Raw genomic sequence first — 59,491 nt, forward strand, 5'->3', positions numbered from 1 at the left:
GCTCGAGGTCGGCCTAAAGCTCACCTCTCCATTTAGTTTCGTCAAGACTGCGACCGCTAAAACCTCATCAGAGATCATCACGAGCCCTTGTTGTCGAGAATCAAAAGACCTCTGTCGTCTCTTCTACGTTGCCAACTCCGCCGTAGATGCTTTTCGTGGAGTACTTTATCATCGTGCTTTTTTTACGTTATTGTGGTTGGGACCTCGTTTTATCGGGCCCCACGGTGGGCGCCAATGTTCCGGTCTAGGAATGATGACCAAACCAGAACAATAATTTTCTCTCTCACTCCTGAGTTCACCCCCATTTTTCCTTAATCCCTTATATATATATATAGAGTCCTTCAGTCTTTAAACTGCTATTTTAATGCCAAATCTTTAGCTAACCAACCTACCCACTTCTCCACTATTCTTTCCTGAAATCTCGCATGTGGGTGGTTATTCCTAAAATCCAGTGATATTTGCTCGTCACCTCGGCCACCTCGGCCCAAGTGCTCGTTACCTCGGCCACCTCGGCCCAAGTGCTCGTTACCTCGGCCACCTCGGCCCAAGTGCTCGTTACCTCGGCCACCTCAGCCCAAGTGCTCGTTACCTCGGCCACCTCGGCCCAAATGCTCGTCACGTCGGCCACCTCGGCCTAAATGCTCGTCACCTCGGCCTATGACTAACACTCGTTGTTTTATGAAAAATATTTATCAAGTCAGAATTCTGATGAGCACGTTGAGGTCGGCCATTCCCTGGACGGTACAGTTTTTATTTTAATTTAGATTTTAATAAACGATACAAATGGGATGTTAACTAGAGAAGCAACCTCAAATGTCAACTTCTACGTACTGTCTTGATAGCATATAGACTCGTACTTTTGATTAAGGAAATGTTAAAAACAAAATATATATATATATATATATATATATATATATATGTTCCGGTCTAGGAATGATGACCAAACCAGAACAATAATTTTCTCTCTCACTCCTGAGTTCACCCCCATTTTTCCTTAATCCCTTATATATATATATATATATATATAGAGTCCTTCAGTCTTTAAACTGCTATTTTAATGCCAAATCTTTAGCTAACCAACCTACCCACTTCTCCACTATTCTTTCCTGAAATCTCGCATGTGGGTGGTTATTCCTAAAATCCAGTGATATTTGCTCGTCACCTCGGCCACCTCGGCCCAAGTGCTCGTTACCTCGGCCACCTCGGCCCAAGTGCTCGTTACCTCGGCCACCTCGGCCCAAGTGCTCGTTACCTCGGCCACCTCAGCCCAAGTGCTCGTTACCTTAGCCACCTCGGCCCAAATGCTCGTCACCTCGGCCACCTCGGCCTAAATGCTCGTCACCTCGGCCTATGACTAACACTCGTTGTTTTATGAAAAATATTTATCAAGTCAGAATTCTGATGAGCACGTTGAGGTCGGCCATTCCCTGGACGGTACACAGTCCTCCAACCTTGAGTCCTCAACTTGCTGGGATGAAAGGTTGTCATAAACCGTCCACATATTCTAGTATAGGACAAGTAAATATATAACATGATAAAGCTGAGATCGGTCCGAAGGAGACCTCGACATAAAATAAGTAAAATGATCAAGCTGAGGTCGGCCTAAGGGAGACCTCACCATATGAGGTCGACCTGAGGGAGACCTCAACATAAGATAAGTAAAATGATTAAGTTGAGGTCAGCTTGAAGGAACCTCAAAAGAACACAAGATGATCAACCTGAGGTCGGCCCAAGGGAGACCTCGAGATAAAAATGATTAAACTGAGGTCGGCCTGAGGGAAACCTCAGCATAAGACAAGTAATATATAAAATGATCGAGCTGAGGTCGGCCTTAGGGAGACCTCAACATAAGACAAGTAAAATAAAATGATTAAGTTGAGTTCTCAGCGTACTGACACAAGTAAGATAAAATGATTAAGTTGAGTTCTCAGCATACTGAGGTATTCTCTCGCTCGTAGCGAGGTCGAATCAAGTTGAATCCTCAGCGTACTGAGGTATTCTCTCGCTCGTAGCGAGGTCGGATCCGAGTTGAGTCCTCAGCGTACTGAGATATTCTCTCGCTCGTAGCGAGGTCGGATCAAGTTGAGTCCTCAGCGTACTGAGGTATTCTCTCGCTCGTAGCGAGGTCAGAGCCGAGTTGAGTCCTCAGCGTACTGAGATATTCTCTCGCTTGTAGCGAGGTCGGATCAAGTTGAGTCCTCAGCGTACTGAGGTATTCTCTCGCTCATAGCGAGGTCAGATCCGAGTTGAGTCCTCAACTTACTGAGGTATTCTCTCGCTCGTAGCGAGGTCGGATCAAGTTGAGTCCTCAGCGTACTGAGGTATTCTCTCGCTCGTAGCGAGGTCGGATCCGAGTTGAGTCCTCAGCGTACTGGGGTATTCTCTCGCTCATAGCGAGGTCGGATCGAGGAGAGCCCTCAGCGTACTGAGGCATCAACTCGCTCGTGGCGAGGTCGGTCAGGTCGGCCAGCCCTCAGCGTACTGAGGCTTCAACTCGCTCGTAGCGAGGTCGGTTAGGTCGGCCAGCTCTCAGGGTACTGAGGCTTCAACTCGCTCGTAGCGAGGTCGGACCGAGGAGAGCTCTCAGCGTAGTGAGGCTTCAACTCGCTCGTAGCGAGGTCGGACCGAGGAGAGCTCTCAGCGTACTGAGGCTTCAAGTCGCTCGTAGCGAGGTCGGTCGGGTCGGCCAACTCTCAGCGTACTGAGGCTTCAACTCGCTCGTAGCGAGTTCGGACCGAGGAGAGCTCTCAGCGTACTGAGGCTTCAACTCGCTCGTAGCGAGGTCGGACCAAGGAGAGCTCTCAGCGTACTGAGGCTTCAACTCGCTCGTAGCGAGGTCGGTCAGGTCGGCCAACTCTCAGCGTACTGAGGCTTCAACTCGCTCGTAGCGAGGTCGGTCCAGAGCCTACCTCTCTGTCTAGCATCGTGCTTGTGTGGGTGATTTTAGGCTGACTGATGTTGAACCCCTTCTTGCTCGAGGTCGGCCTAAAGCTCACCTCTCCATTTAGTTTCGTCAAGACTGCGACCGCTAAAACCTCATCAGAGATCATCACGAGCCCTTGTTGTCGAGAATCAAAAGACCTCTGTCGTCTCTTCTACGTTGCCAACTCCGCCGTAGATGCTTTTCGTGGAGTACTTTATCATCGTGCTTTTTTTACGTTATTGTGGTTGGGACCTCGTTTTATCGGGCCCCACGGTGGGCGCCAATGTTCCGGTCTAGGAATGATGACCAAACCAGAACAATAATTTTCTCTCTCACTCCTGAGTTCACCCCCATTTTTCCTTAATCCCTTATATATATATATAGAGTCCTTCAGTCTTTAAACTGCTATTTTAATGCCAAATCTTTAGCTAACCAACCTACCCACTTCTCCACTATTCTTTCCTGAAATCTCGCATGTGGGTGGTTATTCCTAAAATCCAGTGATATTTGCTCGTCACCTCGGCCACCTCGGCCCAAGTGCTCGTTACCTCGGCCACCTCGGCCCAAGTGCTCGTTACCTCGGCCACCTCGGCCCAAGTGCTCGTTACCTCGGCCACCTCAGCCCAAGTGCTCGTTACCTCGGCCACCTCGGCCCAAATGCTCGTCACCTCGGCCACCTCGGCCTAAATGCTCGTCACCTCGGCCTATGACTAACACTCGTTGTTTTATGAAAAATATTTATCAAGTCAGAATTCTGATGAGCACGTTGAGGTCGGCCATTCCCTGGACGGTACAATATATATATATATATATATATATATATATATATATATATATATATATATATATATATATATATATATATATATATATATGACACAGGAAAAAAAACAGCATTATTTTACAAATATCATTTTTCAGCCTAAGATGTTATTACAAATTATTAGAAACAAGATATAAAGCCGAATGATAAAAGTTCACTATAAATCAACAATTATGAGAGGTTGTTATTAATTGTTTAAATACTTTTTAATCGTTATTAATGCAATACAACATATGTCAACTTTATTTCTCCTCTAAAAATATTTATATTTTCTTACACAATTAATTTTAATAAATCTACTATTCCATTTTTTAACTAACATAGAAAATAAATAAATAATAAATCATATATATAGTTTATTATTGGTTTTCACAAATATATTAGTCTTTATCTATAATTTTTAGAATATTTTTTCAAATGTTGACATGGAAATTTTCAATCAACCTTCATTAGGACTATTTTGGCCAATATCAATTGAGAAATTTTCCTGCTAATATCGATCGAAAAGCCGATAAAAGAAAATCCTACTAACAATGTTAAAAAAATTAATGTCGATTGATGTCAACCTAAGTAATTTGGTCATCTACAATAGAAAACAAACATCATCATTATTATTTAAAAATATTTTAATAAACTTGAAAAAAAAGATACAAGATATCATTGATATTAATATTTTGAATTATTGAGAATTCTTTGATATTTAAATATTTTTTGCACTAAATAAAAATTGAAATGATTTATTAAAAAAATTCAAATTGAATCAATTTGAATTGGTTTATCTAAACAAAATATTTTAAGAAATCGAAACGAGATAAGCTCAAATTCAATATCTTTGATGTTTAGTAATAGTGAAATTTTCTATCGTCCTAAATTGAATTTGTGAGTAATACATTATAAAGCAATCACCACACTGAGAAACATTAGATATAATAAATTTCAAATTATAGTTTTCGTTCACCGAAGATTTAGAATAAATTGATTCAATATAAAATTTAGCAGAGCAACAAATTAATAATAATAAAATACTAAAGTGATTTTTTTTTTTAATTTTTTAATCAATAAATCTATAATGATATACAGAACATAATTACTAATGTTTCTGAAACGCAATAACAATAGCCAAACACAACTTCTAGAGAAATGTTTGATTTGGAAAAAAAAAATTATATCATTGTCACTTATCAAATAATCCATTAAACTCATATGATCATCTCCTTTAAAATTGAGTGTTTCTGTTGTGAAAAAATAGTTTTTCCTTCTATTTATTTACATTTATGATTCCTCCAACTTAAGTATAACATTTCTTTGTTCTGATAGCAAGTAAAATCCATACAGGGCAGAAACTTGATGAGGAGACAATGGTTTTGTTTTATGCTGTCATGTGTATGCTACATCAAAGGGGTAATCCAGATATTTATGTAGAGATCATTTATCTAAAATACATTGTAAAATATCTAATGTTGTTTCCAATAATAAACACGTACGCATTTTACAGTTCAACAATTACACAAGCTTTATATGTTTTATGACATACATAAAATCCTGCCTCTGCAAATTTCGTAAATAAATGGAAAGTTGGGGAAGAAAATTGTAACGTAACAAGTAAAAGCTATTACTGTAATGCTCACTGTTTTAATGCCACTCTCCAAAACTGAGTTCAATTTTTCTGTCCTTTGTTAAACATTAAAAACACACTATTTTTGAAATATTAGTGATTATCGGTGTATGTTGAAAGTACAACTGACAAAAAATACAAAAAAAAATTAGTAGAGAATTTAGATTTAACAAGATGAAACAGATACAAGTTCAAGTCCCAAGAAAAGGAAATTTAAAAGCACTTGCATTTTCAGAATTGTGTTTGTTTCAAGAAGAATATCCCTAAAATACTACTTACTCTGTTCAGTGTCCAGCTTAGAATCAAGTCAAGGGCCAACCGATGAGGGAGGGTGTCTTCTGCTCCCTTCATATTCAGATCGGAATGCTGTAAAAAGATAATACGATTAGCACCAGAAATCGGCTTCCAATTAAATCATTAGTTTAAAAATTAACAATCAACAACTAACAAAAGAAATCATTAGATAAAGTGATAAATGTATTAGCAAAAGAATGTAAATTACATTTACGTAGTCAAATATTCACGCCTAACAAGATTGTAATTGAAAAGGTAGAGAGATAGTGTAGAGTATCAACACCTGTTGAAGAGGCAGACAAACGGGAATTATTGCACATCTAATTTTAAACTTATGAGCGAACAATTAGGTCTTCAATGTGAGCAATCTTGTTCCAGTCTTGGCCTTCGGGATTCTGACAACGTTGTTCCAACAATGGACAGTTCCAGATTTTAAGAGAGGAGATGGATTTGGGGAGACCATCCTCCGGTAAGCATTGGAGGTTGGGACAGTCAGAAAGTTTGAGATAGGAGAGGTGGCAGAGACCCTTGTACTCCATCTTTTTAAGATTTGGGCAGCGACAGATTTTTAGAGAAGTGATAGAGTGTGGTAGCAAAACTTCATCGGGAAAAAACTCCACATCCATATTTTTAATAGACAAGCTTTGAAGACATGTGTTGGTACCCAAGGTCTCTTTTAGGGAGGCTATAAGTTTGAAACTTGAAAGAGACACTTGTTCTACATATGGTGGCAAACCTCCGTCTGGGAACATCTCCACTTTTGGACAATTAATTATGTTTAGTACATAAAGAGACGGAAGCAGGATTCTGATGCGTTTTGGCAACAACTTCAAATTCTCCGCTCCATCAATATCAATTGTCCATAGCTGCGGAGCAGATAAACCTTCACTAGGAAATGAGTCAAATCGTGAGCAACTGCGAATTGACAAAATCTCGAGACTAGTATGAGTGTGATCCTGTGAAATCATTTGTAGGTTACGACAGGAAAACAATGAAAGATCCTTAAGGTTTGGGAAGAAATCGAGTGGAAAGGTTGTTAAAGAATCACAACTGCCAAAGATGCGAATTTGTTCAAGCAGATCAAAGCTACGACTCATTGAAATATTCATAATTGGAAAAACAAAAAAGGTCAAGGCTTCAAGTGAATTATGAGATACAGTATGCTCACACCTTTCGAGGCACGATGCTTCCATGCTGTAAATTATAGAAAGATTCTTTACATTAACAAGTTGATCTGGCAGACCTTTTAGCTTGGGACATTGATACACCGAGAGAGTTTTAAGACGTGGAAAAGCAGCAGTCTTACGTTCACATTCTTCCAATTCCTTCATCTTTGAAAATTTCAAACTTTCCAAAGATGTAAACGAAGAAGAGCTATTCCCATAAAATTCATCACCAATGCTCACTATTCCATCAAATCCAATAATCTCAAGGGTCTTCAGAGATGACAATAGTCCAAGGGGAGGCAAACACAAACAATATTTACAGTCCTCTAGCTTTAAGAACACCAAATTTGATAATGAATTATCAAATACCCAACTTGGGAATTCTGTACCACCATAGTTCTCTATTGACAAATGTTCCACGTTTTTGGAAGGTTGTAGATTCTCCAATACTTTCTTTTCTTTCCTTGGATCATCAGGGATATGGTCTGACTCCCATTTTAACTCTAACTCCACAAGATCTTTATTCTTCATATTTGCTTCTAATGCATCAAAAGGATTTTCAATATTTTGCACCTCATTAATTGATAGTCTTCCATGAAGATTGAGCCCTCCTAGATGCTTACTTTTGAACTCGTTATTTCTATCGAAAATGACCGTGTTGAGTACTTGAAGATTCTTCAACTCTCCAAAATGCATTGGCATCTTTGTCACTTTTGTATTTTCAAATTCAAGACAACGCAATTTGGTGAGTTTATGCAAATTTAAGGGCAACTCCTCCAAATTTGAACAATAGTTCAACCTTCAAGATTAGCAAGTTATAGAGCAAACATGTTGAGTCAGGTAGTTTTTGTATCCCAGTTCCCGAAAGATCTAAGGAATGGAGATGTTTAAGATCACCGATGGAATCAGGGACTTCTCTAAGCTCAGAATATTGATCCAAAGATAATACACGTAAAAACTTAAAGTTGGAAAACAATTCATGTACCAAAATCTTGAATTGCAAAGGATAATAATCATTATATCTTCTCCCAAATTCTTTATATGGAAAAAAAGAACGCAGTCTTTGAGCATCAGTTAAACTCCCAAAACCATCAAAACATTCTACGTCATCGAATGCAAATGAAAAATGACGGGTTGTTTTGGGGACGCAGTTTCCTTTATCAAATTTCAACCTGAAACAAAAATCTGCACAAACATATTTTGCCAAATCATTCAGAAGGTCATGCATAGAGAAACGTGTTTTGATGCTTGATTGAAGAAAGAATGACCTCATTAGTAGATCTTCGAAATATTGTTCACCAATTTCTTCTACATTATTGATTTGTTGAGAGTGATGGAGAAAACCTTCAGCCATCCACAACAAAATTAATTCCTTCTTGTCAAATACATAATCTTTCGGAAACAATGCACAATAAGCAAAGCATCGCTTGAGATGAGAAGGAAGGTGTTGATAACTCAGTAATAGAGCAGGGATAATTTTCACTTCTTTCGGCAAGTCCCATATGTCGTTTTCCAATACACTCTTCCAATATGAAATGGATGACTTTGTGCGGAGAAGACTTCCAATTGTTTTCAAAGCAAGAGGTAATCCTTTGCACTTCTCAACTATCCTTCTACCAATCTTCTTTTTCTCATCGTTCAATTCAAGATCATCATCTTTTAGTGCTTGTTTTTTAAAAACATTCCAGGATTCGTCGTCTTCTAATTGCTTTAGGCGATGCACTTTAGATCTCATGTTAGAAGCAACTTTCTCGGCACGTGCTGTGACAAGAATTTTACTTCCTGGAGCCCCATAGCTAAGAGGAGTTCGAACAGCTTCCCATTCTTCTCCTCCTTCGTTCCAAACATCATCTAAAACAAGAAGAAATTTCCTTCCTGATATTTTGTCTTTCAATCTTCCATGAACCATTTCTAGGTTCCCGCTATCATCTTTAGAGTTAGTGATTGCCTCAAGAATTGTTTTTGTCACTGTCAAAACATCAAAATGATCGGAAACACAAACCCAAGCTTTGATATCAAATTTAGCCTCCTCCATCTTTGGGTCACAGTACACATGATGGGCGAGTGTGGTCTTACCCAATCCACCCATGCCCACAATGGAAAATATAGATGGATGGTTATGATTGTCGGTTTCAGATCTGAGCCAATTAAAGATAATTTCTTTGTCTGCATCTCTGCCATAGATAATACTTTCAACCACCAAAGAAGATGATGGCAATTTCTGTGACACCTTACTATCAGAATAAGAAGTACCGTTTTTCAAACCAAGAGCATCCTTTTGCTGTTCAAGATATTTTAGTTTTTCTAGGACTTCTTTCATCTCTGATTCAATTTTCTTGTTAAATGAACTGAAAGTAGAGTTGAAGAAGGTAGATACCTTGTCAGTAAAGGTTTGAGGTTCAGATCCAGCTTCCACTTGGCATCTGGTGAGTTCATAATCTATTTCACCCAAGAGATCCTCTGCATCAAGGACAGCATCCTTGACAGAAAGAAGCCATGCTTTGACGTGTGGATCTCTGAACTGTTTCTGTTCTGCATCATCAGCAAGAGCATTGATGGAGTGCAGCATGATGTTCAAATTGCCGAGCAGCTTCTCATCAAGTTTTCTTCCACGAAAGAAATCTACGAATTGAGGAGAAGCCAGCCTGTCGAATGCAACCTGAAGAAAAGCGGAAAGAAGAGCACCACCAACAACTTCTGCTGCCATGGTAGGAGTTGGAAATGGATTGAATGATGAATGGAAGTGTGAGATTTGAGAAGGAAGTTTACAACAGGGATGCTATACCGATGAAATGAGTAGTTGGCCTTTTTACTACGAAGACTTGACTTTAAGGATAGTGGAACATCATTTTCTTTGATCGCAAATTTTCTCAGCTTTGTTTCACAATTCTCGTTAGATTAGGAATGGGCGGCTCCAAATTTGATAAGTTTTATTCATCATCATAAAATGTGAGCTGTTCGATATTCATTCAAACGGCTGTGATGAATGAAAGCATGAAATTCTGAATGGAGAGAGGATTGTGGGCCCAGTCAAGCAATAATGTCTTTCTGATAATTTGTTTAATTATTAAGAATATTGGGGTAAAATTTTAAATATTATTTCATTGACTGACTCCACTTAACACTGATTTGGTATTATTTTATTATTTGGACACTAATTAAGAATTAAATTAGATTACGAGATGAGATTTTGATATACCTATTATTGTTATTTGGTGATGGTTACTTTTTATTTGTTCTTCTTACGATTGTGGTATAGTTTTAAACCGTTCAGTGATTAGGTATAAGGCAATATAGTTACTTTTATATAAACCTTATTAGTTTCCCATGAAAATGAAACAGTGATGTTTTCATTCCCTCTGCCTCTGCAGAAATTAAAAACAGAGAAAAGGTACTACAATAAAAAATGCAGAAATTAAAAACAGAGATTTTGCAATGCATGTTTTGCAATGCATGTTTTGCAAAAACACCTCAGCAATGATCTTACTGTAAGTGCATTAGGCGATGCACTTTACTTAACAACATTGTAGAAACAGATGTTTTTATTTTTTTTTATCTTATCAAACACGAATTTGAAAACAGACAATATTGATAATTATTGATTTGTCTTATTAAAATATTTAAATATGGAAGTATTCTATTCATAGCTTTTAAATGTTGCTCTCTTGATTATGCAGGAAATGATTGACCACACTCAAAACACACTATGTTTTATCTTGTGTGACCTAAATAACTGAGCTTCTCTACAAACATGTAATATGGACCTTTATTTTGATAGAGTTATCATTCTCAGTTCTATGACTTTGTTCTGTATGAGTTCTAGAGGCCCTGTAATCAATTTTTCATTCTTTGAGAAGATAAATAACATATTGAAGTATTTTAATTTTTCAAGTTTCTTCATCTTGAACTAAGAAACAAGCTTCTCTTTAAATAACAATTATACTTCAACACCCCTACAACAATCATTGTCATCTACATAGATTAATAGAAGAATAAGTTTCCTTTCTGAGAAATGTTTGATAAAAAGTTTCAAGAACTATTTGTGATAACGTTAACCCAATCTATATATATCAGGAAATTGCCAAAGAACTTGTATAGTATTGATGTCAAAAAATTTCAGAAGCAAAATTGCTTTATATCATTGTGCATATGTTTGCTGGAAGAGTTAACAATCAAACTCACTAACCCTCTCATATTTTGAACAGCTGTTTTGCAGTGAAATGAGTGAAGAGAAGGTTGGATCTAAATTGGATCTCACCTGAATCGTCCCATCTATCCTTCTAAGGATAAGTTTGGTTTCAAACCCCGGTTCAAACAGGAGAAGTACGCCATGCTAATGTGCCTTGGATGATCCACATCTCAGGGTTAGGAGCCGATGAGCACATTAAACTATCCATGTGGCTGAGAGCCCTCACAGTCCAGGCACAACGATGCAATTATCAGGGGCGCGCTCTACCACTGAGCTAAAATAATAGGAAAATACATTAAATTATGTCTTCACATATCAAATAGTTTCTTTTCATATCGATGTGTACGATATTTTTCCAGCAATTCATATATATGAGACAAAAACTTTCATTTACAGTTTTTTCTCGTGGATCTTTGATGGAGTGCAGTGTGATGTGCAAGTTTCCCAGTAGCTTCTTATCAAGTTTTCTTCCACAAAACAAGTCTATAAACTTTAGGGGAAGCCAGCTTGTCAACCACCAACAAATTCTGCTGCCATCCTATGAATTGGAAACAAAGTGACTAATGGAAGTCAGTAATTTGATCTGAAGTATATGGCAATAGCCCACTATTGTATTTCAAAAGGTTCAAACTTCAAACAACTACATGATGTGTGATTTCAAACTTCAAGTTCATGTCTCACAGCTTCAATCACTATGTTTTCAAGTGTGCAATCTTTTCCCAGCCTTAGCCTTTTGGTTTTTAAGATCTGAACAGTTACTGATTTGTAGAGACGTAAGAGAGAAAGGCAAGAAACCTTCATCAGGAAAAGACTCCACATCCAATTTTTGAACAGACAACACTTCTACAGAGTTGTTGGCTCCCAAAGCCATTTTCATTGAGGCCATAAATTTGGAGCAGTCTGAGAGATCCATGGTATTTAGATTTGATGGCAAACCTCCATCAGAGCACAACTCCACCTGTGGACAATCTAATATTCGTATGTCTGTAAGAGATGGAAGGAGGATATCCATGCGTTTAGGCAATCATTTCAAGTTCTTCAATTCTTTAATACTAAATTGCTGAGTTTGTACACATTCGAAGGCAACTCCTTCAAAAGGAGACAATGGTTAAGCTTTAGTATTTGCAAGTTATAGAGCAAACAACTTGAATCGGGTAGTTTTCTTATGTCAGTACAGGAAAGGTCTAAAGAACGTAGATGTTTAAGATCACCTGTCGAGTCAGGCACCTCTAGGAGGCCAGAGCAACATAGCAAAGATAAGGTGTGTATGAACTTAAACTTGGAGAACAACTCATGAAATGAAACCTTGCATTGCCATGGATCGTTTAGAGGGGACAATTTTATAAATGTTGGAAGTGGAATAAATGTGCGCAACCTTTTCGCATCATATAAAGTGTCAAAATACTTAACGTCATTGATTGCAAATGAAAAATGACGAGCCCTTTCTGGTACAGATAGTGCTCTATCAACTTCTAAGTTGAAGTATATATCTCCACAAACATATTTTGCGAAATCGTTGAGAAGGTCATGCATGACAAAACATGATTCCAATCGTTGATGTTGAGTTTTGTGAGGAGTGCTTGATCAAGCTTTCTTCCACGAAAGAAGTGTAGAAGTTTAGGAGAGGTTACCCTGTGAAATGCAACCTGCAGAAAAGCAGAAAGAAAAGCACCACCAACGCATGCTGCTGCCATGGTAGGAATAGGAAATGGAGTGGATGAATGGAAATGAGTAATTTCAATCGCAGGTTATGACAATGGCTTGGAACAGTGCCTGTTGGAACGTGGTGTAATTTATTTATTTGGCATACAGCTTTCTCCCTTATCTATGTGGTCAAGTTTTCGTTGAAATGAGTACTCAGGGAAAAGTCCATTTGTCTTGGTTGTTGTAATTACAGAATGCTGAATTATAAGAACATGACATAGTCTTTGATGCATTGGATTGGATAGAACTATGATTGTTTGTGATTAACATTTTACACAGAGGAAAAAAATTCTTTGATAAAGACATATTAATTCAGGCTCAGGAAGAATGACAGATCAATACATGAAGGATCAAGAAGTATGAGAAAAAGGAAAATTAAAATATTTAACAGTCTAAAGTTCTGAATATTAAAGCAAATAAAATTTGACAGCGACATGACTGCATTGTGTTTGTCACTAAAATGAAGGTTCAACACAGAATTAGTGGTGAAGAATATATATGTGTGTGTGTGTGTGTGTTATAAGTGCGTACATACATAGTAGAGAATAGTAAGACCATAAGAAGAACAGAACAGAACATTGAGATTATTCCTTTCACCTACCATTTTCCTGTCTCGTTTAAACTCTTCAAATGAGTAGAAAATAAAGTTTCCCGAAACTAGACGAAATGTAGTGGCTATGTGCAAGTGAAAATATACATGGAGGAGCTATTATCCACCATTTAATATGTACATTTTATGGATTAAAATCCTACTTTTAGAACTTTGAAAGATGCATATGTATAGAGAAAGATGCACAATAACAAGGAATGAGAGTTGGGTAAGATCAATTGATGTCTAGGTCCTCTTACAGATTTTATTATTTATTTTCAATTTTATATTGTAGACGTAAGATATGAAGTTTCCTTTTTTATTTGAGATTTAAATAAAGTGAGACAACTTTTTTATAGTAATTATTAGAGATAAGATTATTCATGTAGATATCCACAATAGGAAAGCACAAACATTGAGTGTTACAAATCATATGAAAACTCTTACAAGAAATCAAGACACCACCTTCGATGCATAACCTATAGACACTGGTTTCTTGGTTTATGAGTCTTTTCTCTTAACATGTTGTTTATTTATACCCAATGCGAAACACCAACTCATGGCTCCAACTCCACTTTAACCTTATGATCTTTTTATTTCCTAGATAAAAAAAAAATAGGATATCTTCCATAATCAAATTTACGTAATTAGCTAATAAATTATATAAAAACAAAATAAATAAATACATGTTATTTGAATTCACCTCTTAGTAGCTTAGGTTAGTTTTCTCCTATTTTTCTGTTTTCCTCATAAAGGTAGTTTGATTGAAAAAAGAAAAAATTATTCTTGTGATTCAAATAAAACTATTATAAATTTAGAGATAGTGATTGAGATTATGGTAGAATGAATTCTTTTAGTTTTATCGCCATTCTTAAACTTTGGTGTCATATGATAATGTTCTATCGTGTAAAACAAGAAAGACTATTCTAAAATAAGTAAACCATCAATAGACTAGTTATGCAATTAGTCTAACTTCTTCACTTCATCTTGTATCTCATCAAATGTTTTAGTTAATAAAGTAGCAAAATTTTCTCTCCTTATTTTATTTTAAATTTCTTGCAATAATCCCTTATAATAAAAACATGATAGGAGAAAAGATAATGAGCAAAATATAACTACAAAATATCATATAATAAAATCAAAACCTCTAAAGGACGTTGGCTGTCATGTTTCCAAAACTTAACAATACTAGTCAGCTATCATCTTTCTTGGTTGACAGTATTTTGAAACAAAAATTTTATATGGACATAGTAAACTTTAATTGGATATTCTATCACTTGAAAATATAATATATATATATATATATATATATATATATATATATATATATATATTTTGCATCAATTATATTATATTTATGCGGTGTACTAATTCTCATTCTTTTTATTGACTCAATTCATTACAAGAAAATATTTTACAAGTGATAAATTTTAGTGACAAAAAAATAATTAGTCACTGTAGTGACTAATTTAGATAATAATTTATAAATTAAAAATTATTGGTACTTAAAATAATTTCTAAATTGGTCACTATATAGTGAATGGTCTCTATCGTTAGTTACCAAAAAAATTAGTATCTAAATTGGTTTTTAAAATAACAAATTTAAATATCAATTTTTTGGTTATGGTGACTAATTTAGAAATTATTTTCGTTACCAATAATTTTTAGTTTATAAATTGGTTTATAAATTAATCATTATAGTGAATAATTATTTTTTATTTCTAAAATTAGTCAGTAATCAAATATTTTTTTTTGTAGTGATTTATTATCATAAGATAATTAAGTCAGTTTAGTATATAAAGAGTTTAGTGCATGCAGTGAGTAACTTTTAATTAGCCAAGATTAGGTTATAAGTAATTCTTTTATATAGAGACAACATTATGAAAATGTTATCTTTTTGTAACATTTACTTTAATAAATATTAGTAAATGTTTACTTCAGTGAAATAAAACGTATTTTATAAATTCGGCAAATAACCTTTTATACAAATATTGTGATTTAATGTAGACAACATTTTTATACAAATATCAGGAACTGGGACACAGTCATTCAAACTCAATTCATCATTACCTTCTCATACATAAATTGGCATGTACATTCAGAAATGTTAATGATGTGTTAGGATTGCTGACGTGAAGTAGTTGTTACTAAATCAAATGTTTTTATATACCTATGATTGTTATTTGGTGATGGTTACTTTTTATTTGTTCTTCTTACGATTGTGGTATAGTTTTAAACCGTTCAGTGATTAGTCATAAGGCAATACAGTTTCTTTTATATAAAGCTTATTAGTTTCCCAAGAAAATGAAACAGTGATGTTTTCATTCCCTTTGCCTCTGCAGAAATTAAAAACAGAGAAAAATGCAGTAGATAATCATGAGTGCTGATATGATAGGGAACACAAGAATTTAGAGATAATGATGGAGATTATGGTAGAATGATTCTTTTATTTTCCTCGTCATTCTTAAACTTAGGTGTCATATGATAATGTTTTCTAGATGTGATGACTCTCTTCTATATATGCTTCCTTTGTTTTGAATATTCACATAAGACAGCATTTCTTTCTTCTGATATCAAGTAAAATCCATGCAGGGCAGAAACTTGAAGAAACTTGAAGAGGAGACAATGGTTTTGTTTTATTCTGCCATGTGTATACTACATCAAAGGGGGAATCTAGATATTTATGTAGAAATCATTTATCTAAAATATATTGTAAAATATCTAATGTTGTTTCCAATAACAAACACGTACGCGTTTTACGGTTCAACAATTACACAAACTTTACATGTTTTCTGACAACTACATAAAATCCGGCTATGAAGTAAAAGCTATTATTGTAATGCTCACTTCTTTAATGTCACTCTCCAAAACTGAGTCCAGTTTTTCTTTTTTTTCTCTTCCTGTGTGGATCATTAAAGACACGGGTATTAGTCATCAGTGTATTTTGAAAGTACAGTAAAAAAAATAACACAGAACAGACCAGTTGAGGATATAAATTCAACAAGACGAAAACAAATACAAGTTCAAGTTCCAAGAAAAGGAAGTTTAAAAGTAATTGCATTTTCACAATTGCGTTTGTTTCAAGAACAATATCCCTAAACAACTACTTACTCTTTTCGGTGTGCAGCTTAGAATCAAGGGTCAGCCGATGAGGGAGGGTGTCTTCTGCTCCCTCCAGATTCAGATAGGAATGCTGTACAGAGATAATACGATTAGCACCAGATATCGGCTTCCAATTAAATCATTAGTTTAAAAATTAACAATAAACAATTAACAAAAGAAATCATTAGACAAAGTGATGAATGTAATAGCACAACAATGTAAATTAACAAGATTGTAATTGAAAAGGTAGAGAGATAGTATAGAGTATCAACACCTATTGAAGAGGCAGAGAAACGGGAATTATTGCTCATCTAACTTTAAAATTTTGAGCGAACACTTAGTTTTTCGATGTGAGCAATCTTTTTCCAGTCTTGGCCTTCAGGATTCTGACAACGTTGTTCCAACAATGGACAGTTCCAGATTTCAAGAGAGGAGATGGATTTGGGGAGACCATCCTCCGGTAAGCATTGGAGGTTGGGACAAGCATGAAGTGTGAGAGAAGAGAGGTGGCAGAGACCCTTGTAATGCATCTTTTTAAGATTTGGGAAGTTATTGATTCGTAGAGAAGTGATAGAGTGTGGTAGCAAAACTTCATCGGGAAAAAACTCCACATCTATATTTTCAATACACAAGCTTTCCAGACATGTGTTGGTACCCAAGGTCTCTCTCAGGGAGGCCATAAGTTTGAAACTTGAAAGAGACACATCTTTTACATTTGGTGGCAAACCTTCGTCTGGGAACATCTCCACTTTTGGACATTTATTTATCTGTAACAAACTAAGAGACGGAAGCAGGATTTGCATCCGTTTTGGCAACAACTTCAAATTATCCGCTCCATCAATTTGAATTATCCGTAGCCGCGGAGCAGATACCCCTTCACTAGGAAATGATTCAAATCGTGAGCAACTGACAATTGTCAAATGCATGAGACGATTATGAGTGTGCTTCTGTGAAATAATTTGTAGGTTACGACACTCAAGCAGGAAAAGAGACTCAAGGTTTGGAAAGAAATCTAGTGGAAAGGTTGTTAGAGAAACACAACTGCTAATGATCCCAATTTGTTCAAGCAGATCAAAGCTACAACTCATTGGAATATTCATAATTAGAAAATCACAAAAGTTCAAGTCTTCAAGTGAATTATGAGATACAGTATGCTCACACCTTTCAAGGCACGATGCTTTCATGCTGCCACATATATCAAGATACTTTACCTTAACAAGTTGATCTGGCAGACCTTTTAGCTTGGGACATTGATACACCTTGAGAAATTCAAGACGTGGAAAAGCAGCAGTCTTACGTTCACATTCCTCCAATTCCTTCATGTTTGAAAATGTCAATCTTTCCAAAGATGTAAATGAAGAAGAGCTATTCCCATAAAATTCATCACCAATGCTCACTATTCCATCAAATCCAATAATCTCAAGGGTCTCCAGAGATGACAATAGTCCAAGGGGAGGCAAACACAAACAATATTTACAGTCCTCTAGCTTTAAGAACACCAAATTTGATAATGAATTATCAAATACCCAACTTGGGAATTCTGTACCACCATAGTTCTCTATTGACAAATGTTCCACGTTTTTGGAAGGTTGTAGATTCTCCAATACTTTCTTTTCTTTCCTTGGATCATCAGGGATGTAGTCTGACTTCCATTTTAACTCTAACTTCACAAGATTTTTATTTTTCAGATTTGCTTCTAATGCATCTACAGGATTTACAATATTTTGCACCTCATTAATTGATAGTCCTCCATGAAGATTGAGCCATCCTAGATGCTTAGTACTGAACTCGTTATTTTTATCAACAAAAACCGCACTGAGTACTTGAAGATTCTTCAACTCTCCAAAACGTATTGGCATCTCTGTCACTTTTGTATTTTCAAATTCCAGGAAACACAATTTGGTGAGTTTATGTAAATTTGAGGGCAACTCTTCCAGCATTGAACAATAGTTCAACTTCAAGATTAGCAAGTTATAGAGCAAACATGTTGATTCGGGTAATTTTTGTATCCTAGTTCTCGAAAGGTCTAAAGAATGGAGATGTTTAAGATCACCAACAGAATCAGGGACTTCTCTAAGCTCATAATATTGATCCAAAGATAATACACGTAAAAATTTAAAGTTGGAAAACAATTCATGTACCAAAATCTTGAATTGCAAAGGATAAAGATCATTATATCTTCTCCCAAATTCTTTATATGGAAAAAAAGATCGCAGTCTTTTAGCATCAGTTAAACTCCCAAACCCATCAAAATATTTTACGTCACAGAGAGCAAATGAAAAATGATGGGTTGTTTTGGGGATGCATTTTCCTTTATCAAATTTCATCCTGAAACAAAAATCTGCACAAACATATTTTGCCAAATCATTCAGAAGGTCATGCATGGAGAAATGGGTTTTGAAATCTGATTGAAGAAAGAAAGACCTCGTCAGTAAATCATTGAAATATTGTTCACCAATTTCTTCTACATTATTGATTTGTTGAGAGTGATGGAGAAAACCTTCAGCCATCCACAACAAAATTAATTCCTTCTTGTCAAATTCATAATCTTTCGGAAACAATGCACAATAAGCAAAGCATCGCTTGAGATGAGAAGGAAGGTGTTGATAACTCAGTAATAGAGCAGGGATAATTTTCACTTCTTTCGGCAACTCCCATATGTCGTTTTCCAAAACCCTCTTCCAATATGAAATGGATGACTCTTTGCAGAGAAGACTTCCAATTGTTTTCAAAGCAAGAGGTAATCCTTTGCATTTCTCAACTATCCTTCTACCAATCTCCTCTTTCTCATCATTCAATTCATGATCATCATCTCTTAATGCATGTTTTTTAAAAACATTCCAGCATTCATCCCCTCGTAATTCCCTCAGGAGATGCACTTTTGACCTCATGTTAGAAGCAACTTTCTCAGCACGTGCTGTGACAAGAATTTTACTTCCTGCAGCCCCATAGCTAAGAGGAGTTCGAACAGCTTCCCATTCTTCTCCTCCTTCGTTCCAAACATCATCTAAAACAAGAAGAAATTTCCTTCCTGATATTTGGTCTTTCAATCTTCCATGAACCATTTCTAGGTCCCCGCTATCATCTTTAGATTTAGTGATTGCCTCAAGAATTGTTTTTGTCACTGTCAAAACATCAAAATGATCGGAAACACAAACCCAAGCTATGATATCAAATTTAGCCTCCTCCATCTTTGGGTCACAGTACACATGATGGGCGAGTGTGGTCTTACCCAATCCACCCATGCCCACAATGGAAAATATAGATGGATGGTTATGATTGTCGGTTTCAGATCTGAGCCAATTAAAGATAATTTCTTTGTCTGCATCTCTGCCATAGATAATACTTTCAACCACCAAAGAAGATGATGGCAACTTCTGTGACACCTTATTATCAGAATAAGAAGTACCGTTTTTCAAACCAAGAGCATCCTTTTGCTGTTCAAGATATTTTAGTTTTTCTAGGACTTCTTTCATCTCTGATTCAATTTTCTTGTTAAATGAACTGAAAGTAGAGTTGAAGAAATTTGATACCTTGTCAGTAAAGGTTTGAGGTTCAGATCCAACTTCCACTTGGCATCTGGTGAGTTCATAATCTATTTCACCCAAGAGATCCTCTGCATCAAAGACAGCCTCCTTGACAGAAAGAAGCCATGCTTTGACGTGTGGATCTGTGAACTGTTTCTGTTCTGCATCATCAGCAAGAGCATTGATGGAGTGCAGCATGATGTTCAAATTGCCGAGCAGCTTCTCATCAAGTTTTCTTCCACGAAAGAAATCTACGAATTGAGGAGAAGCCAGCCTGTCGAATGCAACCTGAAGAAAGGCCGAAAGAAGAGCACCACCAACAACTTCTGCTGCCATGGTAGGAGTTGGAAATGGATTGAATGATGAATGGAAGTGTGAGATTTGAGATGGAAGTTTACAACAGGGATTCAGTGCAGGGATGCTATACTGATGTTATGATTGAGCAATATAAGATGTGAGCAGTTGAATATCCATTCAACGTTGTGATGAATGAAATTATGAAATCCTAGCTGTGGGCTCCAGTGAAGCAGTAATTGTTGAATCTTTCTGATAAGAATAATGTTCACAGCTGTAATCCATGAATGGTTGTCTCACAATAACAAATCAGCAGTGATATCTTGTTGGTATATAGATTTTGAAACCAAAACTTTAAATGGGAGAAGGAAACTATAATTGTTTGGATATTCTCTAACTTGAAAATATAAAAAAGTAAATATCTTTTCTGCATCAATTATCATATATTCATGTACTAATTCTCATCCTTTCTTTATTCACTTAATTGCCTATCTTAAGCTAGTTTAGCGTATTCAGTGAGTAATTTTTAATTAGGCAAGATTTGGTTTATTAGTCTTTCTTTGTTCCATTATTTAACATTTTCTTAATTTGGTTTAACAGTAATTTTCATCTCTTTATTTACAATTGTTTCACTTTAATCTTATTATTTTATAAGGTCTTAAGTTAGTTCCACTTTTATTTACAAATAGTACGCTAATTTTTTTAAATATTGTTTCATCGACTAACTCGAGAGTGAGACCTATAACATCTATTTGATATTATTTTTACAATGAAGACAGGAAACCATTATCTCTTTATACATCATGAACTTTTAAGTCCTTTTGAAAAAGCTGCTGATAAGCCTCCATTTGTTCATGTTTTTCTAGATTAATATTCGGTTTTCCTTCAATAAACAGTAGTTTTTCTAAGTCTTTGTTAATTTGGTATTCTTAGTTAGATTTTTGTTAGAATTTTATATTTGTTTCATTTTAGGATTTTCAGAAAATAAAAAGAAAATACTTGGAGTTGAATAAAGATGTTGATAGCAACTGTGCTGCAGAGAATTGGAGTTGAGCAGTTTTGAGCAATCATTGAAGAATAACTTGTAAAAATGTTGAATCTTGTTGTTTAAGTTTACTTTCATCATTTGAATCTGGTTCATGGCTTTAGTTCCAGTTTTGATAGCAAATTTCAGTTTTTACCACATTTTAGAAAGTTAGGTTAATTAGTTTAGTTAGTTTTCACCATTTTAGAAATCTAATCTGCACTTGTTCTTAGTATCAATTTTTGGTTATAGTTTTCAATTAGTATGTTTCTAGACTACATTGCATGTTGCGTCCATGATTCAAATCATTTTATTGCATCTTAATAAAGTTTTGCTTATCAATCTTCATAATTTAGTTTTCAGTCGCATACACTACTCACTGTTTTCGTTTCAGTTTGCTGTCTCATTTTGTTTCTTGGTTTCAATTTGTTGTTTTAGTTTAGTTTTCTGATTCTAAAGTCGTTTATTACATTTTTGTATTGGTTAAAGTGTGTTCCAATTGCTCTCATAATCCATTTCATATTTCAGTTTCGTTCAGGCATTTCATCAAACAGTTTTGTCCAGTTTTCATTTTCACTCAGACATTCCATCAAACACTTTTGTTTTTCATAGTAACTCACTTTTTTTCGTGCTTTCCATTGTTGTTTCATGTTAAATTCCCCTTTTCATTGCTTTATATGTTTTCATTAGTCAATTCTTGCTACTCTAATTCATTCTCATTGAATTTTGCAACATTACTCACTTTGCTGTCATGCATTTTAACTCTGCATTCATGTGTTTTTCTGATATTGTTTTTAGCGTAGTTCTTTGTGCCTATGTCATGCTTTAGGATAGCCCTTTTAGTTTTAATTGTCATTTACACTTTCTTGTTTTAAAAACCCTACAATCTTTGCATTTCATTCTCTGACAGACTTATACAATCAACTACTTGAATCATGTTTTCTTGGATTGATACCTTGGTTGACCCTATACCACATTAGGGGGTAACATCGGATTTTGTTTGAATCTGAACGCGATAAAGGGTTCAACACTTGCTTTCTTGTAATTGCATCAATGTCCTTTCTTAACATGGGGATGTATTATAGAAATTCTTATTAATGTCTTTTTAAGAGTGTCAGTTATCTAGCATTGAGCTTAGTTCAATCTTTTAGATGGCCAAGTTGAGAAAATTAGTATCTGTAATCATTTTGGATTGATGCATGTTTATGTACCCCGGTGTTTTGTTAGGAAGGGAAGAGGTCTTGTGACGAATGTAGAATTATATAGTATATCACTCTTATTCAAGTGTTCGTTATATTGTTGAGTTTTTTTTTTGTACTTCTTTGATTTCCTTTATCTTAATTATCAACACCTATGCTTGTGTGGATGCCTTGATAATAATTTCTTAGAGAAGAACATTCTGCTACAATTATCTCATCCTACAAAATTTTGACACAGTTTCATCTCCATGAGATAATAAACTTTCTTCCTTGCAACATGTGTTTACCATACACCAATTTCAAAATCAAACCCTCTTTATCTTGGAACATGTAAAAGAAAGGTCATATACTGATATTGAACTATTATTATATAGTATTGTAGTTGACATTAATATCATGAACCTCACTTTACAGAGGTATCATGTTTCTAGTTGTTTTTGGAACTTGCATCAGATAATAATAAAGATCATTTATATGTAAATTATATTGTAAATTGCTTCTGTTGCTTCTTCCATTAACAAATACAAGGACTATTTTCGGTACAACAAATACTTAAGCTTTATCTACCTAATCTACATCACGTGACTCCTACACAAATTATCCTCTCCTAATCTTATAAACAAATGGAAACCCAAGAGAAAAAGAGAAATCAAATACAATTTCAAAGCTCTAAGCATATATGTTTAGAAGCATTTACATTTCATAACTCCCTTTGCTTCAATCTCTCTCAGGTGTATTAGTTTCCTTGGACCTGTTTAGGTAACTCATCATCAGATAAGCCAATTTGAATCCCTTCTACTTGTTTTCTTTTTGTGTAATATCATGGTACATTGGTAGAAAGCGACTTTGGAAAGAGCTAAAGGAGAAATAGGGTAGCAGCACACACACAACAACCATAGTACTCACACGAGCTTTTTGTTTGGGTGAAGATCGACAACATATGACAGAAGCACAATTAGTGGCAAGCTCAAAGAAGGACCTTTCCAAATTCTTGTTAAGCGAATAATCTAAGGACTTCCCATCGATTATCAAGCCAAACCCAGAAGAACTTCCTTTATTTGCATTACAACTCTCTTTTGCAGAGTTAATTTGTGAGATTCCTTCTCCGATTTGCTTCTTAATGCTTTCAAGAGAAGCCTAAGAAATTTTTGTATCAAAGATCTACAATAGTGAAAGAATATTAAATTCCAAAAATATGCTAAGGCCGTGTACCTTTGCTAGAGCCTGCTTGTCCCTTTGTTTTTCCAAGTATAGGATATATGAGGAATCAAGAGTGATCACTATCTTTTTCATGTCTTTTCTAAGTAAACTGCAAGCATACCTGTACAAAGAAAAGGGTGGAAAATAAGTTCAATTTTACACAACCTTAAGATTTTGTACCTTAAGCAATCTTTAATACAGACAAAAGAAATTTTAATAATTAATAAAATTTTGTACCTTAAGACAAAATTTTGCAGAAACAACATGATAGAAGATGCCTAGAGCGATCACTTGAAGTGAAGAAGACATTGGAAGCCATTGTAAGAAACTTGTGTAAGCACATGCCAGACTCGGTAATACTCTTGAATTACAAATAAAAATTTACAAGTCAGTCTCAGAAAGAATAATAGATCAATAGTCAAGAAGGAAAATTAAAATATTCAACAGTCTAGAATTCTTAAGGAAAATAAAATTTGACAATGGCATGCCTGCATTGGACCCTGTTCTAAGAAAATTTGAAGGCTCAAATTTTATCAGTTTATCAGTTGTTTTCGGATTTAATCGATTAAGTATATAAATAATCCATATTACATAACTGTTTCAATATTGAACACAGTGATTCAATATAAAATTTAGCAGAGCAACAAAACAATAAAAAAAATACTAAAGTGATTAATAGTAGATTTTTTTAATCAATAAATCCATAATGATATTTGCAACATACTTACTAATATTTTTCAAAAGCAATAACAGATAAGAACAGCAAGAGGCAGCTTATAAAAAAATGTTTGATTTCCAAAACAAAGTTATATTGTTGTCAATTAATAAGTAATCCATTAAAACTCGTCTCACCGTCTCCTTTAAAGGCAACTGTTGTTTAGTAAGTGCCGATAACAGAGTGAAGTATTTGTAACTAAGAACTTTCTAATTTTCTTTGATGAAGGTTGGGACATCCAAAATATATGACAGAGGAGATGTGAGATAGACCCTTGTAGTCAAGCTTTTTAAGATTTGGGCAAAAAAGGATGTGTAGAGTGGTGAGAGAGCGTGGCAACAAAACTTCACCGGGAAAAGCCTCCACCTCCAAATTTTCAACAATCAAGCTTTCGAGACATGTATTCGCATCCAATGTGTCTCTAAGGGAGGCGATAAGTTTTAAGCTCGAAAGAGACATCTTTTTCAAATTTGATGGCAATCCTTCATCTGGGAACATCTTGTTGGGAATAGTCCAAGTGTGAGTCAAAAAGTCCCACATTGGATAGAAAAGACAAAGTTAAACACTATATAAGAATAAAGACCCATAACAACATTGCCTTAAGGTTTTGGGGTTAAAGTGGTGTCCAAGGTCTTATATGTGTAAGACTAATGTCATATAACCATATAGAACCATAATCTCCCAATAACCATATGCCATAACCATGCCCATAACCGTATATGAAAAATATATATAACTTATCAGTGGTATCAGAGCCGATGGTTCGGAGTGACTGACCGCATAACCATAACCAAAGGGGTCACTCATACACACCTGAAGGGAAATATACCATATGAAAAAAAGAAAAAAACAAGGGACTCACCCTTGAGGGGAGATGTTGGGAATAGTCCAAGTGTGAGTCAAAAAGTCCCACATTGGATAGAAAAGACAAAGTTAAACACTATATAAGAATAAAGACCCATAACAACATTGCCTTAAGGTTTTGGGGTTAAAGTGGTGTCTAAGGTCTTATATGTGTAAGACTAATGTCATATAACCATATAGAACCATAATCTCCCAATAACCATATGCCATAACCATGCCCATAACCGTATATGAAAAATATATATAACTTATCACATCTCCACATTTGGACAATCAATTATCTCCAACTCAGTAAGAGAGGGGAGTAGGATTTGCATACGTTTTGGCATCAACTTCAAATTCTCCGCTCCTCGAATTAGAATTATTTGTAGCCACGGTGCAGATAATCCTTCACTGGGAAATGATTCAAATTGAGGGCATTCGCTAATTCTTAGTACCTTGAGATGATTATGAGCATGCTCCTCCTGTGAAACTCTTGTTAAGTTTTGGCAACAACTTAATTGAACTAAATAGAGCTTTGGAAAGAGATCTAGCGGAAAGATGGTAAGAGAGTCGCAATCACTATTGATCTCCATTGCTTCAAGAAAATCATAATGGATCATAGGAATATTCACAAGTGGAGATGAAATAATACTAAAGAGTTGAAGCGACGACGTGAACATGTTGTTTACGCTAATTACGAGCTTATCACAGTTATTAATATCTAGACTCTTTAAATAAAGAAGTTGCTCTGGCAGACCTTTAAGCTTGCGACAATGATAGATATGAAGATTTTGAAGACGTGGAAAAGAAGTAGTTTTACATTCCCATTTTTCCCATTCCTTCATGTTGTAGAATTCCAATTTTTCCAAAGATTTGAATGAAGAAGAGTTGCTGCCACAAAATTCAGCACCAATGCTCACTATTCCATCAAGCCCTCCAATCTCGAGGTGCTTCAGAGATGACAAAAGTCCAAAGGGAGGCAAACATAGGCAATATTTACAGTCATTCAACCACAAGGACACCAATTTTGATAATGAATTATCAAATACCCAACATGGGAATTCTGTACCACCATAGTTCTCTATTGACAAAAGTTCAAAGTGTTTGGGAGGTTGTAGATTCTCAAGCACTTTCTCTTCTTTCCTTGGATCATCGGGGATGTGATTCGCATTCCATTTTAACTCAAGCTCCACAAGGTGTTGATTTTTCAAATTTGCTTCCAATGCATCCAGATGATTCACAATATTCTGCACATCATTAATTGATAGCCTTCCATGAAGATTGAGTCCTCCTAGTTGCTTAATATTGATGACCTTGTTATCTCTATCAACACAAAACGTACTCAGTACTTGAAGATTCTTCAATTCTCCAAAATGAATTGGCATCTTTGTCACTTTTGTGTCTTTAAATTCCAAACAATTCAATTTCGTGAGCTTACACAAATTTGAAGGTAATTCCTCTAGAAAAGAACAAAAGTTCAACTTCAGTATCTGCAAGTTATAGAGGAGACCTATTGAGACAGGTAGTTTTTGTATATGAGTATACGAAAGGTCTATCGAACAGAGATGTTTAAGATCACCAACAGAATTAGGGACCTCACTAAGCTCAGCATATCCGTTCAAAGATAAGACGCGTAAAAACTTGAACTTGGAGAACAATTCATGTACCAAAATATTGAATTGGCAAGGATTGAATTTATAGGTACAGTTATTTGTAATTGAATGAAATGAACGCAGTCTTTTAGCATCTGTTAAACTCCCTAAACTATCAAAATATTCTACGTCACCGAATGAAAATGAGAAATGACGGGTTGTATTGGGTATACAATTTCCTTTATCAAATTTCAACCTGAAACAAAAGTCTGCACAAACATATTTTGCCAAATCATTGAGAAGGTCATGCATGACAAATCGCATTTCAAAGCTTGATTCAGTAAAGAAGGACCTCGTTAATGGATCAGGGAAACTTTGTTTACTAATTTCTCGTACATTCTTGATTTGTCGCATTTCATAGCTTAATTGAAGAAAGAAGGACCTTGTTAATAGATCGTCGAAATATTGTTCACCAATTTCTTGCACACTCTTGATATTTTTAGAGTGATGAAGAAAATCTTCAGCCATCCACAACAAAATTAATTCCTTCTTGTCAAATTCATAATTTTTTGGAAATAATGCACAATAAGCAAAGCACCTCTTGAGATGAGAAGGAAGGTGTTGATAACTCAATAGTAGAGCAGGCATAATTTCAACTTCTTTCGGTAAGTCCCATATGTCGCTTTCCAATACGCTTTGCCAATCTGAAATTGATGACTTTGTGCGGAGAAGACTTCCAATTGTTTTCAGAGCAAGGGGTAATCCTTTGCACTTCCCAACTATCCTTCTACCAATCTTCTTTTTCTCATCATTCAATTCATGATCATCATCTTTTAGTGCATGGTTCTTAAAAACTTTCCAGCATTCATCCTCTTCTTCTAATTGCTTTAGCCTATGCACTTCAGACATCATGTTAGAAGCAACTTTCTCACCACGTGTTGTGACAAGAATTCTACTTCCTGGTGCCCCATAACTAAGAGGAGTTCGCACAGCTTCCCATTCTTCTCGTCTTTCGTTCCAAACATCATCCAAAACAAGAAGAAATTTCCTTCCTGATATTTTTTCTTTCAATCTTCCATGAGCCATTTCCAGGTCTCTGCTATCATCTTTAGATTTAGTGATTGCCTCAAGAATTGTTTTTGTCACTATCAAAACATCAAAATGATCGGAAACACAAACCCAAGCTCTGATATCAAATTTAGCCTCCTCTATCTTTGGGTCATTGTATACATGTTGGGCGAGTGTGGTCTTACCCAACCCACCCATTCCCACAATGGAAAGTACTGAAGGATGTTCATGATTCTCAGTTTCAGATGTGAGCCAATTTAAAATCATTTCTTTGTCTGCATCTCTTCCATAAATAACACTTTCAACCACCAAAGAGGATGATTGCAATTTCTGTGGCTCTTTGCTACCTGATCCATCACCAGAGTAAATACCCTCTTTCAAACCGAGAGCACCCTTTTGCTTTGCAAGATATTCTAGTTTTTCTAGGACATCTCTCATCTCTGATTCAATTTTCTTGTTAAATGAAGTGAAAGTAGAGTTGAAGAAATTTGATACCTTGGAAGTAAGGGTTTGTGGGTCTGATCGAGCTTCCACTTGGCATCTGGTGAGTTCATACTCTATTTCCTTCAAGAGATCCTCTGCATCGAAGACAACATCTTTGACAGCAAAAAGCCAAGCTTTGATGTGTGGATTTCTGAACTGTTTTTGTTCAGCATCATCAGCGAGAACATTGATTGAGTGCAGCATGATGTTCAGGTTGCTAAGCAGCTTCTCATGAAGTTTTCTTCCACGAAAGAACTGTAAAACTTGAGGAGAAGCCAGCCTTTCGAAGGCAACCTGAAGAAAAGCAGAAAGAAAAGCACCACCAACGACTTCTGCTGCCATGGTAAGGAAAGAAAGTGAATGATTAACGAAAGTGTTTGATGATTCACGATGATTCAGTGCAGGGATGCTATAGTGATGAAATGAAATGAGTAGTTAGCTATTTTATCAAGAGCTGTGACTTGACTTTAAGAGCAGTGAACATCAATACTCAACCACTAACATCAATACCCAACCAATAGCTTTTAAGTCTTTTGCAAATTTTCTGAGCCATAATGATCCGTTGCATTTACAGGTTGGGTCATCGTGCGATTAAAAATGGATGGTTGAAATATAGGAGGAGTTTGAATGACCCGTATAAAAATGTGAGGAGTTGGATACGCATTCAACGGTTTTGATGAATTTAAAGTGTGTAAATAGGGAGTGGTGAGTGTAGGAAATGTGTATCCCAATGAAGCAATGAAGCAATAATTGATGAGTTTCACAGTTGATTTTTCAAAGTTTGATTTTTCAAAGTTTCTTAGAGGGTTAATATGTCGCTCTTCTTAATTAAGTAATATGAGATGTTCTATTCTCATATGTGATGATACATGATCAAGTATTAAGGTATTTAACATGAAGTTTAGGAAACCAATTTGAGAAACAATCGCGTCTGAATTGATACTCTCTTTCTTCTTTTTTTTTAATTGTTACATATTTTGAAATATTTATAATTTAACTTATATATTGTTTTCAAAATTCAAAAAAATGTTAATTATTTTTTTATTACGTATGTACCTTTACTCTGCATCTAATCTTTAATTAATTTATATAAATGCATTTATCATTGACTAATTTTTATAGTGACAGTAAGCCAGGTCATTTTCAATAAGGCATAGTAGCAATACAATTTATTTTTAACAATGTATACATACTTTTAACATAAATCGGTATTAAGTAGTAAATGAATTGACAGTGCGAGAATGAGTTCAAATTGTGAATTGCTTGAGCTGAATTCTGATATTAAGAGTAAAAGAGGTGACTGTTTGAATATAAAAGATTGCCAGAGAGGGGATTTGAAATAAAAAATCCCCTGCAGGCAATACCAAAGATAAACAGCAGTATTACACTCAAAAAATAGATGGTGAATTGATTCTTCATTTTTTTACATAGAGAACACATGGAACACAGAACAACCCCTCCATAAGAAGTTGACGGCAATTTCTGTGACAATTTAATACTTGATTCAGCACCAGAATAACTACATTCTTTGAAACCAGGTGCACCCTTTTGCCTTGCAAGATATTCTAGTCTTTCTTGTTAAATGAACTGAAAGTGGAGTTGAAGAAATTTGATGCCTTATAAATGAAAGTTAGAAGTTGAGATTCAGCTTCCACTTTGCATATGGTGAGTTGATAGTCTCTTTCATCCCAGAGATCCTCTGCATCAAACATGACCTCTTTGACATCAAAAAGCCATGTTTTATAGCGTGGATCTTTGATGGAGTGCAGTGTGATGTGCAAGTTTCCCTGTAGCTTCTTATCAAGTTTTCTTCCACAAAACAAGTCTATAAACTTTAGGGGAAGCCAGCTTGTCAACCACCAACAAATTCTGCTGCCATCCTATGAATTGGAAACAAAGTGACTAATGGAAGTCAGTAATTTGATCTGAAGTATATGGCAATAGCCCAAGATTGTATTTCAAAAGGTTCAAACTTCAAACAACTACCTGATGTGTGATTTCAAACTTCAAGTTCATGTCTCACATCTTCAATAACTATTTTACAAGTGAGCAATCTTTTCCCAATCTTAGCCTTTTGGTTTCCGACCACACTGTTCAAGCAATGGACAACCAACAATTTTAAGTTCTGAAATGGATTCCGGCAGGCCCTCCTTTGGTAAACATTGGAGGCTGGGGTAGTTAAACAACAACAATTCCTGATCTGTCTGCCTCTGTACCTATCATGGCGTACACCCGGCCAGCTGCCTGAGGCCTTACACCTCCCCTCGCCTGGTGCAACTGAGACTATGTCGGAGGCCTAGAAACTGCACTCCTATTGGTGGGGCACTCCCTAATAAAGTGACCCTCCTGGCCACACCTGTGACAAGTCCTCTTGCCTACCAGTTGAGGGCAAGCATTCTTCATGTGGGGCCCTCCACAATGATAACACTGCGGCCTGGAAGATTGAGACTGATGTGGTTATGTGAGAATCTCCTAGGCTCCTGAGGCTGAGGCCTAGAGTATGGTTTCCTCCTATCCTCTCGCCTGCTCACGGACCCAGATGGTCCTCCCACCTTCTGCTGCGATCGCTGCTAAGCATCAACCTCAGCTTTCAGCTTCTCCATTACCCTTGCTTTCTCCACCAAGGCAAGGAATTCCTTGATAGAGAGGGGGCCCACCATGATTTTGAGATCACCTCTCAACTCGTTCTCAAACTTCCTACACTGCCAATCCTCAACCATCCTCAAGGTGTGGAATCTGCCCAGATGCTTAAACTTTTCAGCATATTCTGACACTGACATCTCTCCTTGCATCAGCTGCAAAACCTCCACCTCTTTAGCGTACCTCACACTATTTGGGAAGTACTCAGCATAAAACTTCTTCTTGAACAACTCCCAAGTGACAGGTTCTCTGCTATCTTCTAGCATCATCTTCATACTAGACCACCAATGAACGACCTCTCCGGCAAGCAGATACTCAGAATATGCCAGCCTATTCACTGTTGGGCACCTCTTAGCATCATAAATCCGCTCCATGTCTCTCATCCACTGGTCTGCCTCATCCGGGCTAGTCTTACCATCGAAGCGGGATGAATGATGTTGAAGAAAATCCTCCAAACTCCACTCTTGTACTCGTGGTGGTGGAGCTTGGGAAGATCCCGCTGCAAAACGATTCTCCCCTATCTGATGCAGGGCTTCCAAATGCCTCTGCTAAGTCGCCTTCGCTGCTAGCCTAGCAGACTCCATCTGCTGCAAGGCTAGGTTGTGCTGATTTACCATGTTAGTGTTCTGCAGTTGCATGGCTGCTATCATCGCCTCAATTGTTCCTACCAAATGAGAACTATCCGGGTTTGGAAGAGGAGGAGGAGGAGGCCTAGGTGCCATAGCTCTGACCACACAAAAAGAGGAACCATCAGTCTAGCTAATAGATACCACAACTACCCAAAACACTACGAAAACACACAATAGAAACCAAGCAAGCACACACCTACAGACCCTAAAGGAACTACTGCTCTGATACCAAAATGTAACATCCCATTTAATAGTTTTTCATGCTATCAAATAAAACATTATATTATGATCAAGCATAGCAGATAGTAAGAAGAACAGTCATATATAAGTGTATACAGCTGATACAGTCATCCAAAAACAATCCAATGAATTCTTGATGACAAACATAGGTACACAAAACATAAACTATACATCTCAAAACCCCATGGTATTTAACCCCAAAAGACTACCACGGAACCTCTATGCGACCGATCAACTCCTATTAAGGAGAGGGGCATCTTCATCTGGATTCGGCTTTGCTCACACCAACAACAGGTGATCATTGCAAAGAGAGAGCACAAGGAAAAACATACATAAACAAAAAGGGTGAGCTAACTGAAATTAAGAGAAATCATACAATTCATATCATAGTTATCATTCACAAAAACATATCTCAATTATATATAATTCTAGACTCGATATTCAGATTGTGTAAGAGACATTGGAGCTCTTGGTGGCTTGCACCTGTGAAGGTTCCCAAACTCTACAGAGTTTGGACACAAGGGATTATCACCCAACCACTCACAGGATAAGTCCCCTTCGCGTCTAAGACTTGATCAAGTCCAAAGACTAGGACCTCCTGCTACTCCTCACGGCATAATCCATCCTACTCTACATGAACATGGATGATTATTGGAGTTTCAGGATACCAACCAATACGAATTCCTCATGTCCTTACACACACTAACAAGCTCACATGAATTTCCCTTGAAATTCCATTTCAACCACAACTCCTCATAATTCATATTCATCAAATTTTCACCACTCACTACATTTATAATGACATTTCAAACATATAGGAGATTAACTGCACAAAATTACAATTTTACATATAACTTCACTCCTTAAAACAGGACTGCAAGCAACCCACTGCAGTGGCCCTCGCTCAAGCTAGACAATCTAGCCTAGGCGAGAGGTCGTCTCGCTTAGGCGAGTCAATCTCGCCTGGGCGAGGCTCTAACAATGGCAAAAATTAAAAACCTGGGCGAACTCTCGCTCAGGCTAAGCTAGTTCGCTTAGACAAGGGTGGCTCTTGCTTAAGCGACCTCAGCTCGCCTAGGCGAGACTTCGCGCAGGAACATGGGTGGGTTTTCTAGTATTTTTGCTCAGGCGAGAGCCACTCGCCCTGACGAAAATACCAGATTACGAACCTGTTCCCACATGCAAGAGTCCAAATTCTTCACAAAATCAACACATACCAAAATCATGCAATTCAAACATCATTTTCAACACTTAAACATGCAATTCAGACTCATCAAAACAGATTGTTATACGAATTTGAGTAAAAATCGTTAGCTCCCCTTATCTTTGAAATTTCCACAAGCAAGGACTCTTTCAACAAAGGGGACACCTCAATCTCACAACCTAAGGCACTAAATTACAATTGCCAAGTGTAAGAACAAACCCTACCTCAACTCAGAAAGATAGAAATACCTAAAATTTGAAAATTGGAAGACAAGGGAGGAATACAAATTGACTTACGCGTAGGGAGGGAAGACTCAGCTTGAGGAAGTGGTCTTGATCTAGCCTCAAGTCTGAATTCTATAACAGTGAGAAGGATTTCAGACTTTTGGATGTGAATTAAAATGTTTTCGGGTAGAGAGAAGGTAGAGAAAGAAATAGAGAAGGAAAAGAGTGCAAGGGGAGAGTGTGCTATTTTCTGTGAAGTGGGTGGCAGAGAGGGAGGGTTCTCACACCTGCCATTGATAAAAAAAAATGGTTATCTTCAATGAAAACAATTTCGATTTATGTTTATAGAGAAAAGGTCAATATTAGAAGAAATTATCTTAACAAACTTTGACAAAAAAAAAACATCAAACGGCTGAAAAAAATAATCACTATTAATATTTTAAATTATTAACAATTTTTTTATATTTAAATAATTTTTTCAAATTAGTGGTAATTGAAATATTTTAACCAGACAAAAAAAATGAAAATCTAATGAATTTAAATCAAATTATCTAAAAGTAACATTAAAAAATAACACAATTTGAGATGACAGAAGTTCAAATTGAACGTCTTGATTTTTTTTTTTTTAACAAGGAATTTTTCGTAGAAATAAAATTGAACTTATGAATACTAAATTCTAAAGCAAAATCACCACAATGAGAAATATTAGATATAATAAATTTTAAATTATAGTTCTAACTAACTGAGAGTAGTTTAGAATAATAAATTGATTCAACATGAAATTAGCAGAGCAACAAATTAATAAAAAAAAAATACTAAAGTAATTTTTGTTTACAATTTCTTGATCACTAAATCTTTGTAACATACTTGCTGATATTGTTCAAAACTTTTAAACTTCCACTTCATCACTGTGCCCAATTCTCAACTCTTCAATGTGAGAAATCTTATTCCAGTAGTCTTGGGCTTTTGGATTCCTCCGACAACGAGGTTCGAGCAATGGACAGTTCCAGATTGAGAGAGAAGACATGGATTTGGGCAAACCCTCCTCTGGTAAGCATCGAAGGTTGGGGCAATCAAAAAGTCTGAGAGAGGAGAGGTGGCAGAGACCCTTGTAATCCATCTTCTTAAGATTTGGACAATCAGAGATTCTTAGAACAGTAATTGAGTGTGGCAGCAAAACATCATCAGGAAAAGACTCCACATCTACATTTTCAATACACAAGCTTTCAAGACATGTGTTGGCATCCAAGTTCTCTCTCAGGGTGGCGATAAGTTTGAAACTTGAAAGAGACACATCTTTTATATTTGATGGCAAACCTCCATCTGGAAACATCTCCACTTTTGGACACTCAATTACTCGCAGTTCACCGAGAGACGGAAGCAGGATTTGCATGCATTTTGGCAACAACTTCAGATTCTCATCTCCTCGGATTTTAATCTTTTGTAGTTGCGGAGTAGATAATCCTTCATTGGGAAAGGATTCAAATTGAGGGCATTCAACAATTGTTAGTTCCTTGAGATGATTATGAGTCTGCTCCTGTGAAATTCTCTGTAAGTTTTGGCACCTTTTCAATTTAAGTAAACGAAGCCTTGGAAAGAAATCAAGCTGAAAGATTGTAAGAGAGTCACAACCATTGCCAATCCTCATTTCTTCAAGGAGATGGTAATGGGTGATAGGAACATTTACAAGTGGGCATGAATAAAAACTCAATACTTGAAGCGACGATGTGTCCATGTTGTTTCCACTAATGATGACCTTATCACAGGACTTGATAAACAGTTCCTTTAAATGAAGATGATGTTCTGGCAGACCTTTCAACTTGCGGCATTTATCGATAGAAAGATGTTGAAGTCGTGGAAAAGAAGTCGTTTTACATTCCCATTCTTCCCATTCTTTCATGTTGTAGAATTTCAATGTTTCCAAGGACCTGAATGAAGAAGAGTCGCTCCCATAAAATTCAGCACCGATGCTCACTATTCCATCAAGCCCCGTAATCTCGAGGGACTTCAGAGATGACAAAAGTCCCAAGGGAGGCAACCATAGACAATACTTACAGTTCTCCAAATGTAAAAACACCAAATTTGATAATGAGTTATCAAATACCCAACTTGGGAATTGTGTACCACCATAGTTCTCTATTGACAAATGTTCTAAGTGTTTGGGAGGTTGTAGATTCTCAAGCACTTTCTCTTCTTTCCTTGGATCATCGGGGATGTGATTCGCATTCCATTTTAACTCAAGCTCCACAAGGTGTTGATTTTTCAAATTTGCATCCAATGCATCCAGAGGATTCACAATATTCTGCACATCATTAATTGATAGCCTTCCATAAAGATTGAGTCCTCCTAGTTGCTTAGTACTAAACTCACTAATTCTATCAACACAATACATATTCAGTACACGGAGGTTTTTCAATTCTCCAAAATGCATAGGCATCTTTGTCACTTTTGTATTTTCAAATTCCAGGCAACGCAATTTTGTGAGTTTATGCAAATTTGAAGGCAATTCCTCCACGTAAAAACAATGGTTCAACTTCAGTATTAGCAAGTTATAAAGCAAACATATTGAGTCGGGTAGTTTTTGTATCAAAGTACAGGAAAGGTCTATCGAACGAAGATGTTTAAGATTACCAACAGAATCAGGGACCTCTTTTAGATCAGAATATCCATGCAAAGATAAGACGCGTAAAAACTTCAACTTGGAGAACAATTCATGTGTCAAAACCTTGAATTGACAAGGAAGATTCTCATAGAAAGCGTTACTTGTAAGTGGAAGAAATGAACGCAATCTTTCAGCATCAGTTAAACTCCCTAAAGCATCAAAGTATTCTGTGTCAAGGAATGATAATGAGAAATGACGGGATGTTTTGGGTATACAATTTCCTTTATCAAATTTCAACCTGAAACAGAAGTCTCCACAAACATATTTTGCCAAATCATTCATAAGGTCATGCATGGTGAATCGCATTTTAAAGCTTGATTGAAGAAAGAAAGACCTCGTTAGTAGATCATCAAAATATTGTTCACCAATTTCTTCTAGATTGTTGCTCTTTGGAGAGTAATGGAGAAAATTTTCAGCCATCCACAACAAAATTAATTCCTTCTTGTCAAACTCATAATCTTTGGAGAATAAGGCACAATAAACAAAGCACATCTTGAGATGAGAAGGAAGGTGTTGATAGCTCAATAGCAAAGCAGGGATAATTTCAACTTCTTTGGGTAAGTCCCATATGTCGCTTTCCAATACGCTTTGCCAATCTGAAATGGATGGCTTTGTGCGGAGAAGACTTCCAATTGTTTTCAGAGCAAGGGGTAATCCTTTGCACTTCTCAACTATCCTTCTACCAATCTCCTTTTTCTCATCATTCAATTCATGATCATCATCTTTTAGTGCATGCTTTTTAAAAAGTTTCCAACATTCCTCTTCTTCTAATTGCTTTAGCCTATGCACTTCAGACATCATGTTAGAAGCAACTTTCTCACCACGTGTTGTCACAAGAATTCTACTTCCTGGTGCCCCATAGCTAAGAGGAGTCTGCACAGCCTCCCATTCTTCTCGCCTTTCGTTCCAAACATCATCTAAAACAAGAAGAAATCTCTTTCCAGATACTTTTTCTTTCAATCTTCCATGAACCATTTCTAGGTCTCTGCTATCATCTTTAGATTTAGTGATTGCCTCAAGAATTGTTTTTGTCACTGTCAAAACATCAAAATGATCGGAAACACAAACCCAAGCTCTGATTTCAAATTTAGCCTCCTCCATCTTTGGGTCATTGTATACATGTTGGACGAGTGTGGTCTTACCCAACCCACCCATTCCCACAATAGAAAGTATTGATGGATGGTTATGATTGTCGGTTTCAGATGTGAGCCAATTAAAGATCATTTCTTTGTCCGCATCCCTGCCAAAAATAACAGTTTCAACCACCAAAGAAGATGATGGCAATTTCTGTGACACTTTACTACGTGATCTATCATCAGAATAAGTACCCTCTTTCAAACCAAGAGCACCCTTTTGCTTGGCAAGATATTCTAGTTTTTCTACCACTTCTTTCAGTCCTGAATCAATTTTCTTGTTAAACGAACTGAAAGTAGAGGTGAAGAAATTTGATACCTTGTAAGTAAAGGTTTGAGGTTCAGATTCAGCTTCCACTTTGCATCTGGTGATTTCATAGTCTATTTCATCCAAGATATCCTCTGCATCAAAGACAGCCTCTTTGACAGAAAAAAGCCATGCTTTAATGTGTGGATCTGTGAACTGTTTTTGTTCTGCATCATGAGCGAGAGCATTGATGGAGTGCAGCATGATGTTCAAATTGCCGAGAAGCTTCTCATCAAGTTTTCTGCCGCGAAAGAAATCAGCAAACTGAGTAGAAGCCAGCTTTTCGAATGCAACCTGAAGAAAAGCAGAAAGAAGAGCACCACTAACAAGTTCTGCTGCCATCGTAAGAGTTGGAAATGGAGTGAATGGTGAATGGAAGTGTGTAATTTGAAATCCAAGTGCAGGGATGCTATACCGATGAAACGAGTATGTGGCTATTTTACGACGATGACTTGACTTTAAGGATAGTGGAACATCATTTTCTTTTATCGCAATTTTTCTCAGCTTTGTTCCACAGTTCTCTTTAGATTACGAATGGACAGTTCAAACATTCGATAAGTTTGATTCGCCATTATAAATGTGAGTAGTAATATTCATTCAAAGGTTGTAAAGTATGAAATTGTGAATGGAGGGAAAGTTGAGTCCCCGTGAAGCAATAATAGTTGAGTCTTTCGAATCAGACAAATTGCTCACAGCTGTAATCCATGAATATAAAGCAAAACTTGTCTGATTATAAAGCAGTAGTGACATCTGACTTGGTATATCGTATTTTGAAACCAAAACTTTATATAAAAGTAAATATCTTTTCTGCTTTATCTTATATTCATGCAAATTTATTTTGATGTACTAATTCTCATCCTCTATTTATTCACTTAATTGACTATCATGAGGTAATTAAGCTAGTTCAGTAGATGTTTAGTCAGTAATTTCTAATTAGCCGAGATTTAATTTATTAGTACTTCTTCGCCTCTTTTTTATCATTTTTTCAATTTGGTTTAATAGTAAGCATATTATGTCCTTTCCCATCTCTGTTCTTAGTTAATAAAGTCATGATAACATGATGTAAAGACATCATGAGTGTATAAGATTTGGAGAGTTGAAGTGACCATCTTACAAAAACATTTCCCAAGAATTATTTGTTTAGTAGATCAAGATTGAACCGCTAATTGAATCTCATCTTACTTCCTCTAAGATTGTTAATTTAAATAAGTGGTATCGATGGTTTTCATGATATTTTGATTTATCTATATGATATGTTGTAGAATTTTACAGCCTCAGACCCTGCTGTAATATTACAATGAACACAGGAAACAATTATCTCTTTATACATCATGAACTTTAATTCCTTTTTAATAACCTGCTGATAAGTCTCCATTTGTTCATACTTTTCTAGACTAATTATACTTTTTTTAGACCTTTTGCTTTTATTTCTTTGTTTAAGGACAGATTTGGTTTTCCTTCAATAAATATTAGTTTTTCTAAATCTTTTTTAATTTTGCATTCTAACAGTTAGATTTTTTTTAGTAATTTATTTTTGTTGATATTAGGATTTTCAGAAAAAAGAAAAAAAAAAGGTGACAGCAGCTGTATGGTGCAGAGAATTGGAGTTCAGCAGTTTTAAGCAATCATTGAAGAACAACTTGTAAAATGCTGAACCGGTTAAATTGGTCCCTAATCTGTTTTCATGATTCAACTTGTGTTTCCATTTCATAATTCACATTTCAATTCAGAGTTCTCATTTGTTCATCATGGTAGGTAATATAGTTATGGTAGTTAATATAGTTGATCTTTCATTTTCAGATTTTAGCACTGGTTCTGCATATTAGATTTCAGTTTCTGAATTCATTTTACAATTTTATGCATTATTTAAGTTTAGTTTCATCATTTGAATCTTGTTCATGGCTTTAATTCCAGTTTTGATTGCATATTTCAGTTTTTACCCCATTTTAGAAAGTTAGGTTTATTAGTTTAGTTAGTTTTCCCCATCTTAAAAATCTAATTCTGCACTTGTTCTTAGTATCAATTCTCGGTTATAGTTTTCAATTAGTATGTTTCTAGACTACATTGCATGTTGCGTCCATGATTCAAACCATTTTATTGCATCTTAATTCAGTTTTTCTTATCAATCTTCATAATTTAGTTTTCAGTCGCATACACTACTCACTGTTTTCATTTCAGTTTGCTGTCTAATTTTGTTTCTTGGTTTCAATTTGTTGTTTTAGTTTAGTTTTATGGTTCTAAAGTAGCTCATTACATTGTTGTATTGATTAAAGTGTGTTCCAATTGCTCTCATAATTCATTTAATATTTCAGTTTCGTTCAGGCATTTTATCAAACAGTTTTGTCCGGTTTTCATTTTCACTCGGACATTCCATCAAACACTTTTTATTTTTCATAGTAACTCACTGTTTTTCGTGCTTTCCATTGTTGTTGCATGTTACATTCTCATTTTCATTGCTTTATATGTTTTCATTAGTCAATTCTTGCCACTCTAATTCATTCTCATTAATTTTTGCGACTTTACTCACTTTAGTCCCTCAAGAATTGATCATCTATTTCACATGGGGCAATGCAGCAAATAAGAAAAGAGTGGGCAACATTTCTCCTCCAAAATTGGAGTTAGGTTTAGCTTTAAGATTATTATCATATTTAGTTTAGATTAAAACGTTGAAGAAAGAATTTTAGATTATGAAATCTACATTTTGTATTACCATAATTTTTGTTTTGAAATATATATTCTGCGTTGTGACTTTCTGATTATCATCAGATTTGGTTAATTGACAAATGTAAGTAAAACATAAAAAAAGAAAGAATTTGACATTTGTTTTAACAGACGTAAAATTATGTCGATTAGAGCAACATTTGACGGAATTTTACTTCTATTAATGTCCTAACATACGTAAAATTCTGCCCTTTTTTATTTAAATTGGCTCCAAATTTTATTTTGGTTCCTTAGAGAACAAACATTAATTTAAGTGTATTACAGACCACGTTCGACTTAAAATTACATTTGATGATACCTCCAATATCAATTTATAACACAGGTAATAACGTCAGACATTTCTCTGATGTCAACAATAACAAACATAAAAAGTTTTTTTTTATTAGTGATATTTCCTATCTGCTTATTTATCTTTCCTTCTCTGAATACTTTTTCTCCCTTCTAATTATTTAACTCTAGGTTATTTGTTGTTGCTACTTTAAGAGTAAATTTCATAATAAAAATTATACTTTCTTTCATAAGTGCTTTTACCCACATCAATGGCTAAGAACACATGGATGAAAGAGTTGAAAAATCAAGATACAACTCAAGGTGAAGAACTATAGTGATTCGTGTTAGGAATAATCCAAGTTAGGAATAATCCAAGTGTGAGTCAAAGTCTCACATTAGATAGAATGGACAAAATTAAACACTTATAAAAATAAAGACTCATAACATCATTGCCTTAAGATTTTGGTGTAAACCAGGGGTCACTTATACCTAAAGAAAAATATATCATATGAAAAAGAAAAAAAAAAAAAAAGTGGACTCACTCTTGGAAGAAGATTGTTGGAAATAGTCCAAGTGTGAATCAAAGTCTCACATTGGATATAATAGACAAAGTTAAACACTATATAAAAATAAAGACCCATAACATCATTGTCTTAAAGTTTTTGTGTAAAAGGTTACGACTCGGTTGCAAAATATAACACATGAACTACGAACAGTCACAAAGTAGTACCTGTGAAGGAATGGTCTCAACCTGTCAACATTAAACAGATGTGAAGAAATTGTCACAATGTTAATTGCCATCATAGCTAGCTGCATGTTTTGGACTAAAAATGTGAGAAATTAAACAAATTTAAGATAAATAATTGTTCAGCCAAATTGATTTAAGGACATTCTGCAATCTTGTTGCAGTAGCTACAGCTTCAATTGACTATGCTACTGAGTCAGTGATGTACTTGATCAATGATAAAGTACACGTGTCTCTGGCATTTATGTATATGTTTATGCATATCAAAATTAAATAATTAATTTTTATAAATCTACTATTTCATCCTTTTAACTAACAACAAATTATAAAAATAAATAAAAATATAAAAATATATATTTATATAATATAATTTATTAGTAGTCCTTAAAAATGTTATTTTTCTGACAATAATGTTTAGGATTTTTTTTTAAATGTTAACTTGAAAATTTTTATTAACCTTAACTAGGATTGCTTTAGTCAATGTCGACAAAACAAAAAAATCCAACTAACAATGTTGGAAAATTAGCCTCGATTGAGAAAACAATTTGGATCTACTTCAATGGATAAAAGCTTCGACAATATTAATCGAAAATATCTTAACAAACCTCGGAAAAAAAAAAAGAACTTTAACCAAGAATGATTATAGAATATCATTTTGAATTATCAACTATTCTTTGATATTTAAATAATCTGTTTGATTTACGTAATTTATCCAAACAAAAAAAATAAAGTTAAGTTAACTTATATAAACAAAAACATTTAAAAAGTAAAATAATTTGATAAAAGATTAACTCAAATTGAATGTCTATAAATCAATCACCACAATGAGATATATTAATAAATTTTAAATTGTAGTTTTCGTTAACAAACTGATTCAATATAGAGCAAACTGTTTCAATATAAAATTAGCAGAGCAACAAAATAATAGAAAATTACTATAAAATGTTATTACTTTTACAATTTTTGAATGAACAAATCTATAATGATATTTGCAACTTAATTCCTAATTTTGTTCAAGAGCAATAACATATAACAATAACAAGAAGCAACTTCTAAAAAAGTGTTTGATTGCCAAACTCATACTATCGAGAGAAATATTTGCGACTATAGAAAAGTGTAATGGAAAAGGTAGAGAAATATTGTGGAGAATTAGCAGCTGTAGAAGAGACAGAGAAAAGACAAGTATGCACATCTAATTTTGAACTTCTTTGTCTTATTTCCATTTCCCAACTCTCAGTTGTTCAATGTGAGCAATCTTTTCCCAGTCTTTGCCTTCTGGATTCTGACAACGTTTTTGGAGCAATGGACAATCCCAGATTGAAAGAGAAGAGATGGATTTGGGTATACCTTCCTCTGGTAAGCATTCAAGGTTGGTGCACCCATTAAGTGTGAGAGAGGAGAGGTGGCAGAGACCCTTATAGTTTAGCCTTTTAAGATTGGGGCTCTCAGTAATTAGTAGAGTGGTGAGAGAGCGTGGCAACAAACCTTCGTCCGGAAAGCACTCCACGTCCAGCTTTCCAATTTGCAAAGTGTTATCCAAGTTCACTCTCATGGAGGCCATAAGTTTAACATTTGAAAGATACATAAGTTTAACATTTGATGGCAACCCTCCATCCGGAGGCATCTCCACTTGTGGACAATCAATTATCCATAGTTGATTTAGAGAAGGAAGCAGGACTTGCATGTGTTTTGGCAACAACTTCAAATTCTGCGCTCCAAAAATTTCAAAACTGACTAGTTGCGGAGCAGATAACCCTTCACTAGGAAATGATTCAAATTGAGGGCATACCGCAATTGTCATTCTCTGGAGATGATTATGAGTGTCCTCCTGTGAAATTCTTTGTAGGTTTCGACATCTTCTCAAATAAAGATAACAGAGATTTGGAAAGAAATCTAGCGAAAAGGTTGTAAGAGAGTCACAGCCATCGTCAATTGACATTTCTTTAAGTAAATTGTAATGCGTAGTGGGAATACTCACAAGTGGACATGAATTCAATTTCAGGAATTCAAGCGATCGTGTGTCCATGTTGGTCTCGCTAATGATGAGCTTATCACAGTAACAAATAACTAGATGCTTTAAATGAAGAAGTTGGTTTGATAGACCTTTCAGCTTGGGACATCTATTCACAAAAAGATGTTGAAGACGTGGAAAAGAAGTAGTTTAAGTTCAAGATGACGAGTTGCAACCCGGTTTCCACCTCTATAGAATTGGGCACAAAACTTTCTAAGTATGCAGATGGAGACCGAGTTGATGCGAGCAAATACCGAAGTCTGATTGGAAGTCTCAGGTATCTTACAAATACCAGACCAAATTTAATGCTGAGTGTTGGAATAACAAGTCGATATATGGAGGAACCGAGGTATACTCATTGGAAGGCCCTAAAGAGAATTCTAAGGTATGTGAGAGGAACTGTGTCACTTAGTCTAATGTATACTAGGACGGATGATTACCGACTAGTCGGCTACTCAAACAGTGATTGGTGTGGAGATGTCGATGACCGGAAAAGCACGTCTGGATATGTATTCTTCATGGGGAGCACGGCGTTCACCTGGCTTTCAAAGAAACAGCCCATTGTAACACTGTCAACATGTGAAGCAGAGTACGTTGCAGCATCCTGGAGTGTTTGCTATGTAGTTTGGCTTAGAAAGCTTCTAAGCAAACTGGAAATTAAGCAAGAAAAGGGGATTGTGATCCGAGTTGATAACAAGTCGGCCATTGAATTGGCAAAGAACCCGGTCAATCATGAGAGAATCAAGCACATTGATGTTCAATTTCACTTCATCCGAGAACAAGTGAAAGAAGGAAATGTAGAGTTGGAGCACGTCGAAAGTCGAGCACAAGCTGCAGATATGTTTACAAAGTCGCTGCCATCCTCTTTGTTTGAGAACAATAAGATGATACTCGGAATGAAGGACAAGAAGATCATTTAAGTTTACGGGAGGATTTTGTTAGGTAAACTTAAATGTGGGTAGTTGGTGTTAGGTAAACTTAAATGTGGGTAGTTGGAAGTTGTTGTATTAATTGTGAGTTAGGTAGTAGTTATATTTAATGAATGTAGTTGAAGAGTCATGTCCAAAGGCCTATAAAAGAACCATGTAGTGCTTCATTTCAATACACAACAAATCTGAATACAAAAAGTGTTTATCCAAAGAGACTTGTTTGTCAACAAAACCTTCGGCCATCCACCACAAAATTAATTTCTTCTTGTCAAACTCATAATCTTTTGGAAATAGAGCACAATAAGCAAAGCACCTCTTGAGGTGAGAAGGAAGGTGTTGATAACTCAATAATAGAGCTGGGATTATTTGAACCTCTTTCGGTAAGTCCCATATATCACTTTCCAATACACTTTGCCAATCTAAAATGGATGACCTTGTGCAGAGAAGACTTCCAATTGTTTTCAAAGCAAGAGGTAATCCTTTGCACTTCTCAACTATCCTTCTACCAATCTCCTTTTTCTCATCATTCAATTCAAGATGGTTATCTTTTAGTAGAGTTGAAGAAATTTGATACCTTATGAGTAAAGGTTTGATGTTGGGATTCAGCTTCCACTTGGCATCTGGTGATTTCATAATCTATTTCAACCAAGAGATCGTCTGTATCAAAGACAACCTCTTTGACAGAAAAAAGCCAGGCTTTAATGTGTGGATCTGTGAACTGTTTTTGTTCAGCATCATGAGCGAGAGCATTGATGGAGTGCAGCATGATGTTCAAATTGCCGAGAATCTTCTCATCAAGTTTTCTGCCGCGAAAGAAATCAACAAACTGAGTAGATGCCAGCTTGTCGAATGCAACCTGAAGAAAAGCGGAAAGAAGAGCACCACCAACAACTTCTGCTGCCATCGTAAGAGTTGGAAATGGAGTGAATTGTGAATGGAAGTGTGTAATTAATGTTCGTTATATTGTTGAGTTTTTTATTCATACTTCTTTGATTTCTTTTTATCTTAACTATCAACACGTATGCTTATGTGGATACCTTGATAATAATTTCTTAGAGAAGAACATTCTGCTACAACTATCTCATCCTACAAAATTTTGACACAGTTTCATCTCCATGAGATAATAAACTTTCTTTCTTGCAACATGTGTTTACCATACACCAATTTCAAAATCAAACTCTCTTTATCTTGGAACATGTAAAAGAAAGGTCATGTACTGATATTGAACTATTATTATATAGTATTGTAGTTGACATTAATATCATGAATCTCACTTTACAGAGGTATCATGTTTCTAGTTGTTTTTGGAACTTGCATCAGATAATAAAGATCATTTATATGTAGACTATATTGTAAATTGCTTCTATTGCTTCTTCCATTAACAAATACAAGTACCATTTTCGGTACATCACGTGACTGCTACACAAATTCTCCTCTCCTAATCTTATAAACAAATGGAAACCTAAGAGAAAAAGAGAAATCAAATACAATTTCAAAGGTCTAAGAATATATGTCTAGAAGCATTTACAATTTCAATCTCTCTCAGGTGTATTAGTTTCCTTGGACCTGTTTAGGTAACTCATCATCAGATAAACCAATTTGAATCCCTTCTACTAGTTTTCTCTTTGTATAATATCATGGTACGTTGGCAGAAAGCGGTGGCGACTTTAGAAAGAGCTAAAGGAGAAATAGGGTAGCAGCACACACACAACAACCATAGTACTACTCACACGAGCTTTTTGTTTGGGTGAAGATCGACAACATATGACAGATGCACAATTAGTGGCAAGCTCAAAGAAGGACCTTTCCAAATTCTTGTTAAGCGAATAATCTAAGGACTTCCCATCGATTATCAAGCCAAACCCAGAAGAACTTCCTTTATTTGCATTACAACTCTCTTTTGCAGAGTTAATTTGTGAGATTCCTTCTCCAATTTGCTTCTTGATGCTTTCAAGAGAAGCCTAAGAAATTTTTGTATCAAAGATCTACAATAGTGAAAGAAAATTAAATTCCAAAAATATGCTAAGGCCGTGTACCTTTGCTAGAGCCTGCTTGTCCCTTTGTTTTTCCTAGTATAGGATATATGAGGAATCAAGAGTGATCACTATCTTTTTCATGTCTTTTCTAAGTAAACTGCAAGCATACCTGTACAAAGAAAAGGGTGGAAAATAAGTTCAATTTTACACAACCTTAAGATTTTGTACCTTAAGCAATCTTTAATACAGACAAAAGAAATTTTAATAATTACTAAAATTTTGTACCTTAAGACAAAATTTTGCAGAAACAACATGATAGAAGATGCCTAGAGCGATCACTTGAAGTGAAGAAGACATTGGAAGCCATTGTAAGAAACTTGTGTAAGCACATGCCAGACTCGGTAATACTCTTGAATTACAAATAAAAATTTACAAGTCAGTCTCAGGAAGAATAATAGACCAATACACGAAGAGTCAAGAAGGAAAATTAAAATATTCAACCGCCTAGAGTTCTTAAGGAAAATAAAATTTGACAATGGCATGACTGCATTGGACCCTGTTCTAAGAAAAATTGAAGGTTCAAATTTTATCAGTTTATCAGTCGTTTTCGGATTTAATCGATTAAGTATATAAATAATCCATATTACATAACTGTTTCAATATAGAACACAGTGACTCAATATAAAATTTAGCAGAGCAACAAAACAATAAAAAAAAAATACTAAAGTGATTAATAGTAGATTTTTTTGATCAATAAATCCATAATGATATTTGCAGCATACTTACTAATATTTTTCAAAAGCAATAACAGATAAGAACAGCAAGAGACAGCTTATAAAAAAAATGGTTGATTTCCAAAAGAAGTTATATTGTTGTCAATTAACAAGTAATCCATTAAAACTCGTCTCACCTTCTCCTCTAAAGGCATCTGTTGTTTAGTAAGTGCCGATAACAGAGTGAAGTATTTGTAACTAAGAACTTTGTAATTTTCTTTGATGAAGGTTGGGACATCCATAATATGTGACAGAGGAGATGTGACATAGACCCTTGTAGTCAAGCTTTTTAAGATTTCAGCAAAAAAGGATGTCTAGAGTGGTGAGAGAGTGTGGCAACAAAACTTCACCGGGAAAAGACTCCACCTCCAACTTTTCAACAATCAAGCTTTCAAGACATGTATTGGCATCCAATGTGTCTCTAAGCGAGGTGATAAGTTTTAAGCTCGAAAGAGACATCTTTTTCAAATTTGATGGCAATCCTTCATCTGGGAACATCTCTACTTTTGGGCAATCAATTATCTCCAACTCAGTAAGAGATGGGAGTAGGATTTGCATACGTTTTGGCATCAACTTCAAATTCCCCGCTCCTCGAATTGAAATTATTTGTAGCCACGGCGCAGATAATCCTTCACTGGGAAATGATTCAAATTGAGGGCATTCACTAATTCTTAGTACCTTGAGATGATTATGAGCGTGCTCCTCCTGTGAAACTCTTCTTAAGTTTTGGCACCTACTTAATTGAAGTTGTTGAGAATAAAGAAGATAGGGATTGAGATTAATCTCCCTTGTGTATAAACCACACATAGGGTAATCTATTTATAATAGAGAGAGGTACAAGTAAAAAGAGTAACTGAAAAAAAAAGATTAAATAGAAGATATTGTTTGATATTGTAGTTATCAATATCTAACAATATCTTAATAATATCAAACTATATCTAACACTCCCCCTCAAGCTGGAGCATACAAATCGTATGTGCCAAGCTTGTTACAAATATAATCAGTTCTAGGCCCCCGTAAAGACTTCGTAAAAATATCTGCTAACTGATCACTTGAGTTAACAAACTCAGTCTTGATGTCTCCAGACATAACCTTTTCCCGAACGAAATGACAATCAATCTCAATGTGTTTAGTCCTCTCATGAAAGACAGGATTAGAGCTAATATGAAGGGCAGCCTGATTGTCACACACAAGTGTGTGAGTAATATCTCCAAATTGTAACTCTTGAAGCAATTGCTTGAGCCAAACAAGTTCACAGGCAGCTGAGGCCATAGCTCTATATTCTGCTTCTGCACTAGATCTTGCTACAACACTCTGTTTCTTACTTTTCCACGAGATCAAGTTACCACCAATGAAGACACAATACCCAGATGTAGATCTTCTATCAGAAGGAGATCCTGCCCAATCAGCATCTGAATAGCAAACAACTCTTGTATGGTTATTAGAACCATATAACAATCCTTTTCCAGGAGATTTTTTAATATACTTCAAGATGCGAATGACTGCATTCCAATGATCTTCACATGGAGAATTAAGAAATTGGCTTACCACACTGACTGCAAAGGAAATGTCAGGACGAGTAACGGTAAGATAATTCAATTTCCCAACCAATCGTCTATACTGCTCAGGATCAGATATAGGCTCCCCCTGATTTGGTAGAAGTTTAGTATTAGGATCCATGGGTGTATCAACAAACTTTGAACTCATCAATCCAGTTTCCTCCAGAATATCCATGGCATACTTTCTTTGAGATATAACAATACCATCATTGGACTGTGCCACCTCAATACCCAAAAAATATCTCCTTTTTCTCATCATTTAATTCAAGTTCATCATCTTTTAGTGCTTGCTTTACAAAAACTTTCCAGCATTCATCCTTTTCTAATTGTTTTAAGCGATGCACTTTAGACCTCATATTAGAAGCAACTTTCTCCCCACGTGTTGTCACAATAATTCTACTTCCTGGAGCCCCATAACCAAGAGGAGTTCGCACAGCTTCCCATTCTTCTTGTCTTTCGTTCCAAACATCATCCAAAACAAGAAGAAATTTCCGTCCGGACAATTTTTCTTTCAGTTTTTTGTGAATCTTTTGTAGGTCTCTACTGTCATCCTTTTCATCTGTGATTTCCTCAAGAATTGCTTTTGTCACAGTCAAAACATCAAAATCATCCGAAACACAGACCCAAAGTTTGATATCAAACATTGCATCGTCGATCCTTGGGTCATTGTACACATGTTGGGCAAGTATGGTCTTACCCAACCCACCCATGCCCACGATGGAAAGTATTGATGGATGGATATGATTGTCGATTTCAGATCCGAGCCAATTTAAGATCATTTCTTTGTCAGCATCTCTGCCATAAATAACACTTTCAGCCACCAAAGAAGATGATTGCAATTTCTGTGGCATTTTACTACCTGATCCATGCCCAGAGTAAGTACACTTTTTCAGGCCAAGAGCATCCTTTTGCTTTTCAAGATATTCTAGATTTTTTGTGACTTCTTTCATTCCGGAGTTAATTTTCTTGTTAAATGAACTGAAAGTAGAATCAAAGAAATTGGATACCTTGTAAGTCAAGTTTTGAGGTGCTGATTCAGCTTCCACTTTGCATTTGATGAGTTGATAGTCTATTTCATCCAAGAGATCCTCTGCATCAAAGACAGCCTCGTTGACAGCAAAAAGCCATGCTTTGACGTGTGGATCTCTGAACTGCTTTTGTTCTGCATCATCAGCGAGAGAATTGATGGAGTGCAACATGATGTTCAAATTGCTGAGCAGGTTCTCATCAAGTTTTCTTCTACGAAAGAAGTCTAAAACTTCAAAAGAAGCCAACCTGTCAAATGCAACATTAACGAAAGCAGAAAGAAGAGCACCACCAACAAGTTCTGCTGCCATGGTAAGACGGAAGTGTGTGATTCCACAATGATTCAGTGCAGGGAGCTGCTATGGTGATGAAATGAGTAGTTAGGTATTTTATCAAGAACGGTGACTTGACTTTAAGAACAGTGAACATTAATACTCAACCAATAGCTTTTAAGTCTTCCTGACAAAGCAACTTTTCTGATTTTTGACACGTATATGAACTAGAGATTAAATTGACTTAGCTGGTTTATAACTTATGAAACATAGAATTGTATTATTTAGTTATTTCTAATTTAAGTTTTTTTTTATTTATTAATTTAGTATCTCAAACATACTTCATAATGAAAAATAAGATAAAAGAAAAAAAAAGGATAAAAACATTTTGCAATAATAAGATCATTATTTAATGTTCACAATTTTCTACAGATTATAAAACTTGAGGGCATCCTTTATCATAGTCATAGTATGCATCATTTTGCTTTTATATTTAGGAAATAATGTATGAAGAAGGGAAGGGTCTTATTTCTTTATATCCGCTGTGCTGATTTTCAAACAACAACGTCTCAATGATACTCTGTTTTTCTTTTTTAAATTGTTACATATTTGCAATATTTATAATTTAACTTATGTATTGTTTTCAAAATTAAAAAAAAAATGTTAATTGTTTTTTATTAATTTATATAAATGCATTTAGCCTGACTCAAATTTTTATAGATGCAAATTAAGCCAGGTCATTTGTCTATAAGGCATACTAGCAATACAATTTCTTTTAACAATGTATACACACTTTTAACGTGAACAATATTAAGTAGTAAATTAATTGACAGTGCGACAATGAGTTCAAATTGTGAATTGCTTGAGCTGAATTCTCATATTAAGAGTAAAAGAGGTGAATTTTTGAATATAGAAGATTTCCAGATAGGTGATTTGAAATGAAACAGGGAGACATGACTTCATTTCCATAATATACTAAACTTTCTTTCTTCCAACATGTATTTCTTTCTTTCTTTCTATCATTAACAAATACAATGACCGTTTTCGGTTCAACAAATACTCAATTTTTACATAGTTAATTTATGTCACTGCTACACAAATTCTCCTCTCCTAATTTTATAAATAAATGGAAACCCAATAAGGAAAAAAAATTAAAAATTATTGGCAATTCTCACTACTTAAATTCCCTTCCCAGTTCACCAAGAAATCAAATACAATTTAAAGGGTCTAAGAATGTATGTTTAGAAGCATTTACATTTCATAACTCCCTTTGCTTCAATCTCTCTCAGGTGTACTAGTTTTCCTTGGACCTGTTTAGGTAACTCATCATCAGATATGCCAATTTGAATCCCTTCTACTTGTTTTCTCTGTATAATATCATGGTACATTAGTGAGATTCCTTCGCCAATTTGCTTCTCAATGCTTTCAAAGAGAAGCCTAATTAAGAAAGTTTTGTATCAAAAGATCTACAATATAGTAAGAGAAAATTAAATTCCAAAAAATTATAAGGTCATGTACCTTTGCTAGAGCCTGCTTGTCCCCTTGTTTTTCCAAGTATAGGATATATGAGGAATCAAGAGTGATCACTATCTTTTTCATGTCTTTTCTAAGTAAACTGCAAGCATACCTGTACAAAGAAAAGGTGGACCCTTTTGCCTTGCAAGATATTCTAGTTTTTCTTGATAAATGAACTGAAAGTGGAGTTGAAGAAATTTGATGCCTTATAAATGGAAGTTATAAGTTGAAATTCAGCTTCCACTGTGCATCTGGTGAGTTGATAGTCTCTTTCATCCCAGAGATCCTCTGCATCAAACATGACCTCTTTGACATCAAAAAGCCATGTTTTCTAGCGTGGACCTTTGATGGAGTGCAGTGTGATGTGCAAGTTTCCCAGTAGCTTCTTAGCAAGTTTTCTTCCACAAAATAAGTCTAAAAACTTTAGGGGAAACCAGCTTGTCAACCACCAACAAATTCTGCTGCCATCCTATGAATTGGAAACAATAGCCCAACATTGTATTTCAAAAGGTTCAAACTTCAAAAAACTACCGATTTCAAACTTCAAGTTCATGTCCGACATCTTCAATCTCTATGTTTTCGAGTGAGCAATCTTTTCCCAGTCTGAGAGATCCATGGTATTTAGATTTGATGGCAAACCTCCATCAGAGCACAACTCCACTTCATCAGATTACAACACCTGAGTTTGAGTGAACAGAGTTTTGGGAAGAAATCTAGAGGGAAGGTCATTGGAGAGTCAAAGCCTCCATCTATATCCAGTGTTACAAGTAAATTGTAGCGAAGTCTCAATGGAATATTCATGTACAGACAAGAATAAATGTGTAACACTTCAAGAGAATTATTATTTATGGTATCCCCTATCCTTTCCAGGGTTGATGAATCCGTGTTGTGTCCGCCAATGGTGAACCTTTCACATTCACAGATAATTATTTGCTTTACGTGAAGAAGTTGGTTTGGCAGCCCTTTGAGCTTGGGGCAATGTACTTAACGTCATTGCTTTTCGCATCATATAAACTGTCAAAATACTTAACGTCATTGATTGCGAATGAAAAATGAGGAGCCCTTTCTGGTATAGATAGTGCTTTATCAACTTCTAAGTTGAAGTATATATCTCCACAAACATATCTGATCGATTGTTTCCCAAACAAGAGGACATTGCACATGACGTAGTCACATGCAGATTTTCAAACAATGAGGTGGAGAGCTTGGGGTTTTCTGTCACGTGATTGGGAGGGTTTTGTATGTCTACTATACATAGAAAATCTAGAGGGGTGTGAGGAAGTCAAAAAATTCTTTCTTTTAAGATAGTTAGGCCTAACAAAAGCTCAGCCATACTCCTCTTTTCTCCTATTTTCTTGTTTTGAAAACTATTTTATTTATTTTGTTTGTTTTTCCTTTATACTTTATTTGTAAAATGATTTTTCTTATTCTTTAATTTTCTTAATTAACTTTTTAATCTTTTTATATTTTTAAATCCAAAAACGCAAATTAGTTTTTTTTAAGAACCTTTTATTTATTAACAATAAAAACCAATTTTTTGTTGATTTTTCTTTTTCTAATAATCTCTATTTGTCCGAACGAAATCAGGTTGACACTTGCATTATTGTATCTCCTTGCGATGATCGATTGTACCTTATACAGAAATAGATAATTGCATGTGTGTAGAGAAAGATGCACAATAATTAATAATCAAGAGTGAGAGTTGAATAAGACCGATTGACGTTTTAGGTCGTCTCACAGATTTTATTGTTATTTATTTTCGATTTTTGTCAAATTATATTGTAGACGTAAGACATGAAGTTTCCTTTTTATTTGAGATTTAAATAAAGTGAGACAATTTTTTTATAGTAATAATTAGAGATAAGATTATTCATGTAGATATGCACAATAGGAAAGCAACAAAAATCGAGTGTTACAAATCATGTGAAAACTCTTACAAGAAATTAAGACACCAATTTCGATTGGTTTATGAGTGTTTTCTCCTAACATATTGTTTATTTCTACCCAATGCGAAACACCAACTCATGGCTCCAACTCCACTTTAACCTTACGATCTTTTAATTTCCTAGATAAAAAAAAAGATATCTTCCATAATAAAATTTACATAATTAGCTAATAAATTATATAAAAACAAAATAAAGAAATAAATGTTATATGAATTCACCTCTTAGTAGCTTAGGTTAGTTTTCTCCTATTTTTCTGTTTTCCTCATAAAGGTAGTTTGATTGAAAAAAAATATTATTTTTGTGATTCAAATAAAACTATTATAAATTTAGAGATAATGATTGAGATTATTGTAGAATGATTCTTTTAATTTCCTCGTCATTGTTAAACTTAGGTGTCATATGATAATGTTTTCTATATGTGATGACTCTCTTCCATAAAAATTCTGTATTCTCTACAGTGTAAAACAAGAAAGACTATTCTAAAATAAGTAAACCATCAATAGACTAGTTATGCAATTAGTCTAACTTCTTCACTTCATCTTGTATCTCATCAAAGGTTTTAGTTGATGTGATATATACACTAGCAAATTTTTCTCTCCTTATTTTATTTTAAATTTCTTGCAATAATCCTTTATAATAAAAACATGATATGAGAAAAGATAATGACCAAAATATAACTACAAAATATCATATAATAAAATCAAAACCTCTAAGGGGCGTTGGCTATGTCATATTTTCCAAAACTTAACAATACTAGTCAGCTATCATCTTTCTTGGTTGACAGTATTTTGAAACCAAAATTTTATATCACTTGAAAATATAATATAATATATATATATATATATATATATATATATATATATATATATATATATATATATATATATATATATATATATATATATATATATATATATATACCTATGACGTGAAGTAGTTGTTACTAAATCAAATGTTTTTATATACCTATGATTGTTATTTGGTGATTGTTACTTTTTATTTGTTCTTCTTACGATTGTGGTATAGTTTTAAACCGTTCAGTGATTAGTAATAAGGCAATACTATATGTGATGACTCTCTTCTATATATGCTTCCTTTGTTTTGAATATTCACATAAGACAGCATTTCTTTCTTCTGATATCAAGTAAAATCCATGCAGGGCAGAAACCTGAAGAGGAGACAATGGTTTTGTTTTATTCTGCCATGTGAAAACTACATCAAAGGGGGAATCTAGATATTTATGTAGAAATCATTTATCTAAAATATATTGTAAAATATCTAATGCTGTTTCCAATAACAAACACGTACGCTTTTTACGGTTCAACAATTACACAAACTTTACATGTTTTCTGACAACTACATCAAATCCTGCCTCTACAAATTTCATAAATAAACGAAAAGTTGGGGGAAGAAAATTGTAGCTATGAAGTAAAAGCTATTATTGTAATGCTCACTGCTTTAATGTCACTCTCCAAAACTGAGTCCAGTTTTTCTTTTTTTTTCTCTTCCTGTGTGGATCATTAAAGACACGGGTATTAGTCATCAGTGTATTTTGAAAGCACAATTGAAAAAAATAACACAGAACAGACCAGTTGAGGATATAAATTCAACAAGGCGAAAACAAATACAAGTTCAAGTCCCAAGAAAAGGAAGTTTAAAAGTAATTGCATTTTCACAATTGCGTTTGTTTCAAGAACAATATCCCTAAACAACTACTTACTCTTTTCGGTGTGCAGCTTAGAATCAAGGTCAGCCGATGAGGGAGGGTGTCTTCTGCTCCCTCCAGATTCAGATAGGAATGCTGTACAGAGATAATACGATTAGCACCAGATACCGGCTTCCAATTAAATCATTAGTTTAAAAATTAACAATAAACAATTAACAAAAGAAATCATTAGACAAAGTGATGAATGTAATAGCACAACAATGTAAATTAACAAGATTGTAATTGAAAAGGTAGAGAGATAGTATAGAGTATCAACACCTATTGAAGAGGCAGAGAAACGGGAATTATTGCTCATCTAACTTTAAAATTTTGAGCGAACACTTAGTTTTTCGATGTGAGCAATCTTTTTCCAGTCTTGGCCTTCAGGATTCTGACAACGTTGTTCCAACAATGGACAGTTCCAGATTTCAAGAGAGGAGATGGATTTGGGGAGACCATCCTCCGGTAAGCATTGGAGGTTGGGACAAGCATGAAGTGTGAGAGAAGAGAGGTGGCAGAGACCCTTGTAATGCATCTTTTTAAGATTTGGGAAGTTATTGATTCGTAGAGAAGTGATAGAGTGTGGTAGCAAAATTTCATCGGGAAAAAACTTCACATCCATATTTTCAATAGACAAGCTCTGAAGACATGTGTTGGTACCCAAGGTCTGTCTTAGGGAGGCCATAAGTTTGAAACTTGAAAGAGACACATCTTTTACATTTGGTGGCAAACCTTCGTCTGGGAACATCTCCACTTTTGGACAATTCATTATTTGTAGTACATTAAGAGACGGAAGCAGGATTTGCATCCGTTTTGGCAACAACTTCAAATTATCCGCTCCATTAATTCGAATTATCCGTAGCCGCGGAGCAGATACCCCTTCACTAGGAAATGATTCAAATCGTGAGCAACAGGAAATTGTCAAAAACATGAGATGATTATGAGTGTGCTTCTGTGAAATAATTTGTAGGTTACGACACTCAAGCAGGAAAAGAGACTTAAGGTTTGGGAAGAAATCGAGTGGAAAGGTTGTTAGAGAATCACAACTGCCAAAGATGCGAATATGTTCAAGCAGATCAAAGCTACGACTCATTGAAATATTCATAATTGGAAAAACAAAAAAGGTCAAGGCTTCAAGTGAATTATGAGATACAGTATGCTCACACCTTTCGAGGCACGATGCTTCCATGCTGTCAATTATATAAAGATTCTTTACATAAACAAGTTGATCTGGCAGACCTTTTAGCTTGGGACATTGATACACCGAGAGAGTTTTAAGACGTGGAAAAGCAGCAGTCTTACGTTCACATTCTTCCAATTCCTTCATCTTTGAAAATGTCAAACTTTCCAAAGATGTAAACGAAGAAGAGCTATTCCCATAAAATTCATCACCAATGCTCACTATTCCATCAAATCCAATAATCTCAAGGGTCTTCAGAGATGACAATAGTCCAAGGGGAGGCAAACACAAACAATATTTACAGTCCTCCAGCCTTAAGAACACCAAATTTGATAATGAATTATCAAATACCCAACTTGGGAATTCTGTACCACCATAGTTCTTTATTGACAAATATTCCACGATTTTGGAAGGTTGTAGATTCTCCAATACTTTCTTTTCTTTCCTTGGATCATCAGGGATATGGTCTGACTCCCATTTTAACTCTAAATCCACAAGATCTTTATTTTTCAGATTTGCTTCTAATGCATCTAGAGGATTTACAATATTTTGCACCTCATTAATTGATAGTCTTCCATGAAGATTGAGGCATCCTAGAAGCTTAGTACTAAACTCCTTATTTTTATCGATAAAAACCGGACTGAGTACTTGAAGATTCTTCAACTCTCCAAAATGCATTGGCATCTTTGTTACTTTTGTATTTTCAAATTCAAGACAATGCAATTTGGTGAGTTTATGCAAATTTAAGGGCAACTCCTCCAGACTTGAACAATAGTTCAACTTCAAGATTAGCAAGTTATAGAGCAAACATGTTGATTCGGGTAACTTTTGTATCCCAGTTCTCGAAAGGTCTAAAGAATGGAGATGTTTAAGATCACCAACAGAATCAGGGACTTCTCTAAGCTCAGAATATGCATTCAACGATAAGACACGTAAAAACTTAAAGTTGGAAAACAATTCATGTACCAAAATCTTGAATTGCAAAGGATAATAATCAATATTTCTTCCCCCGAATTCTTCAGATGGAAAAAAAGAACGCAGTCTTTTAGCATCAGTTAAACTCCCAAAACCATCAAAACATTCTACGTCATTGAATGCAAATGTAAAATGACGGGTTGTTTTGGGGATGCAGTTTCCTTTATCAAATTTCAACCTGAAACAAAAATCTGCACAAACATATTTTGCCAAATCATTCAGAAGGTCATGCATGGAGAAATAGGTTTTGAAATCTGATTGAAGAAAGAAAGACCTCGTTAGTAAATCATTGAAATACTGTTCACCAATTTCTTCTACATTATTGATTTGTTGAGAGTGATGGAGAAAACCTTCAGCCATCCACAACAAAATTAATTCCTTCTTGTCAAATTCACTATCTTTCGGAAACAATGCACAATAAGCAAAGCATCGCTTGAGATGAGAAGGAAGGTGTTGATAACTCAGTAATAGAGCAGGGATAATTTTCACTTCTTTCGGCAAGTCCCATATGTCGTTTTCCAATACACTCTTCCAATATGAAATGGATGACTTTGTGCGGAGAAGACATCCGATTGCTTTCAAAGCAAGAGGTAATCCTTTGCACTTCTCAACTATCCTTCTACCAATCTCCTCTTTCTCATCATTCAATTCAAGATCATCATCTTTTAGTGCTTGTTTTTTAAAAACATTCCAGGATTCGTCGTCTTCTAATTGCTTTAGGCGATGCACTTTAGATCTCATGTTAGACGCAACTTTCTCAGCACGTGCTGTGACAAGAATTTTACTTCCTGCAGCCCCATAGCTAAGAGGAGTTCGAACAGCTTCCCATTCTTCTCCTCCTTCGTTCCAAACATCATCTAAAACAAGAAGAAATTTCCTTCCTGATATTTGGTCTTTCAATCTTCCATGAACCATTTCTAGGTTCCCGCTATCATCTTTAGAGTTAGTGATTGCCTCAAGAATTGTTTTTGTCACTGTGAAAACATCAAAATGATCGGAAACACAAACCCAAGCTCTGATATCAAATTTAGCCTCCTCCATCTTTGGGTCACGGTACACATGATGGGCGAGTGTGGTCTTACCCAATCCACCCATGCCCACAATGGAAAATATAGATGGATGGTTATCATTGTCGGTTTCAGATCTGAGCCAATTAAAGATAATTTCTTTGTCTGCATCTCTGCCATAGATAATACTTTCAACCACCAAAGAAGATGATGGCAATTTCTGTGACACCTTACTATCAGAATAAGAAGTACCGTTTTTCAAACCAAGAGCATCCTTTTGCTGTTCAAGATATTTTAGTTGTTCTAGGACTTCTTTCATCTCTGATTCAATTTTCTTGTTAAATGAACTGAAAGTAGGGTTGAAGAAGTTTGATACCTTGTAAGTGAAGGTTTGAGGTTGGGATTCAGCTTCCACTTGGCATCTGGTGAGTTCATAATCTATTTCACCCAAGAGATCCTCTGCATCAAAGACAGCCTCCTTGACAGAAAGAAGCCATGCTTTGACGTGTGGATCTGTGAACTGTTTCTGTTCTGCATCATCAGCAAGAGCATTGATGGAGTGCAGCATGATGTTCAAATTGCGGAGCAGCTTCTCATCAAGTTTTCTTCCACGAAAGAAATCTACGAATTGAGGAGAAGCCAGCCTGTCGAATGCAACCTGAAGAAAAGCGGAAAGAAGAGCACCACCAACAACTTCTGCTGCCATAGTAGGAGTTGGAACAGATTGGAGTGAATGGTGAATGGAAGTGTGTAATTTGAAATCCAAGTGCAGGGAGGCTATACCGATGAAACAAGTATGTGGCTATTTTACGACTAAGACTTGACTTTAAGGATAGTGGAACATCATTTTCTTTTATCGCAAATTTTCTCAGCTTTGTTTCACAATTCTCGTTAGATTAGGAATGGGCGGCTCAAACATTTTATAAGTTTTATTCATCATCATAAAATGTGAGCTGTTCGATATTCATTCAAACGGCTGTGATGAATGAAAGCATGAAATTCTGAATGGAGAGAGGATTGTGGGCCCAGTGAAGCAATAATGTCTTTCTGATAATTTGTTTAATTGTTAAAAATATTCGGGTAAAATTTTAAATATTATTTCATTGACTGACTCCACTTAACACTGATTTGGTATTATTTTTTTATTTGGACACTAATTAAGAATTAAATTAGATTACGAGATGAGATTTTGATATACCTATTATTGTTATTTGGTGATGGTTACTTTTTATTTGTTCTTCTTACGATTGTGGTATAGTTTTAAACCGTTCAGTGATTAGGTATAAGGCAATATAGTTACTTTTATATAAACCTTATTAGTTTCCCATGAAAATGAAACGGTGATGTTTTCATTCCCTCTGCCTCTGCAGAAATTAAAAACAGAGAAAAGGTACTACAATCAAAAATGCAGAAATTAAAAACAGAGATTTTGCAATGCATGTTTTGCAAAAACACCCTAGCAATGATCTTACTGTAAGTGCATTAGGCG

At 35.3% G+C, this 59,491-nt stretch overlaps 3 protein-coding genes and 3 pseudogenes across 5 annotated transcripts; all 6 read right to left on the reverse strand.

Moving 5' to 3' along the window:
* Window positions 1–5,130: 5,130 nt before the first annotated feature.
* Window positions 5,131–10,010, reverse strand: LOC114180995 (putative disease resistance RPP13-like protein 1; annotated as a pseudogene). The gene is made up of 2 exons (XR_014994560.1): window positions 5,939–10,010; window positions 5,131–5,727 (listed from the first exon to the last, which is right to left on the reverse strand). The product of XR_014994560.1 is annotated as a putative disease resistance RPP13-like protein 1 (transcript).
* Window positions 10,011–16,147: 6,137 nt separating this feature from the next.
* Window positions 16,148–20,408, reverse strand: LOC114181397 (putative disease resistance RPP13-like protein 1). Of its 2 annotated transcripts, XR_014994559.1 has the most exons (3): window positions 16,680–20,408; window positions 16,415–16,496; window positions 16,148–16,203 (listed from the first exon to the last, which is right to left on the reverse strand). XR_014994559.1 is itself a non-coding variant. In XM_085672526.1 (2 exons), the coding sequence occupies exon 1, from the start codon at window positions 20,266–20,268 to the stop codon at window positions 16,723–16,725; it is 3,546 nt and encodes a 1,181-aa protein (XP_085528652.1). In that variant the 5' UTR covers window positions 20,269–20,408; the 3' UTR covers window positions 16,414–16,496; window positions 16,680–16,722. The 2 variants fall into 2 exon arrangements, 1 of the variants encoding a protein (XP_085528652.1); XM_085672526.1 differs by lacking the exon at window positions 16,148–16,203 and having other exon boundaries at window positions 16,414–16,496.
* A 3,330-nt stretch (window positions 20,409–23,738) lies between these two features.
* On the reverse strand, window positions 23,739–28,696 carry LOC114181182 (putative disease resistance RPP13-like protein 1; annotated as a pseudogene).
* Window positions 28,697–34,501: 5,805 nt separating this feature from the next.
* Window positions 34,502–38,051, reverse strand: LOC146887318 (putative disease resistance RPP13-like protein 1; annotated as a pseudogene).
* A 4,060-nt stretch (window positions 38,052–42,111) lies between these two features.
* On the reverse strand, window positions 42,112–49,724 carry LOC146887319 (uncharacterized). The gene is made up of 4 exons (XM_085672101.1): window positions 48,608–49,724; window positions 47,163–47,451; window positions 44,643–44,924; window positions 42,112–43,289 (listed from the first exon to the last, which is right to left on the reverse strand). Exons 1-4 carry the CDS (start codon window positions 49,711–49,713, stop codon window positions 42,342–42,344), a joined length of 2,625 nt encoding a protein of 874 aa, XP_085528227.1. The 5' UTR covers window positions 49,714–49,724; the 3' UTR covers window positions 42,112–42,341.
* Window positions 49,725–54,588: 4,864 nt separating this feature from the next.
* Window positions 54,589–58,356, reverse strand: LOC146887320 (putative disease resistance RPP13-like protein 1). Its single transcript, XM_085672527.1, has 3 exons — window positions 55,120–58,356; window positions 54,856–54,936; window positions 54,589–54,643 (listed from the first exon to the last, which is right to left on the reverse strand). Exon 1 carries the CDS (start codon window positions 58,319–58,321, stop codon window positions 55,163–55,165), a length of 3,159 nt encoding a protein of 1,052 aa, XP_085528653.1. The 5' UTR covers window positions 58,322–58,356; the 3' UTR covers window positions 54,589–54,643; window positions 54,856–54,936; window positions 55,120–55,162.
* Between the last annotated feature and the right edge of the window lie 1,135 nt (window positions 58,357–59,491).

The sequence above is a fragment of the Vigna unguiculata genome, chromosome 4 (genome assembly GCF_037176805.1).
Source record: "Vigna unguiculata cultivar grain cowpea cultivar isolate G323 ecotype 2 chromosome 4, ASM3717680v1, whole genome shotgun sequence".
Lineage (NCBI taxonomy): Eukaryota > Viridiplantae > Streptophyta > Magnoliopsida > Fabales > Fabaceae > Vigna > Vigna unguiculata.

What these genes read in the sequence shown, in the direction of transcription:
- LOC146887320 (XM_085672527.1), bottom strand. Translation starts at nt 58,321, where the DNA reads ATGAAAGAAGTCCTAGAACAACTAAAATATCTTGAACAGCAAAAGGAT.
- LOC114181397 (XM_085672526.1), bottom strand. Translation starts at nt 20,268, where the DNA reads ATGGCAGCAGAAGTTGTTGGTGGTGCTCTTCTTTCGGCCTTTCTTCAG.
- LOC146887319 (XM_085672101.1), bottom strand. Translation starts at nt 49,713, where the DNA reads ATGGCAGCAGAACTTGTTGGTGGTGCTCTTCTTTCTGCTTTCGTTAAT. An exon ending in AAAAAGGAGATATTTTTTGG is followed by an intron (nt 47,452 to 48,607) that starts GTATTGAGGTGG and finishes ATCATTTCCCAG; the next exon opens with TGAAGGATTATCTGCGCCGT. An exon ending in TGGAGTCTTTTCCCGGTGAA is followed by an intron (nt 44,925 to 47,162) that starts GTTTTGTTGCCA and finishes GCTTTTCTTCAG; the next exon opens with GTTGCATTCGACAAGCTGGC.